The sequence below is a fragment of the Vicia villosa genome, linkage group LG1 (assembly GCF_029867415.1).
Source record: "Vicia villosa cultivar HV-30 ecotype Madison, WI linkage group LG1, Vvil1.0, whole genome shotgun sequence".
NCBI lineage: Eukaryota > Viridiplantae > Streptophyta > Magnoliopsida > Fabales > Fabaceae > Vicia > Vicia villosa.
This window is the reverse complement of record NC_081180.1, coordinates 252,116,415-252,187,598: the sequence shown is the minus strand read 5'-3', so window position 1 is coordinate 252,187,598 and position 71,184 is coordinate 252,116,415. Positions and strand designations below refer to the sequence as shown.

At 34.3% G+C, this 71,184-nt stretch overlaps 8 protein-coding genes across 10 annotated transcripts; 4 read left to right on the top strand and 4 right to left on the bottom strand.

Annotated features, from left to right (window-relative positions):
- Positions 1-13,545: 13,545 nt before the first annotated feature.
- LOC131645216 (uncharacterized) lies at positions 13,546-14,829 on the top strand. Its single transcript, XM_058915891.1, has 3 exons — positions 13,546-13,755; positions 14,004-14,343; positions 14,417-14,829. Exons 2-3 carry the CDS (start codon positions 14,026-14,028, stop codon positions 14,567-14,569), a joined length of 471 nt encoding a protein of 156 aa, XP_058771874.1. The 5' UTR covers positions 13,546-13,755; positions 14,004-14,025; the 3' UTR covers positions 14,570-14,829.
- Positions 14,830-14,968: 139 nt separating this feature from the next.
- LOC131645215 (MACPF domain-containing protein At4g24290-like) lies at positions 14,969-19,268 on the bottom strand. The gene is made up of 8 exons (XM_058915890.1): positions 19,110-19,268; positions 18,449-18,735; positions 18,057-18,295; positions 17,050-17,251; positions 16,852-16,920; positions 16,577-16,763; positions 16,289-16,455; positions 14,969-16,068 (listed from the first exon to the last, which is right to left on the bottom strand). Exons 2-8 carry the CDS (start codon positions 18,710-18,712, stop codon positions 15,370-15,372), a joined length of 1,827 nt encoding a protein of 608 aa, XP_058771873.1. The 5' UTR covers positions 18,713-18,735; positions 19,110-19,268; the 3' UTR covers positions 14,969-15,369.
- A 6,212-nt stretch (positions 19,269-25,480) lies between these two features.
- LOC131645214 (uncharacterized) lies at positions 25,481-26,209 on the top strand. Its single transcript, XM_058915889.1, has one exon. The coding sequence runs from the start codon at positions 25,672-25,674 to the stop codon at positions 26,131-26,133; it is 462 nt and encodes a 153-aa protein (XP_058771872.1). The 5' UTR covers positions 25,481-25,671; the 3' UTR covers positions 26,134-26,209.
- A 201-nt stretch (positions 26,210-26,410) lies between these two features.
- On the top strand, positions 26,411-28,156 carry LOC131645212 (uncharacterized). Its single transcript, XM_058915888.1, has 2 exons — positions 26,411-27,077; positions 27,181-28,156. The coding sequence occupies exons 1-2, from the start codon at positions 26,924-26,926 to the stop codon at positions 28,023-28,025; spliced, it is 999 nt and encodes a 332-aa protein (XP_058771871.1). The 5' UTR covers positions 26,411-26,923; the 3' UTR covers positions 28,026-28,156.
- Positions 28,157-28,393: 237 nt separating this feature from the next.
- On the bottom strand, positions 28,394-31,570 carry LOC131645211 (stromal 70 kDa heat shock-related protein, chloroplastic-like). The gene is made up of 8 exons (XM_058915887.1): positions 30,924-31,570; positions 30,573-30,825; positions 30,410-30,489; positions 30,152-30,294; positions 29,948-30,046; positions 29,626-29,815; positions 29,105-29,503; positions 28,394-29,005 (listed from the first exon to the last, which is right to left on the bottom strand). Exons 1-8 carry the CDS (start codon positions 31,470-31,472, stop codon positions 28,604-28,606), a joined length of 2,115 nt encoding a protein of 704 aa, XP_058771870.1. The 5' UTR covers positions 31,473-31,570; the 3' UTR covers positions 28,394-28,603.
- A 6,031-nt stretch (positions 31,571-37,601) lies between these two features.
- On the bottom strand, positions 37,602-44,035 carry LOC131645210 (shaggy-related protein kinase kappa-like). 3 transcript variants are annotated; one of them, XM_058915886.1, is made up of 13 exons: positions 43,848-44,035; positions 43,474-43,701; positions 42,964-43,056; positions 42,806-42,865; positions 42,415-42,687; positions 41,881-41,955; positions 40,491-40,547; positions 40,266-40,406; positions 40,134-40,184; positions 39,452-39,547; positions 38,791-38,874; positions 38,593-38,695; positions 37,602-38,393 (listed from the first exon to the last, which is right to left on the bottom strand). In XM_058915886.1, exons 2-13 carry the CDS (start codon positions 43,642-43,644, stop codon positions 38,305-38,307), a joined length of 1,293 nt encoding a protein of 430 aa, XP_058771869.1. In that variant the 5' UTR covers positions 43,645-43,701; positions 43,848-44,035; the 3' UTR covers positions 37,602-38,304. The 3 variants fall into 3 exon arrangements, with proteins under 3 accessions (XP_058771869.1, XP_058771867.1, XP_058771868.1); XM_058915884.1 differs by having other exon boundaries at positions 43,474-43,751; positions 43,848-44,034; XM_058915885.1 differs by having other exon boundaries at positions 43,474-43,748; positions 43,848-44,034.
- Positions 44,036-55,421: 11,386 nt separating this feature from the next.
- LOC131645208 (eukaryotic translation initiation factor 3 subunit C) lies at positions 55,422-59,168 on the top strand. The gene is made up of 4 exons (XM_058915882.1): positions 55,422-55,540; positions 55,650-55,688; positions 55,780-57,585; positions 58,090-59,168. Exons 2-4 carry the CDS (start codon positions 55,665-55,667, stop codon positions 59,047-59,049), a joined length of 2,790 nt encoding a protein of 929 aa, XP_058771865.1. The 5' UTR covers positions 55,422-55,540; positions 55,650-55,664; the 3' UTR covers positions 59,050-59,168.
- A 600-nt stretch (positions 59,169-59,768) lies between these two features.
- Positions 59,769-62,705, bottom strand: LOC131645209 (uncharacterized). The gene is made up of 3 exons (XM_058915883.1): positions 62,244-62,705; positions 61,228-62,163; positions 59,769-60,885 (listed from the first exon to the last, which is right to left on the bottom strand). The coding sequence occupies exons 1-3, from the start codon at positions 62,247-62,249 to the stop codon at positions 60,175-60,177; spliced, it is 1,653 nt and encodes a 550-aa protein (XP_058771866.1). The 5' UTR covers positions 62,250-62,705; the 3' UTR covers positions 59,769-60,174.
- Between the last annotated feature and the right edge of the window lie 8,479 nt (positions 62,706-71,184).

Sequence of the window (71,184 nt, the reverse complement as noted above, 5' to 3'; positions counted from 1 at the left end):
ACACATGTCGCCTTCCCTTCATCGTGGTTATGCGTCTTTGTTCAGGGTATTGCCCCAGTTGGACTAATCCTTGCCCCCAGGTTATCGTAGAGTGTCCTTGTAAGTTTTGTTATGTTCTTAGATGAACCCCTTTATGACTAGATACATCTTGAGTGAATCTATGAGGGAACTTCTTTGTTGAACTAATCCTTGCTCGATGACAACCTTTATTGTATTTACAAACCCGTTACGGAAAGGCATGGACATGCGGCTGGCATGATGAAAGGAAACCTTTTTTTCCTTTTGTGAGACCAAGCTCATTCCCATTAATTAATCCTCCTTTCTCTGTAGTTTATAATCCTTTGATTGTCTTCTTTGTGGGTCTCGGGAAATCGGTTAGCACGGTAAGTGTAGATGCGGGCGAAGGTAGAAATGCAAATGTAGATGCAAATGTATGACTGCATGAAAATGTGGATGCATGGGTATGCGAGAGACTCTTTGTATTATAACTCCGTGTATGCAATGTAGACGTGCGACGTATAATCCTAGGGATAGCCTTAGAGGCGACATTAGACCCTATTGAAATCCTCGCAAGATAGATGTTATGACACGCCAATGGAAATCCCTTAGATTAGGGAGTGTGCGGAAGATAGCGGCTGGTGATCGTTCACGACAGTCACCAAGTCTCATGGCCATCGAGAGGCCGTTCGACGTGTACCAACGAAGTTGTCTCTCGTGGGAAGGTTCTCTATGCGGAACACAACCTATCTAAGGACGATATCGGATGAAGAGAAATCCCTACAGGCTAGGGATGAAGGATGTATAGATGGAAATCCAAGACCCTACAAGTTAGGGGGTGTGCGGGAACAAGCACAGGGTGACCGTTCAAGACAGTCACTGAATCGCATGGCCATCGAGAGGCCAATTGACGTATGCTAACAAAGATGTCCTTCGTATGAAGGACGCGATTTTGGAATTAGAATCCCTATAGGCTAGGGAATGCGTAGATGTAGGCACGAGATGACCGTTCAAGACAGTCACTAGATCGCGTGGCCATCGAGTGGCCAATTGACGTGCGTAAACGAATATGTCCTTCGTGAGAAGGACACATAGTTGTAAGAGTACAAAGATATAAAAGGAAACTCCCTACAGGATAGGGAATGCGTAGATGCAGCGTGGAGTGACTGTTCATGACAGTCACTAGGTCTCATGGCCATCGAGAGGCCAATCAACGTGCATAAATGTAGATGCCCTTCGTGGGAAGGACATGGTCTTGGAAATAGAGTCCCTGCAGGCCAGGGAACGCGTAGGGGTACCTGCAAAATTGACACGCAAGACATTCGCAGTATATAAATTGCATATATAATAAGCACGTAAGCACATAAGCCCTAGGTTCATAGGTTTGACGTAACGGCTTAGGGTGCCTACCCTTCCCATTGGTATGTTCTAGAAGGTCTCATGGGGCCGTTCGTAGCCGCCGAGACTTTTTGTCTCTTTGGATTTTAGAACAACTCATTTATCCATGAGGTTCGAGTTTTAGGGGTAGGTTCCCAGAGAGATCAGCCAAATATCAAGTCCTGCCCTCAATAAGGTCAAGCCTCGTATCATACATTTCCGGATATTCAACCCACTCTGAGTGGAATTATAATAAGACTCGTAGGCGATGTAATTCCCCTCTGGTCTTAAATATAATTCCCACGCATAGGTTTACAGCAATTTATATATCCCAGAAAATACAGTAAAACAAGTAATTAAATAAACATTTAAAAGTTACTGTAAAAGAAAATTACCGTAAATAAAACCGTAAATAAATAAATAAATAAATTAAATATTTAAATAAAAAGAAAAAACCTAAATCCTAATCCACAACCCTAACTTTGGCAGATTAGCCAAACCCTAAAAATTTCGCCAAAATCCTAAACCGTTTTGCCAAAAACCTAAACCTTGCCTAAACCTATAGGAGCATAATAATTTACAGTTTTGTTATCACTAATTCCCCAGCAGAGTCGCCAGCTGTAGCAACCTGCCCTAAAAATAAAGGTTTAGAGTCGCCACCTATTCTGAAGGGCGAATAGGAAACCCTACGCAGTATAAAGATTCAGGGTAAGTTATTATAATCAGGTTGAGGGAAGGTATTAGGCACCCTCAACCCTTTCCTAAAGGATGCATTGTAAAGTTAAAGGTTTATGGCAATATTTATGAGGTTTATAGCTAATGAAATGAAAAGGGTAAAAATTGAGATTTAAAATGAATTGAAATTATAGGGGGGAGACTCGCCTTGTTACCAAGTGCCTACGTATCTCCTTATGGAGAATCAGAGTCAACGTAGTTCAGGCACAGGGTTGTACGCCTTTGCATTTGATTTGGAGGTGTTTGAAGGCTTTTTGAATGGCCTATCGTAGTTTTGAAATGCGAAGTTCGAAGGTATTTTGAATTACCTTATCGTAGTTTGAACATCGCAGTATTGAGGAGATGAAAATCTGTAGTGTCGTGGTTTAGTGTGTTTTGAATGTTTTAAGTTTTGGGCGTACAACCCTGGTTTGATATGTTACTGTTAGTTGCGATGATCAATAGGTTTGATCATTATAGTTAAACGATTAATGGGGTATTGCTGGTTACTCTGACCGATAGATTCGATCGTCGCGGGCAGCAAATAAAATGTATGTTAAATTTTGTATATTTTTTATCTCTTGTCTAATGTGACTAATAGATTTAGTCGGGTTGAGAAGAGAATTGAACAAAGGATCAATTAACATTATTTCTCGTCAGTGCGACTAATAGGTTTAGTCGGATCGAGGAGAAAATTATATTAATCCCGAATCAATTGAATAAGAATTAAGGTTTTTGCCAAATGGCAGTGGGATTGGGCAAACCCTAATATTTATAACCTTTATAGGTTTTTTGTGATTTTTATAAGCAATTAAATAAATTAATCGGCATGATCGAAAAATCGGGAAATAATCCTAATGTTAATTATTAACCTAATCCTATTATTTATACTAATCCTAATTTTATAAATCAATTAAATTAATTAAATTAAACCATATATAATTATCATTTAAACTTAACTAATTAAATAAATAAATAAACATTAGAAGGAACGTGGCTTGGATCACATGTGAGTGAGTTGAGTGCCCATGGTATGCACCTCCATCTCTGATGCGTTGGATCCCCTTGGCAGCTAATCTGACGGTCTATATGTGACGGAACATGGTACGCACGTCTTAGCCAACAGCATAGGATCTGCAAGAAGGGTTGTTAATAAAAAATTCACAGGGAAACGAGGGGAACTGGGAATCGAACCCTCTCCCCCTTGGTCAATGATCGCTTTCACTTGCCATGCGCGCTGGAAGGTTTTCAAGTTAAAGTAAGGACCCTAAACATACATATATGAAAACGATGCGAATTAAAAATAAAATAAAAAAAGAAACAGACGCGGGATCTGTTCTTCTTCTTCGTGGTTGAAGAATAACACAGTGGCTTTAGGCCACAATTTTCACTTGTGGTCTTAACCTTCACCCCAATACCTGCAAATAATCAGCAATAAATCCAAAAAGATATCTCAAATTAACCATAACCGAACCCCTGAGCATGCCCATAGCATTAGTTTCTCCTAATCTCACCCAGTTTGCAAAACCCCAATTCGAAGCTTTACCGACCTAGCAATGGTGATTCACGAAACCTGCAATAAAACTTCAATCAAATAGCACAGAGAAATCGTAAACATATTTATAAACACAAATCTGCATCCAAACTCGATTTATGATGCCTCCATGGTGGAATTTGAACCGAAAATCTTGAAGTCCAAACCGTGAACGGCCGGGTGCATATGTGTGCGTGTGGATCGATTCTCTTGGCTCAGTTTCGCTCAATCATCGTTAAGGAAGCGACTGGAATCATTTATTTAACCCGAATTAAGCTGCAGCATTGAAATCGAATTGGTCTTTTTCTTGAGTTTTCATGAACTCAGTTCTACTCATGGAGGCAGCGTCTCTTTTTTTTTTTTGCGGCCAATCCCCTACTTACAGCATCCTCTCTCCTTTTTTACATTAATCTATTTTAGTTAGTTTTTTTTTGTTTTTTTTTACCTAATGGGCCTACTAAGACTAAACCTAATAATCCTAGAGATAATCCTAATAATAATAATTAGTAATAATAATATTTAATAATAATAACTAATACTAATTACTAATAATAATAATAAAAAAACTAATGATAATTGACAATAACCATAATACACCTAATCCTAATTAAAGTCAGTATATAAATTAGAAATAATCTTAAAAAAATAATTACTTCTAATAATAATATCAATATATAATTTGATTCCCATTTAATTTACAAATATAGGTTAATAATAAACTCGCTTAGTATAAGTAACAATTCAAATGATAATTAATTTGGTTAGTGATGAGTAAATAATCGAATTGTAGCCGATAAAGAGGGAATCCTTAGAATGAGATAATTGGGTCAACAGTCTGGGTCCTAAACACCTGTTAATTACGCCCTTGTTTTGACTCAACCGGGTTTATAAGAGAGCGAGTTTGACAATAGGAATGTCAAACCCTATGACTCTTAATTTTGAACCTTGAGTTATTGAAGATGAAAAGGGGAGGGCAAATTTTGGGGTATGACACAAAGTATCAAACAAAACATAGAAAATAGCAATATCCAAATATAAGACTAAGTCTAAAGAACCCCCCTCCCCCCCTCACCCCCCCCCCCCCCCCCGCCCCAAGTGTTACATGATCAGAGCATATGACTCGCTACCTAATCAAATGACAAACTCGAAAGCTCTTCGGCTAATCTCGAACAAGCTACTACACGTCTGAACCTGCACGTTACCAACAAAGTGCAACATTCAAACAGAAGGGTGAGAAGTCAAATTATTATAGAAAACATAATAATGGAAAATGAAAAATAAAGCCAAGCTATACATTTCACAATTCATCACTCTTCTTAAAAACATGCTTTCATAATCCATATATTAAGATTAACATGTTTATAATTAACTAACCAAATTCCATCATACAAGTAATCATATTCATTTACAACTTAATAATTGTAATCCAGTAATGAAATATCATCAAGTATACAGTTATCACTTCACAAATTTCCACATACATGCATCAATCAACAAATAATCATTCCACAAAAACATATTACAAAATCACACCAAAACATAATTCACACTGACACGTGCGACTCAAGTGTTACTCTATGCATTATGCGTGTGGATCCCTCCGTTATCATTTCCGATAAGCCGATTGTCATTCTCTACAGACGAGATAACCACTTCAAAGTTCCATTCGGCGTTAAGCTTTCAAATCCCATTCGGTGTTAGATTTAGGACAAGTAAATAACCTATGCGAGATTACCCAACATTGCCACTTTCAAATACCCATTCTTGTGTACGTGTGCAACAAAATAAGACTCATGCATTCAAGTCGATCTCTCTATCTCTTAAACTACACAATCACATCTTTCCAACATTGCATAACATTACACAACATGACATTAATCCAATTCCTCAAACATCAACTAGCATTTAGAAAATCAATTACATAATTCATGATTATCATACCACATAATACATCTGTAATACGGTGAACTGATTTTAAAGAAAATGTCGCGGTAAGCAAGAGTTGCCACTGACTTTTATTTTATCCAAATTAATGAAAGGCTAAAAAAACAGAAAAAAACCTTTTTAAAAGAAAACTGAGTTCGGGGGGTAATTTATACAAAGGGAAGGTGTAAGGCACCCTTTGCATCCATGGTTATCCATGGGCTCTTAATTGCTTTGCTCTTTAGTTTTGAAACCAAAAGTTCAGAAATGTAGAAGAAGAGAATAAGGACTTTAGCTCGTAAATGAGCGTAGCCTTATTGAAGTTTTTTAAGAAAAGGGTAGAAAAGGGAATTTAAACCAGAGCATGCAATTAAGGGCAAATTACCTTGATATTTGTAAAAAGATTCTTTTAGCCTTTTAAGGCTATCCATACCATAAGAGGGTAGGAAGTCCTTTTATTTGGAGGTTAAGGGTCGTCGAAATTATCATTCGCCATAAGACTGTCCCTGCCATAGAGAGGGCAGGTAGTCTAAGGGAAGGATCAGAATAGCCATTGTTAGGCAACCAGAGGACACCTCAGCATTTCGTAGGCAACTTCGAGGGACGAGATCATATTAGCGAATCGAAGGGAGCATCATTGGGACTTATGATCTGAATGAACTGAGGGCAACATTGCTGAGGCGTCCTCGTATTCGAGGGACTTGGCTATTCTGCACTGAAAACACAAGGCAACAAGGCAACAGGCAATAGGCAACAAGAGAGGTTACCATAAAAGGTGTGTGGGTGCACAATCACGTGGTTAACTTCGATTACATTTATCTTGTAAAATTAGTGATTCTATGTTCAATTCGAGGTTACACTCCCTAAATTACTAACCACGCAGTTGAATAATATAAACAGTGTTAAGTGCCTTCAAGGCCACACAATACAGTCCAGGAGCAGTTACATAATAAACCATGGGGATGGGGGAGAAAAAGCAAAATAAAAACCCCAACAAGGCAAATGGTTTGACATAAGTAATAATTAAAATAGAAGAGAACGACTTTTAGGGTTACCGAACATTTGAACTTTGACCGGTTGGTTAACCCTAAAAATTGGAAAAGGAAAAATAAACAACAAAGGGTGAGTGTAGGAGGAATTCGTTGACATTTGAAAATAAACCCTAATTTTATTTTATAAGGCGATAAATAAATAAATAAATAAAGAGTCGGGACTTAACTTCTTGATTGGCGTGGCGCGTAGTCGGAGGAACCCTGATGGTAACCCTGAAGAACTGCACAAAGAAAAAAGGGAAAAAAAATTAGTGTAGGAATGATCTTATAATAAACCTCGCAAACCCTAATTAGGGCACAAGTTAACCATGGTTAAGAGAATAATAAACTAATTGAAATAATACCAAACTTTAACGGAGTAAAATCGAGAGTTCGAATCAATATATCAATTAAATAATTATTGGATGTAATCCTAATCATTTAATTGATAAAAAAGGTTTATTTGAAAATAATATTGAATTTTAAATAATAATAATAAAACAATTATGAATAAAATTGTGAAAACTCGAACTTTCGATAAAAATTATACATCTATTATAACAACTAATTTATTGGAATAAATAAATAAATATAAAAGAAATAATAATTATAATAGTAGAAGAAAGAAAATAAATAAAAAAACATTTATGTAATTGAAAAAATAAAAAAATAGAAAAAGAACTTAACTTTTTATTCTGTGTGGTTCGTCACTGAGGGTGTATGGTGTGGATCATGTTCTGGTCCTTTAGATCTAACTGCAGCGCTGATCCATTGGCCATTATTGGGGGTGCATTGTAGTCCTGCGAGGGAGCCACTGTGTTGGATTTGCAAACATGAAGTGCCAAAGAAAATAGAGAAAAATGTGTCATGGGTGAGGATCGATCCCAGGACCTTGAGAATAGGCATCACACGCGCTTCTTGCCACTCGAACCAATTGCGTTTGTTGTAAGTATAACACATCAATACCATCATATACGTAAACGGGATAACCTATCAACAAAATGCACGCGCTGCTGGCTGTTTGAATTGAGCCAATGAGGTGCCGACAACCCATCATCTTCTCGCCTGTAAACCTGCAAATTCTTTTTACAGCGCTTTGCAAGGAATTAGCCACGAAAAGCGAATATCTATAATACATGTGATTCACACAAAACCCTCAAACAAGCATGAAAATAAAAAAATAAAAAAAGGACCATGGCTGAGTTCGTATCATCCCCCCGATTTCAACCATGCCCATAATTTGGCTTGATTTATCTTGTATCAGAACGCCCTAAAGTAAAACCCTAAAACCCAACAATGGCGGAATGTCGTATATGCACACAAAGAGTGAATTAACGATCCAGAAACGATCTAAACACCGTAACAATCAATAATATGAAATCAAAAGGCATTTATGCATGATGAGTTTAAGCAAACGAACATGATTTTTGTTTGAACAAACCGTGGCCAGTTCGACGCGATTCTTGATGCTAAGACCTTGGAGAATGCACGAAAATCCTTCTATGATGTGCCAGGGAGTTGTTTGAATCACCAAGACTCCTTAAATTGACCTAAAATCTTGAACTCGAATTTGTTTTTTTTCTTAGAATTTTTACAGTTTTCTTTGGAGGCACAATCCTTCTGAAAATTCCTCCCCTACCTCTGGATACATTCATCTATTTATGTAGATTGCATTAGGTCAACAGAAGGGGAGAGAAATCATGTAATTCCAATAATTAAGATTTCATTGAAACTTGATTGAAATTGGTTATACAATCTTTCCAAATTGGTCCATTTGCATCTTTCTTCACCAATCTCAATCTCCATGGATTTGATTTCAATATGTGACTTAAATGGTAATTGGATGTACTTAGAATGCATTACTAAATCAAATATTTGATTTCTTCTTTGATTTATATGAATTATATTACTTTTTTAAATGAATAAAATCCATAAAAAATCAAATAAAATTCAAAAATTCGTGGCAAGTGGATTGGATCTTCTAGATAACTTGAGGAACAAGATTGGGTCATAAAAAGTTGGGCCTCTTTGCAAGAAAATCCATTTTGAAGCCTTTTACTTCACATTTTTTCTCTTAAAATCGACCAACTTTGACAAGGCATATCTCCCTCAATTTTTAAGATATGGAGGAATTATAGGGCTTTTTGAAAACCTCAAGATGTCCTCTACAAGCCACTTTGGAAGCTTTTTTCCATTTTAAGAATTTATCTTGATGATATTGGCTTTGACAAAAAACTGTTTTTGGTTGACTTTCAAAAAGGACCTATAATGTTTTGATCCATATCTCTCAAATGAAGCATTTTTAGACTTGTCTTGTGAGAGACAAAATTGTAGAGAATCCAATTTCCTTAAAAATGAGAATTGAATGGGAAATTTCTAATGTTCCATGTAGGAGTTATGGCTGGTCAAAGTTCAGTTGACTTTCTCCAATGAAAACCCTAATTTAGAAACTTTTGAATTTGTTGATTTCTTATCTTTCCTTGATGAACCATGATCAATCCTTGATCAAATGGTGAATGATACTTTGAAATAAAGTTGTTGACAAAAAATCAGGAGTTTTGACTGTACTTTGACCACAGTTGACTTTTAGGTCAAACTAGTCGACTATTGACTTTATGAGCAATTGAGTGGTCAATCCTTGGAATTGAAGCCTGAATTTTGTTATGGGGATAGTTTGAAACATCATAAGCCATATGAAATGCCTTGGAGCCTTTGATTCATTCATTTTCTTCAGAAGAACAAAACCCTAATTCTTTGAACCATTGCTTAGGAGGGTATGTCTTTGAGTCTTGAGTCTTGGTATGAGCTTGAGTAAAAAAATGTGATGGGCAAATTTTGGGGTATGACAACTTCCATGAATATTTGGTCACAATCAATTCATCCATAACATACATTCATAATTACATGTTATTCACAATTAACATCATAATTAATTAAACAAGTGCCAACCAATCCTATTCTATCATGTAGACAATCATTTTAGCTTCAATATGCTTCAAACGGCATGTAAAAAAGGAGTTACGGATTAAAATATACATCATTTCAAAGTTTCAAAAAGTTTCACACAGCATGGTTTGCTTAGCAGGTTCAAGCGCGCTTCTTACAACTAAAAACAGAAACTTTTAGTCTTCGCGTCTTCGCTTAGCGAGCTCGCGAATTTCTCAAAATGTTCCCAGCATCCGCTTAGCGAGCCAGAGGCCGCTTAGCGGACATGCGATGTTGCAGAAAAATGACAGCAAACACAGAATTGCGAAAACCACATCCCACTAACCAAAATCATTTCCAGTCATCAATAAACATCAATTATAACCAGTATTTATCATCCTTTAACAACATTCATCATCAAAATCATGTTTAAACTCATAAATCCATAGAAACTAGCATAAACCCTAACATTTCTAGATTTCATGAAATTGAAAGATGAAGAGATTACACAAACAAACACATTACTCAATCATGTAACCTATATTAACTTGGATTCTAACCCTTACCTCTTGATTCAATCCATCCTCTTGAAGGAATCTACAATCCTCTCCTCTTTGTTCTTCTCTTAGCCTCTTTTCTCTTCTTTCTATCTTTCTCTCTTTTCTTCTAATTAGGTTATCTCACAAAATTCTCTATTAGCTCTAATTGTGTTATTGGGCTTAACCCACCCAACTATTCTTTTTAACTTAATTAGGCTCATTTAGCTAATTCACTATTATTCTACCAATTCCTCAAACAGCTAAATTAACATAAAAACACACATTTAAATAATTATCATACTAAACAACAATTAAATAAAACAAACAATTACTAAAACATCAAACAAGGCTAATTAAATAAATAACTAATAAAATTGGGATGTTACAACTCTCCCCCACTTAAAATATTTTCGGCCTCGAAAATTACCTCAAACAAACAACTCTGGATACGATTCCCTCATCTTATCCTCGAGTTCTCAAGTGATATTACCATCGGCCACTCCACCCCATATCACTTTCACCAAATCAATTTCCTTACCACGAAGCTTCTTCACCTCTCGATCTTCAATTCGTATAAGTGATGTATCAACCGTCAAATTATCTCTTACTTAAACATCATCTAATTGAACAACATGCGATGGGTCCGCAATGTACCTCCTCAATTGAGACACATGGAACACATCATGAAGATTAGAAAGCGACGGTGGCAATGCAACCTGATATGTCACTTCACCTAGTCTCTCCAAAATCTAATAAGGACCAATGAAACGCGGCGTCAACTTACGCGTCTTCAAAAATAGCTTAGATATGAACTTTTGTCAATATCAACACTAAAAAGGAAAAAAATATTTTCATTTGTATCATCATAATAACATAAAAAAATAACTTCTTTAAACATGATCTACAAGCAATAAGTAATCCACAAGAACAAATACTAACATTTCTAAGTTATGTGCATGGATAAAGTGAGTTATGTACCAAAAACGTGACGAATAAGATACGACAATGGTAGAGGAAGCTTCGTTTGAGTTTGATTGTCTTTCTTTTCTTCCAAGCTTCATTGTTGATTTAATGGCGTTAATGTCGTTCGATTGGAAAACTTTAGGCCTGGAATCTTATTTGGGGGCAACTCCATAAAAAATAGATATTAGAGGATCTAGTTGTTCTTAGTCTGAAAGAGTCAATCAGCTTAAGGCATCTTGACCTCCTGGTCCACCTTGTTTCTTAACACTTTAGCAACCCGTTTTCCTTGAAATTGAACCTAAACCCATACCAAGACAATTATGTTAAGAGCATTCTAGTCTTTTATATTTTATATTCTTTTTGTACCTCTTATATTCACAACTTTTGTTATTAATTCTTTATGGGAACCCTAACTTCTCTCTTCTTTAAGTCTTCTCCAAAACTCTAGTACTCTTTGTCACTAGTCCAATATCCACACCCAAAAAAATTTATGAATCTCTTTATTGTTAAGAGAGTGAACCAATAAAAAAAATGAAAAGGTAATAATGTGAAAGGTGAAACTTGCATGTATAGGGAGCATGAAATTAGGTGTGATGATGAAAATTTCAGAGCATGAACATGACAAAGATGTAATACAACATATTTTTATAATAAAATACTAATAGTGGATTACACATCAATACCACACCCTGCTCTCCATGTTCACCATTTATACTATCTTATCTTGTTTGGTCTACACACATAGAAATCTATTGTATACATAATTTGTTGTAACTAAAAAGTCAAGGTTGCTTAAGATAGAGACATATATATGCTACAATATGTTTCTTAACATTTTCTTTAGTGCTCTTTCTTTTTCATGGGACCATTTTCTTTTTCTTAAAAACATGTCTTACATGTAAATGGCCAACACAACACAACACAACACTCTTCATCTTGTAAACACTACATGTGTTTTTGTGTATTGCAATTTTGTTCTTTTTCATATAACTTCAAATTTTTTGCACTCTTTTCTGGTTTTCAACTAAGCAATTATTATTATTGGTGGGTTTTCATTTCATTTTCATACAATGTCGTCTAACACCAATTGATTGTTACACTGTTGAGTGAAAGTGATGTTTTCATCTAATTTTTTTTTCCCTCCCTTTCTCCTCAAATTCATCATATAGTATATAGTTTTTGTTAAACCTTTGTTATTCCTTAGACACTGTGATTACCTCGTTGACAATTGATACATATGTGTAATAATCATTTTCTGTTCATTAACTAACTACTTTGAATTTTCAGCTTAAATAATGATTATCAAAAATGTGTTCTAATCTAATCTATTGTATTTTATTTAACATGAAATTTTGCATATAGTATAATAGATTGACCGATTAATCTAGAAGACCAATTTTATTGTCTATCGGCGATGACCCAAATTCTAGCTGAAGATTCTGCATGGATCAGTTCAACACAAAAATTAACTTTAAGACGATTAATTTAAAAAACCAATTTCACTATCTACCGGCGATGGCCCAAATCCAGATAAAACAGGGTTTGTATAAATTAGTCTAACACAAAAATAGTTAACCTTAACAGAATTTAAATTTCAAACTTTGAGAGGAACATACGCTTGAGTATAAATCTTCACCAACCGGTGAACCTCGAATATTGACTATTAGTCTCTAGAAATTGTGATAAAACTATGGTTTACCTTAAATAATTAACTAACCATGTTAATTATTTTGTGGTTAACATGAGGAATAAAAGTGGCCTACAATACATGAAGACTTTGCACCTTTTTCCCTATAAAGTATAAACACATTTGTTAACTTCTTCACTAAAATCATTGCTTTTCTGTTACTGCATAGCTGTCAGATGTGAAACTTTCCTTCTTCTAATTATTTATTTATTATATCATAATAATAATAATCATCTCATCTCTCACCACTATTTTACTTGTGTTGTATCCATTTTTATGTAATGTAGTATGAGTTGGTATAGCATGATATTTTAGCAGCCTTTTTCTCTTCTTTTTATAATAATATCTTTACTTATTATTAGTGAAGATTTTATGAGATTATCAAAGATTCATACCAAAATCTTACTCATGATTACTTTTCAATGGTTATGTAGCATGCTAAGAAGGGTTTCTAATTAACAATAATTTTACTATCAAAATATCAAGAGAAACTTTAGGCTTTAATCCTCAAAAGATGTCATCAATATACTCATTTCTCTTGTTTCTACCTTTAGTGTAACTTTTTCAATTCTTGTTTTCTCTAAAAATGTGTAGATTTGAACTCGCGCCTCAGTCTCGTCCCAGTCTCGCAGCTAGTTATTATTTGAGTTGAATTTATTAGTAAAAAATTGTAGATTTAAACTCGCGCGTCTGTCTTGCAGCTAGCTACTTATCATCTGAGTTGTACTTACGAAACCGCGTGTGTATCCTTACTATGAATACTAATGTGATGATGAGATACATAGATATTCATGTTAAGGAATGTTGTGAAAACTAATGTGAAAAGAATAGGAGTGGTTGGAAATAATTGCTCACACTTGTCCCACAAGGCACTATTCATGTGACTTAAAGATTTGGATTAACAAAACAACCTAGACTAGATGAGATATAATCCATTCTTAAACATTGATGTCACTTTTTTATGTTTTAAAAGCAAAGCACTTATTTAACATTCTTGTTCTGCTTATTCAGACAGCAAGGCCCATTATTCTTTTTTATTTCTTTAAGTTTGCTTCTTCTGACAAGGTATGTATAGTATTCAATAAGTTAAGCATCAAGATCATATAGACATAGCAACAACATAACTAGAAAGAAAGAAAAAAAAGTGTACTAATAGGTTTAATATTATCATCATACATACATACATACATATACATATACCTTTGTCTTTACATTATTAGTTATAAAAGCTAACTGTGGTGACCGTCATGTTTCTGTGAAGCATATTATCTCTTCTTTCCTTTGAATTATCTTTTGTTTTTCTCTTAACAAAGACAGAACAGGTTTCATAGAGGTATGAGTGATTTAAACGGCGAAAGATCGAAGACGTGGAACATATACACGGCTTCGAATCCAGGTCCATCGCATTCACAGACAGGAGGAGGAGGAGTTGATGAGGAAGGTCCATGGAAAAGCTTTGGAACATCTATGAGTGCAATATCTTTCGGATTTGTAGCAACAGCGATTTTGATTTCGATGTTTCTAATAATGGCTATATTTGAACATTTGTTTAAACCAACTCAACAGTTTTCTTCTACACCTGAATCTATGTTGCCAACTTATCAGGAACAGCAGCACTCGCTGCCAACCACAAAACAACGAAACACGCAATCGGTAAGTCTCTTTATCACATGTTCCATCATCTTCTTACCTACATTGCTCAACCTGCTTTTCTTACCTAGTGCAGGTTTCATCATCATCTTCTTATGCTTGTGATTTATCAGTGTTGATGCCAGGGGAGCAATATCCTACCTACATTGCTCAACCTGCTCCTCTGCCATGTCCAAGGGAAGGAGCTTATTGGCCTTCTCATCAACATCATTTTGTATTTAATAATTAGTACTAATTTTTCTAACCTATAAATATTGATGGATTTATCTGTAAACATTACAGACATTAAGAGATTATTATATATCTGAAGTCTGTTGTTTTCAAGTTGGATACTCTTTAAATTTGTGAAACTTCAACATAATTTTCTTTTCAAATTCAATAAGCATCCATCAGTTTATTGTTGGACTTCACTTAACAGATTGTGTTTTCTTTTTACTGATATCCTAATCTCAGTTGTAAGTCTTGTTTTGAGTAAGAATAGTGTCGAAGTCTGGCTTTGAAATCGAAATTGAAATCACTGAGAGTTGATGCTTGTTTTGACACTTTAATTCAACCAGAAGTAAGAATATTGCACCAAGTTAAGCATTAAAGTTGCTTCTAAAACAGAAACAGTAAATCGAATAAAAGATATGACATGAATTTTTAACATATTAAATTGATATATATTAGTGTTTACAACAGAATTTCTCTAGGTGATCAAATGAAAACAATGGGAAGATGATTCACCAGAGACCAGTGGAATTAATTCAGCTAGTCAATTTTCTGCACTGTAACAATCTACATTTCAAGTGGAATTCCAATAGGGGGAAAGCTCTTGCACTTATGCTTATCCCATCGCATCAATTCCGTCAAACAAATCCCTTTTTTGTATGAATCTTTTCGTGAAATTCACGTTTCGTATAATGGCTGTCAACCTACCCGATTAGGAAAACTAAATCCAATTTATCTTGATGTCAAATACCCTCCGGAAAAATGAACACTTAGTTCTGCTGATGAAAACGAGAAAGACCGAATGAATAACAAAGTCGGCTACTGATCATCCAACATGTCGTCGTCATCGTCGTCTGGTAATATCATAGTCAACAAAGAATACTTAACCCGTAAAGAGATTTTTCCCTTCTCAACCAAAAGTCTTGCTCCAGTAACAACCCAATAGCCAGGAGTCTCCTGCGGTCCTCTGGTCATCTCAGTTGTGTCAACAAATTTTAGAAGCCGGGGAGCTTGGACGGGAACAGGAGGGCCGCCTGGATACACAGCTGAATTTATATTAACATCTGCAGGACGTGGAGGCGGCTTCTGAAAAGCCCCGGTGAAATGTTGGCTAATAAGAGTCGATATGAGTCCTGACTTGGCTCCGAGCCCAGGCGAGCCATCCCACTCGGGATGTTTTACCTCCCTAGCTCCCAACACGGTTGAGAATTTAAGTCTTAGGAAGAGTATATTTTTAAAGCCGTAATTCTCGACTTGCAATTGTGCTCCGGTTACTATTGAAAGGTCCTCCTCGGATTCCACAGGAGCAGTGCATACATGAGAGAAATTCTTCCATTGAACCTTCTCGTAGAATCTCTTATCGTATGACTTCCGTTGAAGATTTTCATTTGAATCGTCTTCAAGCTGGAAGATTTTTGGAAGAGATGAAAGGTGTTGCATATGGATGGCCAGCCGATTGCTTTTCTTACCTTCAAGATAGAGACGGAGACCAGTCACTGGCCTCTTTCCTACATCAACCTGTTATAACATCAAAAGTATTTCTGGCTTTAGAACAAATGTTGCAAACATAGAGAACCATATCAATCAATGACTATAAACATTAGAATGTTCAAGATTTAGTAATTTTCGTCCGACACAAACCGAAGGACGTGAGCATGATTTTTTGTCATCAGACAAGGCACTGCCAGTTTGCCACTGAATACCTAAATGTGCAGAATACAGAAGAATAAACATTTACCGGTATGGTGTTCACGTAGAGCCTTGGCCCCATGAAGCTAAATTGTAAAGATGCAGAGTTCCGTTGCTTCCATTGCGGACCAAGAGGAAGTTCACTGAATACAGGTGCCCACTGCCTTGGCAGCTGGAATTCCAAGAATTGGTGGAGCTCTTCAATAGGTGGCTTATCTGCAAGTATCAATGCAGAATGACGAAACATTTCAAACTGGTTCATATAATTTGCATACAATCAGCATAATCAGGTTATTCACATAGAATGCACTCAAATAAAAGTAGCAATTTTGCTCACATCGTAAATAAAGATTTATGGCATGGCTCAAGAATCCACTCCCCGGAACTCCGTTTAATAGAGAGGTTATTGGAATAAAGGACATTGAGATCACATCAGGCTCCAACTGAACGGTCTGTAACCATTCATTATGCGATAGAGTTTTGTCATCGCTTCCACCTCTTCTCTTGCAAAAGCTTACAATATCCTGCAAAAAATAAAAATAATATAAGGGTGACCGCTATTGTAAAGATAAATATTAAAAATTTATTCCAGCGTAAACGGTGTAAGCACACCTCCTTATGTGAATAAGAACTTGATGGACTAATATTAGCAAAAGTTAGCCTCTGCGTCCTGGTTCCAAACTGTAAGGAGAAAAAAATTAATAAGGTATTGGATAACATACAGAAAGGTGAAAGAAAGAAGAATAACGATGAACTTCAATAGTGGGATTTTAAACATATCGAGAAAAAGAAAAGCATAATTTCACAAACCTTGTTATTTGGGAAAACTTGATCGGAAGCTACTTTATATTGGCCATTAGTATCCAGAAACCTTTTATCTGCCATTTCTTTCAACTTTTTCTGAACATCGGCAGGTTGGAGAGTTGATGAGTGCTGCTGCTTCAAATATATTACATCTTTTCCTCCCATCTTCATACCAACAATAATATGGGTGCCAAAGGTATCGATAAACCTGAGTTAATTGTGAAAAGTAATGGTTGGCGAGAGTCTCAAGTCCAAATAGGATTAAAAAATAGATGGAAGCTGGGTAGATTTAATCCTGATTGAATTAGACAACCTATAGCACAATCAATTAAAGTTGCACTCTTTAGTATTGAGTATGACTCTGTAAAGAATGTTGTTGGACCTAACTCATCTCTACAAAACCGGCTTGTAGGGTGAGGATTGTCCCCATTTATAAGGACATGTTCAGGCCATAATATTGTCCGATGTGGGACTCTTAACACAACCCCTCACGCCCAGGACTGGACAACTGGAGCGTGGAAATAAATGGCGGGTGGCCCAATAGCAGAAACTTGATAGCAGGTGGCCCACCAGATCTTAAACGAGGCTCTTGATACCATGTAAAGAATGTGGTTGGACCTAACTCATCCCTACAAAACCGACTTGTAGGGTGAGGATTGCCCCCACTTATAAGGACATGTTCAGGCCATATATTATCTGATGTGGGATTCTTAACAGACTCATAGGCAATGTCAAGAGAGGCAGGGGGCGAGGGAGCAACACTCTAAACCTAATTCATTCAAGTAATGATAAAAAATTACAGCTGCTCTCTAGTAGCAGACGTAGGCCCATTTGGCCGAACTACGTAAACAAAAATTGTGCTTATTGGCTTGTGATTTTTCATCCCTTTTCTCTTTTATTACTAGTTGCTATTCTAACATTTAGTTAGCCTCAATGTAATTGATGCATTCAGTCAATACAAAGATTTGAAACTGTAACATTTATCAAGATTACATTAACAAAGCTCAACTCACCTTGCTAATGCAGGTGGATCCCAAGCTGATGGTACGGCTTTTCTAACATGATCGCAAAGTACCATCTGAGACTTCTCTAACGCAACAGTGTAAAGTGTAATTAACACCCCATCAAAAGCAAGGGTCTTGGTATGCGCCGCATCTTTCTGCCAACTCCCAGAAAATTCAAACATTGAATTGAAAAGCCCCGAGGGAATTTTGCCGGTCAAAGACAACTCCTGATTGAACTGCTCTGTCATCTATAAAGAAGCAACGCACCAAGAGATGAAAATAAACGAGTATAACGATGCATGACAATACTCATGAGTCGTGAAATATTTCTACTCAACGGCTAAAAATTTCATTCAGGTCGCAACAGAATTCACCACTCCATCTAAAAACAGAAACTTTACCTGCTGAAAAGACAGAACATCAGACCTGAACCTAGTGCGTTCCCCTTTATCACATTTTATTAACTTTGAAACATTCGGTAACGAAACTCCACCAGGTAAAACAACCTCTCTTACATCAAGTTCATCAATCTCAATCAAACGCGAATCAACAGAATCCCCTTTACAAAACTTGAGCCTTATATCAGAAGATATATCATATCCACGCCCAATCGATCCAATCGCAATCTCAGCCGCTGTACAAGCCTGATCTTCTCTAGGTGCCATAACAACTCAGCATAACACTCTCACTAAAATCAAAAACAAATTCCAAAATTCAGCACATCTCAATTCAAACAATTTGAAACTTAACCAACACATAAACTCATAAAAAAATCATCAATTTCACTATCTAAAAAACACAATCATTCACATAAACTTGAACTAATAACAGGTAAAATCAAAATGAATAATAACAATAATAATTTAATAACACTGATAAATTTTCCTAAAAATGATTTATAATAACCCTAGAAAAAAAAGAGAACTTGGTTACTATAGATAGAAATTTCATACCCCACTGTAACAACACATGCAAAAACAAACATGTACTTCAAAAAAAAGCACTTTTAGTCAAAACTTCTAATTAAGTAAAATTTGCAGATTTAAGCAAAAAAAAACATACACGGTGCATGAGAGCGAAGCTGAGATAATCACTGTTTGTGGATCAAGTGCTTTGTTTCTATCTGAAATTTCCAAACCCTAATAGAAAAATTTGATTTTTAAGGGGAAAAAATTGAATTAGATGGAGAGAGAAAATTGAAGTCTGTGAAGAGAGACAATAATAAATAACACTGCAAAAAAAAAAAAAGTAAACAGAAGATTTATTTTTAGTTTATTTTAAAAATTAAAGAAAATTGAGTTTTTTTTTTTATGAATTGGGAAATGTTTTATTTATATATTTTTATTTTTAAATTTTTTATTGAAATTAATATGTTTGGAAATAAATAAAGTAGTGATGATAAAATAAAGATGAGAAATCTTGAGTTGACTTTTCAAAATTGATGAGTAATAATGAGGAGCACTACCAAGCACTCACATAATTATATATATTTAGATTGGTAAGCTTTTTTAGAAACATAAAAGTTTAATGATGAAGTAGAAAATAGAAAATGAGAATTGCATTATGTAGGAACTATTACCATTAACTTTAAAAAGGAAATAAAAGAAAAAAGAGATAAAGAAAAAAGAAAAAAAGAAAAAAGTACATGTATATTTTGAATGTGACAAGCCCATTGTTTATGGTACATGGTTTTATCCAAAAATTAAGGTGTTGTGTAATTAATGAGGTAAGGCAGAAAGAGTGTTAGAGAAAAATAATAATAGTTCTTTGTTGATATTTAGAAACATTGTTTTGGGGTAGAATAATTTTTTTATTATATAATAAGGGGGTGTGTAGCAAATTAATTATTTATTACAATTTTAATATTTTGTTCATATCACTTAGGCAATTATTTTTAATATATTTTATGAGTAGTTTCAATTTATTTTTAAGATTATAGTATTATTCATAGAGAAATGATACATTTACACCCAAATATGACATCTACACCTACATTTATACCATTTCTTCTACTTTTTTAATTTTTTATAATATATGTATGTATTTTAAGTTGGGCCCCACTTGCAATGAAGTGTAACTCATATGATGTAAAAGATACGGTGTCAAATTGGTGGTGTCAATATATCACAGCTCTTATTTATATAACCTTGTGACTTTTTTTTATATAAGCAATGGAATTTTATTAAACATTAACAGAGTATAAGGGGTACTCGCCCGATTACAGCAGTATTATCCTAACAATGATTTACAGAGGGTTTTGACACCAGAAATAAAAGTTAGTTGGGCCCTTTATTTTCGCACCTATAATCTGCCAATGCCACGAAGATAGCCGAATCTGATCAAACACCTCTACAGCAACTGCATCCTCGTTTTTGAAAATTGTTGCATTGCGCCTACCCCAAATTGCCCAAATAGCTGCCAACCACAACAACAGCCTCTTCTTCGCTGGGACTCTCCTTTCGATAGATGTAGAAAAAAGCAACATATGATCAATAAGGGAAACTGCTTGAAAGGGGACAATATCAGCCCATGAGCACACATGCTGCCATACGGTTTTTGCAAAAGGACACGACACAAGAAGGTGTAGCACCGATTCTCCACCACCAATGAAAATCATTCCAATACCATTTACATTATAAACCTTTATATGGTATCAACCACTCCCTAGCTTAAGAGCTTCATGATCCAAGAATAACAATTCCTCATCATGCTTTCCACAACATCCTACAACAATGGCAACACATTTTAGATTGGCAATGTCATCGTTCTCAACACTTAAAACTAAATCAAACTCAAGAGAGCAACAACTACCCAGCATGGCATATCCAAATGAATGACTATTCATACAATATAACTTCACTTGCTTCATCAATGATACAAAATTGTGCCTTACTGGACAAGGCAAGATCAACTCATAATACATGCTTTTATCACATCTTTTGATCATAGTATCATCACAATAATATGCAATGTGAAGACTCCAAAACAAGCTTGGGATACTATCAAAAAGATATTTTCTAGCAAGATTTGTGTAAAAAATATCATATTTCACTCCTTTTTTATTAGTGTTGTCTTTGTAAAGACCATTTACAATGGGGTGTTGAAAAAATTATTCAATAGTTGAATAGGTGCAATGAGGTGTTGAATAAATAGTTGAAAGTGATGTGAATTAATATGTGTTGAAACATTCAACATTTTGAATGAGAAAGTGTGGGCCCACATACTTTGCAAAATTTTATTGGTTGATTGTTTAAAATGGTGGGATTGGGTGTTGAATTTTATTAAACAAAACCATTGTAGTGAATAAAAATTAAATGAGTGTTGAATTATTATGTGGAAGAAAGAGAAGATGATGTGGAGAATAAAAAGTGAAAAAAGAGGGTGTTGAATATGCAAACCATTGTACATAAGAAGATAAGACACGATCTTGAGAGTTGTAAAGTATCGGTGCAGAACGAATACTCGTAGCAACATTTTTAGATCTGGGAGATTGTAAGTCAAATTAGAGTAAAGATTTTGCAAGACCTCAGTGTTAGATACCATTTACAAGTCAACGAGGATTCAAATTGAAAATTTTCATTTTCAGCATTATTCGAATTGTAACTGAATTAAACAACTCTGTAAAATTTGTCAAAATTACAGTGGAAGAATAACAAATTTTCAATGGAAACCATTGGAGACTGGATTACTCGTTTCATTTATTTTCAATTTTGTACATTGATTGAGCGCTGTGTGTATTCCATCCAAAAGCATATATTTTGTACATGTGTTTTAGATCGTGCAAACAATCTTTAAACTCTTGATCTTTTTTAAATGAACAAATATTTTAATCGACAAGTTTGTATTATGATAGTCTTGTCCAACAGTAACTTATAATATTAGATTGGTTGATGTTGAACATGTGGCTACATACACAAGAAATGAGTGAAATTATGGAGGTTTGAAAATCTTAGGTTTAAAACAAAATTGTTTTAGAAATTAGAGTTTGAAAACATTTTATCAAAAACGTTTGAATAAATATGCAACTGAAATTAAAAGAAAAGAAATTAAATGAAAAATAAAGGAGATGAGGAAAGAGAAAATGACATCAAAAAATTATAGAGGTTCGGTCTAATGAAGTAATTCACTCCTCTTCTCAAGAACTGATTTTGAGAGTATCTACTATTGCTTGAGAGATTGTAAAAGTTTAAGCCACAAATCCTTTTATAAAAGGAAATGAAGTTTCAGGCTAACTTCCAATAATACAACTAATTGTGGCTTAGTCTCCAAAATAAATCATGAACAGACTTTAAGCGGATAGTCTTCAGATCAAACAAAGATTTTGAACGAGTTGATCTCAAAATGAATCAAAGTTTTGAGTTGGTTATCCTTCGAACAGAATCATAGTTTTATACGGGCTGACCACGGATCAAACTGAGATTTTTACCGAACTGATCTCAAAAACCGAGTGAGATTTTACACCAGGTTGATCTCAGACCAATAAAATTTTTGACCGGGATGAGCTCAAGTATTGTTGTGAAGATTTTTTATTGGTCGATCTTCGCAAACCCAAAAGAGAACTTTTCTTCAATGGCGAAGCTCACGAACCAAACCAACTGAGAGAAACCATGCGAAACTAAACCAAATCAACTAAAAATCTAAATCACAAAGTAGAGAGAAGCAAACGAATGATATACATGACCAATACTAGAATCAATGTTAAGAGGAACAATCAAAGTCATATATGATTTAATTTCAATTTTTAAAGACACAAAGTGAGAGACGACGTGTTGATAACAATTTAGCTACTAAACAAAATGATTTTTCTTCTTCAAGAGAACCAATCATCAAACTCAAAGCAAACACATTGTCAATGAAAATCAATAGTAAGATACCCGTGCTTCCGCACGGGTAAATTTATTTGATATTGTATAAAATTTAATTAGATACGTATAAATTTAAAATGAATTGTTTAATTATAAATGAAAAATATCATATAAATTCAATTATATTAAATAATTATATATAAAAAATTGTAAGTTGGAGAAAAAAAATGAAATTTTAACATTTAAAAATAAAAATTATCTCTCAATTAATAGTAGTTGTTGATTAAAATAAAATAGATATTGTATTGATAATGACCCGTGAAATAAAAAAAAAACTTTGATGCAATATAAAATATATTTAAATACAAATATAAAATGAACAATAATCATATAAATTTAATTGCATTAAATAATCATAAAAAAATTGGAGATGGAGAAAATTAAAAACAAATAAGGATATTATCACTCAAATAAAGAAAATGATTGATTAAAATAAAATAGATATTGTGTTGATAGTGACCCGTGATAAAACAAATTTTTTAATTTTATTTAAATTAAAAAATAGATTTTTTTTGGAGTAATAAATAAATAGAGAAAAAAAATAAAAAAGAAAGTAAGAAAGTGTGAAAAAAATGTGAGAGAAATTTTAAATTTTAATTAAAATAGAGAAAGTGTGTAATGATCAATTAAAATAAATTAAATATTGTGTTGACAGTGACCCGTAAGATAAATAAATATTTAATTTTATTAAAATTAAAAAATAGATTATAATTTTTGTGATAATAAGTAAATGGAGAAAAATTAAAATGAAAGTAAGAAAGTGTGGGAAAATGAAATGTGAAAGAAATTTGAAATTTGAAATAAGAGAGAGAAGATGTGTGTTGGGTGGAAAAAGTTGAATGCTAAATATTGCAATTGACATGTGGCAAAAGTCTTCATTTTCATTGGACAATAGAAAAGTGACAGGGTGATTTTGTTAATTACTATTTTGTCCAATTTGTAGTGTAATATTTTTTAGTAAGAAGGGTAATTTTGTCAGTTTGGTCAATTTCGTAGTAATATGTAGATAGTAGATAACAAACTCTAAATATCCTATTAATAATAGAAATTATATAGTAGAAAAGAAGAAAAAGATTAAGACTTTAATAATTAAATAGAACAAATACATTAATCATTTTATGAATCTAAAAAATAAATTTTCTCTTATAATAAAGACCAGAGAGTAACTTATAAAAATAAAAATTACAAATGAAAATATAAAAATATAAATAATCTAAGTGTGTGTTTGGAAAAATGAGAAAAAACAATAACAAACTATGGTGAAAGAGAAGTTATAAATAGTAGCTTCATAAAAAAAAGACGGCGAAATTACGCATCCCATTCGTAACTTTTACGAATTTAACAAAGCTTCTTTGTTATATATTTCGTAATGTTAATTGGTGTGTAATTTCCGTTTTGTGTTGACGGAGTTACTCCGTTCATTGTGTAAACAGGTTTTGACAACCTTTAGTTCTCTATTATATAATATCTTACTTACACACAAAAAAAATTAGCTATAACAAATAACAAAAAGACATATTTCTCCGTTCCACAAGAAGTGATTTATTTGAAATAAAATGGTGTCCCAAAAAGAAAATCTATTTCAATTTTCAATACATTTTTTCCAATTTTATTTTCTAATAATAAAAATTCATCATTTCTAATACATAATAAGATATTATAGTAAAAACTTTATTATCTCTCTTATTTTTATATATTTTTTTTTAATATGTGTGAAATTATTATTTTGATCACTTATTATTGGGACGGACAGAATATTATATTATCTAACAAATGCAAGAGAATTTTCTCTAACCCAAATGGATTTGTTATAATGGCCAAACTTAAATAAAAGACTAACTTAATTGATATTAGTTAAATTGAAAGAGTATTTTGCTATTTTTGAAATTTTTTAAAAATCAGATTAATATATACTTCCTCCGTTTTTTATTATAAGTCGTTTTAGACTTTTCACACAGACTAAGAAAAATAATAATTATTGTATGAAAATGAGAAATTATGAAGATTTTTATAAAATTATTCTTCATTAATGACACGTGGAAGATAAATTTATATAATTAAAAGGAGAGCGAATAATAAATATTTATGGATATAATAGAAAAAATAGCATTAATTATTCATTTAAATTGTAAAGCGATTTATATTTAAATACAATTTTTTTTCTAAAACTACTTATAATAAAAAAAATTAACAAATTTGGAGATGAACAAGCCTATTCACTCTTAAAACAATGACCAAAACTTAAAGAATATATTTTGGCATCAAGCAGCATATTCAACTCCTAGTCCTAACCAGTCGTGTGATAATAAACAATAATGATTTGCTTATGATGTCAGCATAAAGTTAAGATCCACTACTAGCAATTTACTGCTAGTGCTATCTTAAATTCCGAGCTTAGTTAGATGCAAATTTCGTGAAAAAACATCACATGACAACACGTTCCAATATATACCAGCCCATTCTAGCATTCTTACATCAACCGACAATAATGGTTACAACTTTCCCTTCAATTATTTAATTTTTGTCACTTCGTGTAAAACTATGTTTTATCAGTTAAAAAACCTTAGAAAAATGAAACTCCAAAATCTCAAATTCTAATCTACCTCTTGACATGACATGTTGACACTACACGACAAGATAGTGAGTCATCTTTATGTCAAAAAAGATGTTCACTTCCTTGCTCAATCAAACAACTTAGTCAAATGTTCTCATTATATACACATATGTAGGTTCACACTCTTACCCTTTACATCACAAAAATGAATGGTTATTCAAAGATTGGTAGTACTAGCCACAAATCAAGATCTATAGATTTTTCAGATTTTTTCTCATTTTCTCAGACACCAAAACCAACCAGGATTAGCAACACTCTTGAAACAATTAAACATGTTGAAGAACCTAATGATAACGAGGTCATCAAGAAGAGGGAGGTGGTAGATGAAGGAGAGAGATTTGGAGTGATATTAGGTAGGAGCTGTTCAGTTTCTTCTTCTTCATCTTGTTCTGCTGCATCTGGGTTTCAGGCAACAGTGAAGAGAGCATTTTCAATAAAAAGATCTTCTTCATCAGTTTCAGAGAGGTACTGTAGAATCCATGATCAGAACATGGTAACAGAAGCATCAGATGAGTTAGTCATCATAGATGATGCAATCAAGAACAAGAAGAAAAAACATAAAGGAGGCAAGATCCTTAAAGTCTGTAAGCGTTTGTTTGGATTCTAGTTAATAGTTGTGTAATAATTGTATTACTATTATTGTAATCTTGAATCATAATGAGATTTGAAAGTCAATTAATTAATTAACTGTTTCATTGCTTATAATTGTTTTAGTTATAGGAGGGCATATCATATGAGAACCTTGAGAATGTGAAAATTAATCTGAACCATTGGATTTTAAAATAAATGGTGGAGATTATGGGTGAATCTTTTTTTTCTCTCTCCTACATCATTTATTTCAAAATGTAGGAGAGAGAAAAAAAAATTCATCCATAATTTCCACCATTTATTTTAAAACCAAATGATTCAGATTCATTCTCATATAAATATGTCATTTTCATATAAATATGTCATTCTCATATGATACACCCTCTTAGGTATAGTATATTTTATGACGAGCTATTTATTATGGTCCTACAAAACTGGAAGGATCAAGGATTAGTCTCTACTGTTGCATGAAGAGTATACAGGGTTTATACCAAAATGAAAAGTTGCTTAAAATAGTACTAAAATGAAAAGAAATATGATTTTCCACAATAAATTACCTGTCCGTTTAATTTGGAGAGAAGTTAATAGAAATTGAATTGAGAAGAAAAAACAAAGAAAATAGAAGGAAGGTTATAACAGAAATATACTAATAATAATAAATAGGAAAAGGCGAAAGCAAAGAAATAGCATAACTAAATTTAATCAATTCCTATGATCTTTAGATATCTAATCTGTATCCTTTTCTTTCACCCCAAAATCACTCTCCATTTTTATACTTTTTAACCGCAAACAAAAACAAACAACAATACATGGAGAAAATGGAGGATGAATCTCCCAGGAATAAAGTCAAATTCCTCTGCAGTTATGGCGGGAAGGTTCTTCCCCGACCCTCTGATGGAGTCCTTAAGTATGTAGGCGGCGAGACTCGCGTCATTTGTATTCCTCGCGATGTAACTTTCGCAGGTATGATTATTCTATTCTGACAAAAGAAAATGTTTTTTTTTATAGTTAGAGATATTATAATGATAATGTGATAATGTAATAATGTAGTAATGTATGTAATCAGATATGATGAAGAAGGTGAGTGGCGTGGTTGATGGCGAGGTGGTGTTGAAGTACCAGGTGATTCCTGAAGAACTTGATACATTGGTGACTGTTAGAACAGAAGATGATCTGAAGCACATGATTACGGAACTTGATCGGCACGAGAGTGGTGGATCGCCATTGCTTCGCGCGTTTCTATTTCCATTGAAGCCGTTGATAGTTGACAACCAGAGTCAAATGCAAATGCAACAAGTAGTCTCGCATCCACCTCCTGTTGAACCATATTTTTTAGAACAGCGTTACCTTGATGCCATCAATGGAATCGTACGCCAAAGCCCCGGCTCCAAATATGCGGCTTTCTCTGCGTGTTCTTCACCAAAATCAACCTCCCCGGAAGGATGTACACCCGGGGAATCGCCCTTCCATCATCAAGGTATGCCGCAGTTACCGAAGGGTATGGTTTCGATGCAAAGAGTGAGAAGCTCTCCGAGTTTATCCAGCCTTACAAGCACCTACAATAATACGCAACCGTTACAGCAGCCGCCGCAACCGCATAATCATGGTATTAGTAGAAGTAGGAGTAGTCATTATCAACACCAGCACCACCCTCTTGTTGGACTTAAACCAATACAAGAAGTAGGGATGGGAATGGGGATGGGAAGAGTATCTCCATCTCAGATGAGTATGAATATGATGACAGATAATATGAGTAGTAGCAGTAGTAGCAGTAGGGGTATGAATTACTATTACACCAATGCAAACAGACCCCATAAAGCTTATCCATACCATGATGATTCAGTTGGTCATGTTGTGGTTGAAAGAGTTCAATCAGTCCCCAGGAGTCCCAGACCGTACTTAGGTGAATGACTATTACTTCATTCCTCTCCCACTCTTTTCTCAATTACATTTTTTCATTCTTTAGTATATATATGTACATTAGAACCAAAGTGTGGTGAGCTCTTGTAAATCAGTAATTGTAAATAATGTTTTACAATTTACATTTTACAAATTATTAGATTAGATTGTTGACTTCCATACTATCAATTATTGGGTTCAAGAATTGGATGCTTATGTTGAGAATCTAAGCTACTTGATTCATTCCTGATTAACATGCAAACGATAATTCATGTTTTAGGAAGCAAAAGAGTAGTGTCATTTCACCTGAAATATGCAGGGTTGTATCTTCTTAGGTTTAGGAAAATTTATCTTATTTTTTCTCATATCAAATTACAACATTTTCAGTCTGTAAACTCCATCCACAATACCTTGTAATTCACAGACAAAATTTCCCAAAGATACAGAAACGTGTGCGTCAATGAGCACCTATAATAAACAAATAAAGTCTACTTATATTAAGAGAACACACTCAATTGACAAAAATCCCTAAGAATTTAGAACAGGAGAAGCATAAAATGAAAATAATCCTATTCAATAATCTCTATAACTCATTTAGAGTCGGTAAAATCAGCATCAATCACATCTCCGTCAGGCCCCTTGCCTGAAGATTCTGAAGGTCCAGACTCGCTACCAGGTGGTGTAGGTCCTGCTTGGCCTGCAGCTCCAGGTTGGTTATATAGAGACTGGCCAAGCTGCATGACTTCCTGGTTGAGGGCAGCCAAGGCATCTTTAATTGTTTGAGTTGAACCACCGGTAATAGCTTCTTTAAGTTCTCCCAGTTTAGCTTCCACCTTTTCTTTAACAGGGGCAGGAACCTTCTCTCCTAGCTCTTTCAATTGCTTCTCAGTCTGGTAGACAACAGAGTCCGCCTGGTTCTTGGTGTCTATTGCATCCCTCTTTTCTTTGTCTTCTTTTGAAAATCTCTCAGCCTCGCTGACCATTCTCTCAACCTGCAAATCATTCGAGATAAGCATCAGAACAGTTATCCGTTATAATCATATAAGGAGGAGTCGTTCACAAAATCATCCAGTAATGGTAACAGAAGATACCTCATCGCCAGGCAAAGTGCTGGCACCGGTAATGGTGATATCTTGTTTCTTCCCTGTGCCCTTGTCTATGGCAGCAACCGATAGGATACCATTTGCATCAATGTCAAATTTCACCTCAATTTGAGGAACCCCACGAGGAGCGGGAGGGATACCGTCTAAGCGGAAACTACCAAGAGATTTATTGTCCCTAACAAATTCTCTCTCACCCTGAAGGACATTGATTTCTACACTTGTCTGCCCATCAGCAGCAGTAGAGAAAACCTCTGATTTTGAGGTGGGAAGAGTAGTGTTTCTTGGAATAATCTTGGTCATCACACCACCAAGAGTTTCCAAACCCAATGACAGTGGAGAAACATCCAATAGCACAATGTCACTGACATCTCCAGCCAAAACACCAGCCTAAAATCAACCAAAATTAAACATGAGCATTTCAATCAAACAAACATTCTTTCCCGCTTCACTACAGCTTAATTTAAATTGGAAAAACTGCAACATTGGACTATGAAAAAGGCTAGTCCTACCTGAACAGCAGCACCAAGGGCAACCACTTCATCTGGATTAACAGTCACATTTGGGTCCTTTCCAATCAGCTTCTTAACAAGCTCCTGAACAGCAGGAATACGTGTTGATCCACCAACAAGAATCACCTCATCAATATCCTTAATCGAGAGCTTTGCATCCCTCAATGAATTTTCAACTGGTGTCCTAAGTCTGAAACACAATTCATACAAATATTACTATATATGAATAGTTTAAGCTAGAATATCTGTTTGTTACAATCAAGCTCAGGGACAGGGTATTTCAAATTAAAGGGTGAAAATAGATTCAGTAAGTTATTGTTACCTGTCAAGAAGATCTGAACATAATTCTTCAAATTTAGCCCTGGTAAGCGTAGTCTCAATATGTTTGGGGCCATCTGCTGTGGCAGTTATGAATGGCAAACTGAAAACACAAATACCAATAGCTCAGTAATTCGCATAAATGTTACAAAGCACACTCGAAAACTACAAGAACTGGGTACAAATTGCTCCTTGACAAAGCAAATACCTGATGTTTGTTTGACTCAATGATGAAAGCTCCATTTTAGCCTTCTCAGCTGTCTCGGTAAGACGCTGAAGAGCTTGTTTGTCTTTCAAAAGGTCAATACCTTCATCTCTCTTGAAGTCACCAGCCAGCCAATCAACAACTCTCTATAACCACAACATGATAATAAAGAACAATCAGCAAACATATAAGGATGTACATCACCCGTTAACCAACTTATAACAATGAATAATCCAAAAAGTAAGTAAGAACAAGTCCAACCTTATCAAAATCATCACCACCCAAGTGTGTATCACCAGAAGTAGACAGCACCTCGAACACTCCGTCACCAACCTCAAGCACTGAAACAAAATCAAACACCAATAAACACACATCCCAAACCCTATCAAATCAAAAACTCTATGAAAGAGAAGCTTCCAATTACCTGAAACATCAAAAGTACCACCTCCAAGGTCAAACACCAAAATAGTCTCATTGTTTTTCCTTTCAAAACCATAAGCCAACGACGCAGCAGTCGGTTCATTGATAATTCTAAGAACTTCAAGACCAGCAATCCTCCCAGCATCCTTCGTAGCAGTCCTTTGTGAATCATTGAAGTACGCCGGCACCGTAACCACAGCCTTCGTTACTTTATCATTCAAAAACTTTGAAGCATCATCCACAAGCTTCCTCAAAACCTATATAAACATTTCAATTATCATCAAATACATACAACATAACTAGTCTAAGAACATAGCAAATAATAACGACAAGTAATAACAGAATTGAAAACTACCTGAGCAGAAATTTCTTCGGCTGCGAAAGATTTACCGATAGCGGGACAATCGAGCTTAACGTTACCGTTATCGTCTCTGATAACTCTGTAAGAGACCTGCTTTGACTCTTCGTCAACCTCAGACATCTTCCGTCCAATAAACCTCTTGACGGAGAAAAACGTGTTCTCGGGATTCACAACCGCCTGCCTCTTGGCAATTTGACCGACCAACCTATCACCGTTCTTGGTGTAAGCAACAACAGACGGAGTCGTTCTCTGACCTTCCGCGTTGGTGATAATAGTAGGTTTTCCACCTTCCATGGCGGCGACGGCGGAGTTCGTGGTTCCCAAATCGATACCGACGACTTTCTCATTGACGACTCTGAGAGTGAAACCTTTCTTAAAAGTTTTGGAACTCAATTTAGGGAATGCGGCGCGGGTGAAAGGAGAGAAGTTTGAATTGAGTCGGTTACCGAAGAATAGGGTTTTGGAACCGGAAACGGAAGAGGGTTTTTTGAGGGAAGAGAAAGAAGCGGTTCCGAGACCGTGTATTTGAGCAGAAGAAGCCATGGAACCCTAAACCTAATTTGGAGGATAAGGGTGAAGAGAGTAACAACTAGTAAGTAACGAAAAATGAAGAAAATGGGTTTATGAGAGTGGGGGAGGATGAGGGTTGGTTTTATGATGTTATATGTGGTTACACGTATTCTAGAATCATCTCATGTTTTCTGGTTTGTTTGGGACCTTTAGATTAAATTTTAATCCATGGTTCTTATTTGATGTAGAGGGCAATTTGTTTCTTGTTCCATCACACGATATTATTTTTGTGTCAAAGAAATTATAATATTTTTGACTCCTTTTGTAGCCAATTATTATTAGTAATGTTATTTAAAGTATTATTTATATTTATTATTAGTAATATTAGTAGATAGGAGTACAAAATTCTTGTTGAAAGATAATTAATGATATATGCATTTGAATATGGAAATCTTCTTTATTATTATTGTTTATTTAGGAAGATAAGACAGCTTAAAGTTAAATAAGGAGATGACACAGAAAAGATAGGAATTAACGAGGGAAAAAAAATTTAGTTTAGTTTAGAAGAAAATGTTTGTTTCAAAGTCAAAACATAATGGAGCAGAGACTTCTCCCTTAAACAACATTAGTGAGAGGGATAATTTAAGATTCCCAAGGACAATCAACCAAAGGATATTTTTAGTCTAGCAAGAAATGGGGAACTTCTGAGGTAAATCAATTGTGGTAGTGTCAGATGACACCTAAGTGAACTAAACTCTTGTAACAAGTGAGGCAATTCTTATATGTGGAGGCATCGGCCTATACATTTTTCATTCCTTACAGGAATTTGAAACCTCTACTTCAGATGGTTCAAACTTTGTAGATGCTACCAATGAGTAAGATGATTATATAGTTAATTCTAAAGAGGACCCTAACACCAAAGAGGATAGAGATTTATTGGTTAGGTCTTGGGCCAATTTCGCACACCAGGAGGATTCAGAGGATCTTTCAAAAGGAACAGAATACTTTCAAGACAATCAATCTCAAATGGATATCTCAAAGTCTCGGCAAAAAAACTCAAACAAAGGCCAGGTCCAAGAGTGTTTATGCTACCAGATTCCAAAGCTGATACTTTTAGGCATGTTTTATGAAATGCCTCTATTGGAATGCAATAGGCCTAGTTAATGCCTCGACTATATTAGCTTTAAAGTCCATGATTGTGCAAAAAAAAAAGTCCATGATTAGTGCTCAAAAGCCCGACTTTTGCTTTATTGTTGAACCTTGGACAAGGTTTGAGAACTTTCCTCCAAGATTCTTTAACTATAAAAAATGGTGTAAGTATGATTTATACTTCCACAGTTATGTCAAAAGAAAAGTCGTGTGGGGTGAACTTTCTAACCTGCTTGGATATCAATTGATGTCATGGTGTTTTGTTGGTAATTTTAACTCCATCTCGGTTTCTCATGACAATAGAATGAGTCACACTCCTAATAGAACTCCCATGTTGGATTTCTCAATATGGGGCAACCACAATAGTCTGGTGGACCTTAAAAGCAAAATGGCTTATTTAGTTGGTCTAATGGCATAAGTGGAAAGGTATTAGTGGATAAAAGAATTGATAGAGTCCTTTGTAAGAAGATAAGGCACGGTCTTGAGAGTTGCAAAGCTAAAGCTAAACAAGAAGGTTTGCTTCAAAGCCAAAACACAATGGAGCGGAGACTTCTCCCAAAAACCACATCAATGAGAGGGATAGCTTAAGCCTCTCAGGGACAATCAGCCAAATGATATTTTTTAGTCTAACAAGAAACAAGGGACTTTTGAGGTAAATTAATTATGGTAGTGTCAGATGACACCCAAGTGAACCAAACTCGTGTAATAAGTGGGGCAATTCCTATAAGTGGGAGCATTTGTCTAGATATTTCTCATTCCTTACAAGAATCTGAACCCTCTACTTCATATGGTTCAAAATTTGTAGATGCTACCAATGAGCAAGAGAATTTTATAGTTAATTCTAAATAGGACCCTAACACCAATGAGAATGTAGTTTTATTGGCTAGGTCTTAAGCCAATTTGGCACACCAGGAGGATTCAAAGGATATTTCAAAAGGAAAAGAATACTTTCAATCCATTTCTATCACATATATCTTCATTATGGGCACAATATCTCGGCGGTGAAAAAGTTATTCTCCTTTTTGCTACAGTTTTTGGTTCAGTTGGTTCTTATTTTCAACTTTGCACAAGATTTGCCATTTTGCCTATTTGTGCAGACTATATCATTTGTTGCCTTCAATAAGGTTTGTTAATTATTACTAAATAGCATATGCTGAAATTTATAATATTGCTACACAATATCAATTGATTACCAGTATTTTAAATTGTTTTATTTCAAACATCAATGTCTCTATTGGAATCTTTTCTTGCAAAAACATCAAATTAATCTACACCTTGGACTACGCTTATGATTTATGCGTTTCTTGCAGGTGATTACCGCACAGTACTTTGTTTGGTTCTTTAGTTTGTCGCCTCTAATACTCCCATGGTGCAAAATGAAGCTGAAATCGGGTGGATTGTCTTGCATTCTTCTGTGGATCGGAGCTTAGACCTATTGGTTAATATGGGGCTACCTTCTCGAGTTCAAGGGTAAAAATGTCTTTTTACAACTTTGGATAGCAGGCTTAATGTTTCTTGCAGCCAACATATTCATTCTGGTCATGATCATACGTCAACATAAATATTCTTCTGTTTTCAAAGCTTTAGACTATACCTATTCCAAACATACAGCTAAGCTCGAGTGAGTGACCGCGACTATTGCAAACAAGTTTCTATTTTCAACCTTGCCATTGTTACACATCGCCCTTAACGTGCTTCAGTTTTGAAAGGTAGGTTATGCAAGGTCAATGCTATAGCAACTGATGATTATGTTGAAACATGTGCTTTTTTTTAAAGTGAATAATATGTGAATCAATATATTCTTATTGTTTGGTAACACTGGATACCTTTTTTTTTGCAGTACATAATCTTTAAGCAATGAATTTATTTTTATTTCTTTCATAGCTTTCTGTTATTTATCCGCACTTGTAGAATTGTAACACCGTAAACCATTTATTAATAAATACATGGTTAATAATGTGGATGTTGGTGTAACCCACTTAGGTATAACATGAACAAATATCAAATATGTCAAAATGGTATGACAGGTATAATAGTGCTCATTTACTGGTTTGTGCCGCTATCAGATAACAAACTTAATCAAAAAGCTGTTGAACTAGCTACATACACATTATCAATGGTTTATCATCAATAATTTGCGAATTAGTGGTCTTGACAACTGGATTTGAAAAACTGAAAATGCTAAATTGCTCCTTACAACTTTTCCATGACCAAGCAGCTGAGAGGGAAAAGGTTGTTGTAAGTTCAAAAATAAAAGATGAGTAACGAACTGGAAAACATTAGTTATCTACTTTCTGATGGAATATTTTACACAATCTGTGTAATGAAACCCCAAATTTGTAGCAAAAAATGTATCTGCTAGTTCATTCGAATCACTTAAATTTAAGTGCATGATAAATCATCATTACAATTACGTCACTATGTTAGCCGCAGTATAATTGTTGCAAAATAAATAAGCATTGTTTAACCACTAGTCCTAACTATGGTTGTGACAAATATTCTATGAGACTCTATTTAGTTATCATTTAACTAACAAATTTTGAACATTATGTGATAACCACCTTAAACGCTCTCAAAACCATGTCACTGACCCACGTCCATATTGTGCTACATCTAGGCTTCTTCATTCTTGATTTTGAAATCATACTCCCAACTGTTTGCCTTTGCTTTCCAACCAGCTTCTCTATATATGTTATACATCAGAACATGAGTACCACAATCAGCTGCTCCAATATCGACCATCTTTTTCCACTCTTAACTCAAAACATTAATATTCTTAAAAATTCTACATGCATTAAGTATATCACCTCACACATTCACATCCCTAGTTGTAAATCCACTCATTTTCTCCTCCCTAAACATCTCAGCCTCCTCCACGATGCCATATTTAGAGGTCCACAACACACATTTAATTATTAGGTAATTAACTAGCAAGGCTATTATGTTGTGTTATCCATAATTTTAAGATTTTTTTCATCTCACTGTCTTAACTAACATTAGGCAATTAACTAACGAGACTAGCCCCAATATGATCAAACCGGAACAACAGTATCGTGGGCTAGAATAATGGTGCTCATAATGTCACAGCATGGATTCGAGGTGTTTTGAACTTGATTCCTAATTCAAAGAGAAGATGTTGCATCTAAAGAAGTTTTAAGGGGGGGTAAAGCTAGGTTGCAGTACTATACTATTATGCTGGATTTAGAAATAGTTGGTTGTTTCTTAGCCATCAATTTACCATGTTAGGCCCTAGAAACACACAAACCCATGAAGTAGACCTTTTTTCTTGTCGGTCAGAGCCTCAATCAACATCTCAGTTTGCCTACTAAATGACAGAAAAAAGGTGGGATTGGTTTGACAAGAAGACCGCGTTAGATGATTCCTTTGAGTTAAAGTAGGATTATTTTGACTGTTTGCCAATGTGAATCAAGGGAGTGTGCCATAAATTAGTTGACCTGGTAGACATAGGAGCATATGTTAGGTCTTGTAATGGTGACATATTGAAGAGCTCCCCAAATGGACATGTACTGAATGAGATCAAAGAAAGTGTCAGACCATTCTTTAGAGAGCCTGAGACCAACTTCCATTAACACATCTAAATCACCTAACGTGTCTTAACTATCTGTTAGCCGGGAATTTCGACGGACAAAGGGAAGATTTTTGAAAAGGAGGTATTTCAAAGAGAAACATGAAGTTCAGCCTTTGAAGGCTATTCGAAATATCAATTGTCTGGAAAAAAATTATCTTTGTCGAAATGTCGTTTAAGTGTATATCCTCAAAGGCGAAGGTAAAAGACTTAGAATATTTTTGGAGCTTTTAGGGAGCAAGCTTCGACAGTCACGTTGGTTGAGTTTGGCGCCTCAAACGAAAGAAAATTCAAATTCAAATTATCTATCTTATCCAAAAAGGACGCGTGAATGCCTTAGAAATCGAAGAACATGCAAGAGAAAACGTGGCATTCCATTAAGAAAAGGTCGTTAGGGTCGAATTAATATAAATTAGGATCTTAATGTTAGATTTTAGGGTGTTCAAATCTGTACAAAAACTCAATCATACTCAAAGTATCAAAGTGTATCGAGAAACGAGTGCTGAAAATAATGTAAGTATGAATTACCATTTATTTTCAATCCAATTACAAATTCTTTTACCAGTTTATATTTGTTTTCGTTAGAATTCCTTTTACTTTCTTTACCCTTTTTTCGAATCAAAGCCTTGAACATTTGTGCACTTTACTTTATACTTACAAAGCACATCTCTTTGAACTTACAAATTGACCACAGACAAAGAATGAACACAATCCAAACATCAAAACTCGAAACTTAGACTATGTCCTAGGATCAATCTAGTCGACCATGCGTGCAACCAGAATAATAATTATTTTGGAAGACTAGCGCTTGTTTACAAATTTTCACCGTAAACACTATCAAGAAGTCGTTTACATATTTGATCAATGTCATATAAATGGCTATGAACTCAATTCGGTTCATGTTGTTCAATTTCATATATGTCCCAATATTGTCTGAAATATCTATATATAATTAATATTTGCCTTGGCCGATAGTCTAACCTCTTTTAAGGTTACTCTTTTGTTGGTGGCTTGAGTTAAGTTAATAGCTTTTCCCTTCAAATTTCGCATTTAGGTGATGTTAATTAATATTATAGAAGTTTCTACTCCACTTTAGTTTTCCTGTAGTTTGTTTTGAAAATTTTCCCATTATTCCTAAAATCCTTCATTTATTTCAAATTCTTTGCCTTTCCATTTTTGGGTCAACTTCATTTCCGTAAATTTTGATGAGCTTCATATACCCAAAATTTTGGCTTATGATTTAATGATCTTTTCATCACCAACTGCTATATCAATAAAGCCATTTTTCCTCAGAATTTTAAATCATTATTATGTTTTCTAAAGTTTCCAAGTCAAGGAAAAAAAAAAAACTCTTCCCCTTTGACGCATCAGCTGTTGAAAAAAAAAAAACTTGACAAAACATGGTGTTAACATGTCTACCAACCAAAAAAAAAAAAATCGTATATATGCAATTGTAAAGTATTAATTAACATTGCAACTTTTTAGTGTTGCAAGCATGACTGCACAGCTATGGTGGAGGTTTTTCTGTTACATGAGAAAAACAATTAACAAAAAACTACTCTACAGAAAAAGATGCCTAGAACATTAAAGTTGAAAATAAATCAGGACAAGACTTTTGAATCCAATTAGAGATCCTTTCCATTTACCTCTTGAATCCTAACAACAGGAATCGAGCTTCTGACTCGAATCTTGGCCAGAATGTCCGTCTACGGGTACCACACCGTTGATCAATACTCGATGTGTATTTTGCCATCTCATTGTTGATGTAACTGATAGAGATGGTTTACAGAGTCACATGAACTATAAAAGTAAGATAATACAAATTGCAGAGCGATTTCAGACGTAAAATTTTGATCTAAAACAAACACTTATCATATGATATCATGAACACTATCAAGTTTCATTCTGTATTAGATAAGATGTATCAAAAGGGCCTAAGAAATATACATGAAAACGTTCACTCCTGAGCAAGAATAGAAAACAGCTCCTTTGACAAATAAGAAAAAATGAGAATCATAATATTATAATATATATAATCCTCGGAACTCTTTTTGTAGCACTCTTTCTCAGATACACCCGATAATTTACAGCCTGCAAGTGAGCAACAAGGGAGGGCAAAAACAAAAGTTGCTAGGTGTGCAAAGCCATAAATAAGTTCTGTTTCCGGGCATGTTCTGGAATAAGCCGGTTGATGACATCAGGTGGAATACCAGAAAGTTCTGCACCAATTAATGAACATATAAGTCAGGAAGATTCTTGATTCACTAAAAATTGTAAAAATATTAGTGTATTAGTGCATTATCACGTCATTTTTAAGACAATTATATTATTGGCTTACTGCCTTAAATGGAGTTGTTTCTTCAGAACTTCAATTTTAGATTGTGCTCATTTCTGAGCTAAGGTAGTACTTAGACTCACCCTGAGGTTTGAAGTTAAACAGCGGAGGCAGTGGGCGGCCATTGGGAAGGCGGGTGCTTGGGTCCCTCAATTCATCAAAGAAGGGGTGGATGCAAGCTTCGAACTGCAGACACAATATGGCAAGCATAAAAAAACTTATCCTCCAAGACAAGACAAGAATACAAAACAAGTACAAAAAGCGGGGATGTTAAAACTTACAGCAGTGCATCTCAAATTAGGAGAGTACTGAAAGAACCTACAGACAAGATCCACCGCTTCAGGAGGTAAACGTTTCTGAAAGACCTGTCAAATCAGGATAATGTAGTAGTCAAGCCTTCTTGCAAACAAAAACCCTTTTAAGTAATGTAGGCTGGACATCCACACACATTCTTTTGTATTTGAATAGCTTTGCACCCATGTGCATTACTGGGACTAATTTATAATAATATCAATTCAACCCAACCAACAGCCATTAAATTTAATGCATATCCCTGATTTGGAAAATGTAGCCTAGAACAACTTTTGACTTTTAACAAAGTACTGTTCAGCTCTCCTAGCATCTCCAGACAGTGAACTAGGACATGTGATCATACAAGGAACAATCAACAATCAAGATATTAATTGTTACCAAGTCAGAATTCACTACAAGTAGGAAAACATGCAAATGTCTTCAAATGAACATTGTTAGCAAAAGTGTAATTGAAAATATGCAAATGTCTTCAAATGAACATTGTCTACAAATACAGGCTCAACATATATTAGGATCTAGCTTGCCAATAAAGAATATGTATAAGAAAATAAACCTAAATCCTGAATTACTAATAACTACAAGCATTTAAGAATAAACATCAGAATGCAAGCAAAGCACAAGAGAGTAAACCTTGTGCCATGGATGAGGTTTTATCTGCGGAAACTTAAATTCAGTATAATTTGGGTTCATGCACTTTATCTCTTCCCTTGTAGGAGTTCCCAAAACCTGAAATGATAAAAAAAATGGAATTGTAATTTTGAGTTATTTCTCTGGGGAAAAGTGAATTACAAAATCGATAGCATCAATACATTACAATAAAGGAACTATAGAAATCTAAACAACAAAATGTATATCTAAGTAAAATTAGCTTTTTTTTTACTCTATCAGTGTCAAACCAAGAAGAGTTAATCAAGCTTTGAGAATTATCTTTACAATCAATACTAGAGATAACTGCACAAAATCAAAATAAATATCTCTTCCACTGAGTCAGAATGTAGAGGAACAAGTCTAATTCTCCAAAACATGTACAATTTCTGGTAGAACCAACTGAATTTGTTGTAGATATAAAGTCTGGTTCAAATGGTTCACACATTCATTAAAAATGAAAGAATTACACAATCTTTGCATGGCCAAATCAAGACTAATTGAAAAACATTGATGGCAAATCCTCATCTTGATGATTTCAACTAGCTGATTAACTCCACTCTCCAAAATAAAATGATACACACATTCATTAAATATGAAAGAATTACATAATTCTTGCATGCCAAAATCAATGACTAATTGGAAAACATGGATGGTAAATCCTCACCTTGATGATTTCAACCAGCTGATCAACTCCACTCTCTCCAGGAAACAAGGGCTGCAATTTAAGCTGAATTTCAGGGAAACAAGAAAGACAACAGAAAACAAGGAAATGAGAGGAGGGAAAGTGTCAAATCACCTGTCCAAGAAGTAATTCAGCCATTACACAACCAGTTGACCATATATCTATGGCAGTGGTATATTCAGTGGCACCAAATATAAGTTCTGGGGCACGATAGTATCTTGAACAAATATATGAAACATTGGGTTCTCCTTTCACCTGATGAATTAGAACAAGAATGAAACTTGAGGGGTAGAAAAGTAACTTCCATCAATCATCCATTCAATTGGCTTTATATCTTACCAACACTTTTGCACTCCCAAAATCACATAGCTTCAGCTGATGAGTGTGTGGGTTTACCTGCCAAGAGAGCACGCAATTGAGAATAACCAATAGTAACTGACTAAATGATGCAGACATAAGTATACTGGTCTACATTATATCATCTTCCAGTTGGATTAAGCAATTTCAATATGATTGCTAGAAGACAATGAGAAGGAACATATATGTCCCTTAAAAGGTCTATTAAAATTGAATCCTTTAGTTCAATGTTTGGCCATATTATTATCCTCTAGCCATACTTTTCTATTGTTGCAGTCTTGCAGAGAAAGCCAAACAGAGAAGTATTTAACTATTTAAGAAATCCTGTATTTTCCTCTATGTCTCAGATTTCTTACATGGTATCCATATATGGCTTTATACAATCAATTCTATGGAGACAAACATGGAAGAAACAAAATTAACAAGGCACCACATAGACCCGGATTTGTTTTGCAAGCAAACTTTAAATAAATATATGCAGTAGATAAGTACTAAGAAATGCATTGTTCTGTATTTCTTCCCTTATTATTGTATAGATTCTAAAACCTTTGCATATCATTCACAATAGAGGAGATAAAGCCAGCTTCTTTGACCAAGATTAGAGAGATAAAGCCAGTTATAGTATGGCCCTCCAATCATTTGTAAGAGTTTGCCTTTCGCATGGACAAATAATGTACTCCCTCCGTTAATTTTTAAGTGTCATTTTAGCATAAAACTCTTCAACCAAGATAGTGGATTGTTAGAGTTATTTTTCCTATTATACCCTCATTTATTTTCTCTTTCCAAATAAATTCAATCAAACACTCTCTTTTTCCAATAACTAATTAAGAATATAATTAATTTTATGGAAAATGTGAAGTGGAATTATTGAGAAAGTAAGGGTATAATTGGCAAATTATAACATTAAACTATAAAAAACGACACTTAAATAGAAACTAAAAAACTCTTCTAAAACGACAACGACACTTAAAAAGGAACGGAGGGAGTAGTATATAAAGTAAAGCAAGCATTCATAAGTCAATACATTTAAGTGCAAATGCAAACATTAGAGAAAAATTTAACACATCGCCAACTAATCAAAGTAAACTACAATTGAAAATCTTCAAATGCAGGCAAGCACTTCACCAAAATGATAAATGAAAATCAAACCAAACAAGCTGTAAAAACAATGTTCCATTAATTATTTATGATCATCTAAGTAATGCCTCCTTCCCATGTGGATTTATATTGATGCGAGAGTGTTGAAATGTTTCAACTTCCAAATTAGCGTGTGAAAAAACAAGGTCATAATAATCAAACCCATCATGAGGCATTTAGTAAATTTAACGAGTCCAGTGTAACATAAAATTCAGTTATTCAGATAATGTCTTACAAGTAGGTTCTGAGGTTTGATGTCACGATGACAAATTCCAATGCAATTATGTATGTAAGCAAGGGCCCTGCATATCTGCAGCCAAAATCAGAGTAAAGAACAAAGAAATTTGTCAACAGGCATACTAGGGATTTGAAATGTATAACTGCGTACTTCTTTTATTTCCTTCCCTTCTTATAAGTCTACTACCCGTTTACAAAAAGTGTTATCCATTATGACTATTTTAAATTTTTTTATGATTCTTTTAAAAAGAATTCCATATGTGAAACCCAAACTCAAATTATTCAGACAAAGTAAATCTAAATTTAGAAGTGTAATATATGACAGAGACAAAACAACCAGGCAGAAATTTAAAAAGCTAGGTTTTCATGGGCTGATCATATATTATTTATATAAATCTTACTACGTGCATAGTGAAGTTTTTAAATAATAATTCAGCAAATATTTTGGGAGACTGTGAGTTGTTATGGTATAATATAATGCATTTCCAGCTTTCTGTTCCCAAACTAAACTAACAAGAAAGCAATTAGATACCTGGTACGTATAAAGTTTCACGTATATTAAAGGCATTCGCTGGTTAATCCTGCTATAGTTCCTCGCAATACGATTCACGGTTTCAGGAACGTATTCTAGTACAAGATTCAAGTAAAGCTCTTCTTTGTCGGTCGTCGAAAAGAAACAATGCCTCAGGGCGACAATATTTGGATGGTCCAGCATTTGCATAATCTGTAGCTCTCTATTCTTGTAACGCTTGTCCTGGAGAACCTTCTTGATGGCAACAATCTCTCCTGTTTCTCTACATTTTGCCTGATAACAGCATTAATTAATTAGTTGAAAGAATGAAAAAGATGCCTACATGATATAATAACAATGAGACATTTGCAAAAAGATATCAAAAGAAAATTAAGTAGTTCTGCTGCCTCACTTGAAAAACAGTGCCAAAAGAGCCCGTCCCTACTACGTGTTCCGCGATATAACTAACATTCTGTCAGCTCCAAAAAGAAAAATTATCAGACTTTCTTAGTTCCCAATACTGCAAATATAATACAATACCATAACCACAAGAGTTTGCCAATACCAAACCTGTTTAGATTGACCATTTCGTCCACCAATGCTGGTTCGTATTACATGTCCTGTTTCAGCACCCACACCATCAATGATATCAGGCTCACTCTCCTGTAAAATATAAAACAGTGGCAACTGAAGTGACTTGAAAAATAAACAAACAAATCATCAAATTGCAGGAAACAGACAGTAAACTTAGACAGTTTTATTAATTTACTACTCCTTCATCTCACAATAAGTGACACATTTTTCAATATTAACCGACCCTTTCGTTTTTAAATATAATATTAATTATTTGTTTCCAATTGTGTCATCTAACTAATAGTAATACTACTTTTAATATCTTGAAGCATGGTAATCAATACTACTTTTCATTATTGAGAATTTTCTTCTAGTAATTCGTTTTTCAGATTCATAGAAATTAACAACCAACCAGAATAGAAAATTATCCATTATGGAAATTACAATAACTGTTAAACAAGTTTCTTTTTACATAAACTGTTAACTTGAGTTAAGTCTGCAACTTACTCTGTCATCATCATCATCATCATCATGGCCATGCTCAACCTTGTCTCTGAGCCTCATCTCAAGCATCTCTCTCCCAAGCCAATCAACGGAACTCGACGAACCTCTCAAAGCAGACCTAGAACTACCAACACCACCATTTCCATTTCCACTACCAAGGCTAGCAGAAGCCATATCACAAACACTATCTATGCACGCACCCAATTTCCTTCAACCACCACTCACTCAGTACTGTGTTTCGAAATTCAATCGAAAACACTTGAATACTAGTAAATTAGCTACTAAATAAAGCAAAACAGGAATTAGATTTGATCAGATCTAAGAATTGTGTAAAATTGTGAGAAAAAAGTGAAGATGAGAATGAAAGTGAAAATCACCTGGAAGTGGAAGTTGAAGGAATTGTGATGGTGAGAATGGGAGGAACGGAGTTGCATTTCAGTTTCAGTTCGTGATTCCGACGATCGATCGGAGATCGGAGATCGGAGACAGTGAAGTGAAGATGATCGGAAATTCAATCTACTTTACTCTCTTTCTCTCGATCTTGCAATTTTCCCTCTTACTACTATTTATTCTACTTTTCTTTTTACATGTTTTTATTTTTATAATAATAATTATAAATAATTATAAATAAATATCAATAAAAGAATAAACCTTTTTTTTAGTTTTGAAAATGTAAGTGTATGGTAATTTGAAATCTCAAAAATAAATATCATATTTATCTTTCAAATTGTTAAACTTTAAAGTGTTTTTCAAGTCAAAATAAGTAGTGAATGTTCCTTCGATGAAATTGTAATGTTAATATTAATTAAAGTTTAAAAAAATAATACTTTATTCATTAAAAAATATCTTTTTCTTTGTCACTTGTAAATATTACTCAGTTTTTTTCCATTTCTTCATCCTTCTTCCTTATCCTTTTTCAATATATATTATACGATAATATATATATATATATATATATATATATATATATATATATATATATATATATATATATATATGAGAATGATATTACTTTTATGGTATTAAATAAAAATTATATATAAAAAAGAAATATTTAATAGGACATAAACCCAAATATAAAACAAATTAATATTTTTAATCAAATTAATATTTTTTATAAATTAGCTAGTATTGATGATTAGATTATATAATTTTTTATAAAACAAATTAATATTTGTAATCAATTAAATGTTATTAGCAATTTATTAGTTAATTAAAATTTTCAAAATTAAGTTTTTGTTTTTTTGGACATGGGAGTGTAAGATGTCACTCTCTCTTTCTCTTTCTCTTTCTCTTTCATGTTGCAAACAATGGGTTTACTATAATTTATAAACACTTATTTCATTTTCTAATAAACCAATGTGGGACTTCATTCATTACTCAATGTTTATTTCTTCCTACAACCATATCATATTTTTGTTAAGGGTTAATAGCATTTTTGCCCCCTGCTATATAGGCGACTTTTGGTTTTGCCCCCTGTAAATTTTTTTTTGTAAAAGCACCCTTGTCATTTCAAGATTCTGTTTGTTTAGACCTTGGGAGAAAATGACACACTCATGTGCCTATGTGTCATGCTATGTGGCATCATTTTTTATTTTTTAATTTTTTTTAATTTCAATTATGCTGACATGGATTTATTATTTTTTATTTATAATTATTTTAAAATCCATGTCATATATTATTTTATTTCATTTTTTATTTTTTAATTTTTTTTAATTTCAATTATGCTGACATGGATTTATTATTTTTTATTTATAATTATTTTAAAATCCATGTCATATATTATTTTATTTTTCTATTATTTAAATATTATAAAATTATGAAAGATGCCTGTATTAGGAAAAATACAACAAAATTTTTGTAGTGACTTGGACTCGAACACACGTCCTCCTAGCCTTCAAAGTGCAGGTGATTAGTTTCTTAAGTGAAATGTATATATATTGTATGATTCCATATCATATTTTATATTTCCATTATAATTTTTGTTTACACTATTATATATTTAAAATTAAATAATATTACATTAATATATAGATATTATTTAATAAACTGAAATAAATTTAAAAGTAATCCATAGTATATATTTGAATAAATAAACTATAGTATATATTTAAAAATAAACAGAAATTAATTTTTAATATATAATAATAAATTGAAATTAGTTTTTGATATATAATAATAAACTGAAATTAATTTGTAATGTATAATATATATTTGGATAAACTGAAATAAAAATATTTGAACAAACTGAAATTAGTTTTTAATATATAATAATAAACTAATATATATATATATATATATATATATATATATATATAAATAAATTGAAATTAATTTTTAATATATATATTAATAAACTGAAATTAATTTGTAATATATAGTATATATTTGGATAAACTGAAATAAATATATTTGAATAAACTAAAATTATTTTTTAATATATAATAATAAAGTGATATATGTTTAAAAATTATTTGAAATCAATTATTAATATATAACTATAAACTAAAGTTAATTTGTATTGTATAGTATATATTTGGGTAAACTAAAATAAAAATATTTGAATAAACTGAAGTTAGTTTTTAATATATAATAATAAACGGAAATGTATTTAAAAATAAATTTAAATTAATTTTTAATATATATTAATAAACTGAAATTAATTTGTAATATTTAGTATATATTTGGATAAACTGAAATAAAAATATTTGAATAAACTAAAATTATTTTTTAATATATAATAATAAAGTAATATATAATTAAAAATTAATTGAAATGAATTTTTAATATATAAAAATAAACTGAAATTAATTTATATTGTATAGTATATATTTGGATAAAACGATATTAATTTATTAATAAATCAAATAAAATAACACTTGAATAATCCAAGATATACAATTCAAAAGCAATAGTTTTCATGAAGACCAACGTAGCCTAGTGGTTGTGTATCTTGGCTGGTATATGGAGGTCTTGAGTTCAACTCCTTGGCTGCAAAATTTTATAGTTTTCCATGTTTTCAGTTTTGAAAACTTAAAATAATAATAAATAAATTGCTTACGTGAAATTAAAAATAATTATAAATAAAAAACAATATTCCATGTCAGCATATTAAATTAAAAAAATAAAAAAATGTCCAGTCAGCGTGCCAAATAAGCATTAGGCGTGTGTCTTTTTCCTCTAAGGTCTAAAAAAATAGAATCTTCAAATGGCAAGGGTGCTTTTACAATTTTTTTTACAGGGGGCAAAATCAAAAGTCGCCTATATGGCAGGGGGTAAAATGGTATTAACCCTTTTGTTAATTAGTCATTTTCATCTCATTTCAATCTTATTCCATCATCTCATTCTCTCCCTATCATCCAAATCCTCTCAAAGTTCACCATTCGTCATTTGATCTCAACTAACATTACAATCACGGTGAGTGGCGAAGCCAGCGCCCCGCTAGGTAGGTCAGTTGCCCAGGCTCGTGGCGTGGGAATTGGTGGTTGTAATCGCGGGACAGTGATCATGTTTAGATGTCGAATTCTTACGAGTTCTTTTATTTTTCTTTTTCTTTCACTATTAAGCTCGATTTTCAATGCAGAATTGTTATTGTGTAGTTATTCGTTGTTGTTGCAGATTTTGGTTTATGAATCGGTGAAGAATTGTTGCTGAAGGACGGGTACTAAACCTTTTGCATCATTGAATAAATTCAACAATTCTTCACTGATTCATAAACCAAATGTTCGGTGAAATGCCTAAACTATGTTCTTTTGTTTTTTTGTCTTGAAATATCTTGGTTGCAGATCCAAGTTGTTGTTATTGTATTGTGGTCGATTGTGGTTGGTAAATTGATGGAGAATTGGTGTCTAAGTTGAATTTCTTACTTTCTTTCTTGCTTCACTTTTGTTTTTGATTTGTAGTCTTGGTATCATATTTCGCGGACTTCAGTGGATGAATACAAAGCTAGAGTTGGTGGAGTTTTTTGAGGGTTTGAATGGAGTTTGGTGGAGTTTTTGGAGGGTTTGAATGGAGTTTAGGGAAGTGATAGGAAGAAGAGAAGGATTGTTGATTCTAATTGTCTATGTGGTGTGTTGCTATCTGGATGGAAACTCATACTTACTCTTCAAAGTAAAAAGAGTCGTGCATCGATGATATGTCCCTGTTATGTAAGGTATTTTTATTTTGTTAATGCACTATATACTGAACTACCGCGCAACTTATTAGTACCCAGGGGCATTCAAATCAACATCACGAGGAAAGCTTAACTCTCACGAGGAAAAATACGACTGTCACGGGGGAAAACATGAATTTCTCGGGCTAACTTATGAGTGACACGAGGAGATCTATCAATCTCCCGAGCAGAATCAAGAGAATATGTCACATTTAACCAAATTTCATGATTTCTCTATGCTAAATCGCGGGCAGCTACAAGAATATCACGAGGAGAAACCATAAGAAAATGAATCACATCAAGGAGGATAGGGCATGAGGCAAGTGCTCGAAGATACACAACGATACCCAATGAACAAACCTTTTATCTTCAGACATACTCGGCTAAAGGCAGGTGCCCGAAGACATTAATGGTCATTGATACTCCCTCGATCACGCGGCCTGGCCCTTAAGTTATAGCTCCTTACCCAGGAGCAACACTGTTTTGGACTGGGCCAACGCTTGGCCCAAATATAATACAAGGCCCAATCCAGCCTTAGTCAAGGAAAAGGCCCATTTGAGACATGTCCGAGCATGTGCAGGAACCATGCGTAGACATGTCCGACAAGCACACGAGTGCCACAAGCAGGTCCACCAGCAGGGTCTTGGGCAGGGCTACCACGAGATGGCATCTAACTTCTTAAAATCCCCGAACACCCTCCCCTTTGTAGGGTTCTTCCATTTCGACCCTCCTAATAATATAGGGTCTACGCACCTCTGAGAAGACCGCATTTTCACGAACACTTCGGAACGGTTGACCTAGGATGGAGACCACGTGTTGGACTCCACTACACACCTAGATCCTGGCAGTCTCCACTTTGGGCTTGGGCATCCAAGTTTAGGACGCAGATCTTGGCCCAGCATGAGGGGTTATAAATATCCTCTCTCACTAGAGGGTCTGGTATTCATTCTTTTTTACTCAAACATTATACTTGCATTCCATTTTACCCGCTTACTTACTTTGGCTTCAGAGTATCATGCAGGTACACCCCCCTCAGTTCATAGTAGACCACAGTTGTAGGCCTTGACGATCCATTCTGACCAGTTACAATCAGAACTTAAAGAGGACACTTTTGTGGTCCTCGAGCCATGTCTAATTTTGGTTTAAATTCGGGTTCAAGTTCAAGTTCTGATTCAGTAAAAGGAATTGCGTGTTTTAAACAGTATTCTTTGATCTGTCGTCTTACGTTAAGATGACACTCAAGTTCATCTGTCAATTGTTCTAGGTCTTCGCCTTTTGAGCGAGTGCTTGGCATACAACCGGAAAATTAAGAAATAAAATTGTTGCCTTATTCTATACCGCACAACAAAAGATTTGCAATATTGACTAAATTAGTCCCCGGCAACGATGCCAAATACTTGATCGTGACTTTAACGTATATCCGATTCACTGACTGCAAATGCACAGCCTATTGCGTAGTTTTAAAAGATATCGAACTCACAAGGACTAACAGTCAAACTAATGCTATCGCATTATTACTATGTTTAGCTAAGGCAAATGATTTTTATCGAAGAGGGAAAATAAAACCTTTTTTAAATAAATAATAGTCTAGAAAATAAGAGATTAAGAAGAAACCAGAACATTTGTCAAAAAAAAAGAGAGACCAGAACATGAATTCCATACGTCTCTGGAACTCCGTAACTTGGTGACTTGTCTGGACTTCATAGGTATTTTGTAAGAAATAATAGTTTAAAGGCCAAATCTCACACTCTCGTGGTCTTGAATAAAGCCACGTTCCCTAATCATGAGATTTCGCTCTTGTTCGCCCATTCTAATTAAGGATCACGTTTTGAAAACTAATTAAGACCTAATTGATTCCTAAAGCGCTCTCGCTCTCTGTAGGATCGATGCTTAGTTTTTACTATTTGGTTCGACCCCCACGCTCGCGCAGTGTCGGTTTGAACCTTAATAGATTTCTCACTCTCGTGACAAAATCGTGGTAAATAACCTATCACTCTCGTGACAAGGTTATCTAAATTCAGAATAAAAACTAAAGTCAAAACATGACAATTAATTAGCCAACAAAATTACTGAGTCCCGTCGAAACGACGACCCTCACATACCCGACTCTAACTTATTTAGCCGGACATGGTTTTAGTTAAATTGACTTTAAACATGATTGAAGTTAAGGAAGAACTCATAGAATTTAGACGAAGAGCATACAAAATATAATTAAACATAATGCAATTAAAAAAACTTGAATTAAAACAGAATTAACTAAATAATTTGATCTCGGTGTACAAAATAATGCCTCTGGAATTTGACAGTGCTTCGCTATTACGTTTCAAGATGATTCTAACTAAAAACTTAGTCCTATTTATAGTGTTACAGTCAAATGTATGGTGGGAAAACGTGTGCTAGCAGTTGAGAAAAAACAAGGGAAGTGGGGGGGAGAATTGGTCTGCTTCTGAAATAGAAGTGTTTCTTTCAATTTCTGGTGTCAGAGCAAATGGCGACCGCCGTCTCAGCAGAATATCAAATTTTTTGTGTTTTCTCCGTTCTTTCTGCTCCTTTCTGTTTTCGATGCACATTTCTTCTCGAACAAGCAAAGTACCTGAAATACAATAGAAACATTAATAAAACATGATAAATATGCAAAATAAAACAGTGATAGCATGTAAATCGAGTTGTAAAATGTGATACTTTTTTAAGTTATCAACCAGAATAGCTCGTTTTGTAATAGTAGAGGAATCAATTGTTTAAAATAGGAGGATCAAAAGTGCATTTAAGTCTTCTTTAATTATGTGTGTTCAAATGCTTTTAATTTGGGGTTGTTTCCGAATAAATCTTATTTGCATATACAATAAATAAAATAGTATATTCACTTTAATAAACATCAACCTAAAAGTGTTGGTTTCTTTATTTAAAAAAATTAAAATATTTGGCTTTTTTTATAATTTTTTTGGTTCAATCTTTCAATTTTTTTTAGAAAATTCAACTCTCATCTCATTTTAGAGATTTTTTATGACGTATCAAAGTTATTAATGTTGTAAGATTGGACAATTTATTCTAATACATCTTGTTAAAAATATTGAAATGATATATTATTTTGATAAATTAATAAAACTAATGAATTAAATAAAGGCATTAACATAAAAGAAGGAGAACATTTAGATACAGGTGGTTTTTACTATTTTCCAATAAAAAATGCCAAATATATAATTTCTTCCTACACGCGGTTTTTTATTTATTTTCACTTCCTAAACAATATTTAAGTACACTTGTGATATTTTCATTAGAAAATAGTAAAAACCACACCTATAAAATTTAATCTAAGATTTTTCCATTAAAAAAATCCAAAATTTTCAAATTGGTTTTTCATCCTTTTTCAGCTTCACATTCAAGGGACGGACTCTTGTTTTTTCTTTGTCTTTCATTCTGTTTTTATTGTGCATGTTTTATCAATCATTCATCTTTAATAGTTCATCTTCATTCATTATACTCCTATAATCATGAAAGAAGACACATTGTTTGTTTGATTCCTTCTTCGTTGTATTTGTGAATATTTTGGTTACAACAAAATGGTTTAAATGTCAAACCTAAAATTTTGTGGGAGATATATTTGTCTTAATGTTACTATTTTCATTGATTAATTTTAATTTAAAAGACGGCGTTGTCCCTCCACATTTTCTCTGCTGTTTTTTTTCTTCATTATTCAATTGAGTACCTTAAACATCTCTCAACAATAAAAAATTTGACTTGGGTTTTCTTTGTGTGAGTCATTAGGTTGTGGTGATAAAACTTGATCAATAAAAGGATATTTCAAGCCTCATTGGTTAGATGTTACAAAGTTTCAACTGAAGTGTTAATCAAATGTTGAATCACGCAGAGGAACTTGAAGTCTTAAAGTTGTGAGAGTGAGAAAGTGAGAAAGTGTGAAAACTCTCCTTATCCTACGATTAGCATTTTAGAGTGGTCAGTTTATTTTTAAAAGATCAATGGTAAGTCTTGAGGTATTAAGGAAAATCAAACACAAACACACACAAAATGTAATTTCAAACCTCTTATATTTTTATTAAACTTCATAAACAAATTCAGACAAGTATGAAATCGATTAATAAGTGTTTCTAATCAATTAGGAAAGTTAACCCAACACTTAATAGATTAAGATATTGATATTGGTCAAATCGATTCAGGAAAAAAGAAATATCATCTAATCAATTAGAAAACCCATTAATCGATAAAGTATATAGTCATTTTAGGGTTTCCTTTTATGGACCAGGTTTGTCATTTTTGAATGTATTTTGATATGTTAAAACATATTTTAATCGATTAACTCATTTATTTGACCTCATGTATTATTTCTTTTTTTTAGCCAAATCTTTTTTCTATATAAATGAGGCTACTCCTCGTTTCATTTTTACACCATCTTTTTTTAATAGAAACCTCTATACTATTTTTTACTCTTATTATTTCTAAAAAAAATATTCTTCACTAAGTTTTTCATAATGCCAAAAGAGTGAAAAGTACTTTTGAGATTTGTTTTGTACTAGTGATGTACTTAATTTGTTTTATTCAAGAGTGTGAATCTTGTGTTTAATATCTTTATATATAATTTAAAGGTTGCAAGCTAAAGCAGGAAAAAAACTTGGGTGAAAGTTCTTAAGCTAAGTTTGAGTAAAAGCTTTGGTTTGTTGTTAGAAGGTTTGTGAGTTGATCATGTGTAAAGGCTCCAAGTTTGTTGAAGGTTATTTGGGTAATCATGTAAAAACTTAGGTTTGATTTTAGGGAAACTTTTGGTGACAGGAGAAGGCCAAGTGGTTAGGCCGAACCTATATAATTCTCTGGTGCAATCACTTTATCCATTTTCTCGTTATTTTTTTTGTTATTTATTTTATTTATGTTGTGAATCTCTCTTCTTCTTCATCTTCTTCATGTATTTCTACTACTACCTCTCAGTTTGTTCATATATTAATATAAATGTTTCTAAGATAAAGTTTTTAAAAACTATCATAACTTATCATCCAATCTCTATTACTCCCCAAAATATTCCAATATTTTATCCTATAAATAGGTGTTTTCTCTTATTCATTTTCTTATTATTCCACCTTTTCTTGTGTGCATATATTTAGGTGTTTTTAGAGCAAATTTTCATCTTTATCTCTTCATCATCATCAGTAATGGCACCTAAAATAAGCCTCATCGTCCTAATACTCCAAAATTGCCTCAACCCAGGAGCAAGAAACAAACTTCAACAACTATTATTCCCAAAGATAATATTTTTAGTCTCGCTACTTGGATGTGAAAAGACTACAACTTTATCCATGCTTTCACAGAGGATAGTTTGAAGAACTTTGTTTTTGAAGTACCCCAAGAATGATTTCCCACCTTGGTGAGAATGTTCTATACAACCTCAAATATGTAGATGGAACTCTCAACTCAAAAGTAAAGAAATATCCAATCCGACTAAGTTTTGAAGAACTCATACACATTTGCAATCTCACTTACAGTGACTATGAGTGTGATAATAGTGAAGAAAGTAACAACTTTAATAATATTGACTCTTCTATTTCTTTTTAGATTGATAGAGCATGTGTCATTCCTATTCCCTTCATTATTTTCATAATACACATGGATATTTGTTTAATTCACTAAATTAGTTCAGTCCACCTTTCAAGACCAACCTCACCGTTCATCGATCATTTGTTGTTTTATAACAAAACAAGTATATGTTCACAAACTTAATTTATGTTAAATTGAATTTTTATAAGCATATGAACTTATAGTATAAACATGCACGAGTTCGCCTATCACAAAATCTATAATTAAAACTTTAAACAACACACACATTAACTATGTTCCTGATGATTGATCTATCGACAACAAATAAAAAACATAAAAATTCATGCTTGAAAACTTATCAATAACTTATGTTATGGAGAGATCTTTTGATTCAATTTTTTTAATCAAAAAAGGGCATAACCCATTGAATAAATGGAAAAGAATAGGTACAAAAACGTGGGGTACAAAGAGCCAAAACCTCAAACCTATCTAGTTCTAAAACTATGTAAACCTAGTTTATTTCTATTAAAGTCTGAATATACAACCAAATGAATATCATTCCACTAAGTAAAATTAGAGGCACATAAGCCTAAGTTAGCAAGCTTACCTGCAAAACCTAGGTTGATCAAAGTCAACACTTTGGTGATAATTTTGAACTTACAGTTTGCCATGGCAATAAGCCTAAGTTGATCAATACTTTCAGCCTCCTTAATTTTAGGGATAAGCACCACTGTGTTGGAATTATAGTTTGGAGAAAACTAACCCTTAGAAAAGAATAGCATAGTTACACGAATGACATCCTCTTTAATCAGCTTCCAAAATGTTTGATAGAAGATGAGACCAAAACCATCTGGGCCAGTAGCATTTTCTCTATTCAAACTGAAAATAGCTTTATGAATTTCCTCTTCTGACGACAACACAATTAAAAGGTTATTAGTTTGCTCATTGACCAACTTAGGAATCACCTCTTCCACTAGAGACTTTTCCTGCAAAACACAAACATTGACAAATACAACTTTGTAGCGATTACTACATGCTCAGAAATCTGCTCATGGTTAGTAATAAGCATGTCTCCCACTTTAAAGGAATGGATAATCTTTGTAGCATTTCTTATTTTGATAATTTTGTGGAAAAACTTAGTGTTTCTATCGCCGTCAGCATGCCATTGAACTCTTGCTTTTTCTTTCCATGACATTTCCTCTATGTGAAGAGATTTATCCAATTTAGATTGAGCATCTTTTTCCTGATTAGCCAAAGCATACGTTTGACCGCTAAGGACAATCAAATCCTGAATATGACTAAGATCCTACTCAACTTTTTTAACCTTGTCATGCACATTCCCAAAGCATCTTTTATTCCAATCTTTGAGGTTCCTCTTCAAGATCTATAATTTTTAGATAAGATATACATAGGGAAACCCACCAATTTACTTTTCTAAGAGGTTTCAACCACTTTGGAATAGTCTGGGTGAAGAGACCAAATATGAAGAAATTTGAATTGAGACGATCCTAGCTTCATTACTATCAAAATGCAGAAGTAGAGGGTGATGATCTGATCTACACTTTATTTGAGTGGAGCTGGCAATTTGAGCACAAACATCAATCGAATCTTGATTGCAGATGGTCCTATACAACCTCTTCTGGGTGTGACTAACTCCATTTCTACCATTGTCCCAAGTGAACTTAGCCCTTGAAGTTGGGATGTCAAGCAAATGATTTGTATCAAACCAATTAGCAAATTCCTCCATAGGACCTCTAGCAGGGGAGAAATTACCACTATGATCATGAACACCAATTATTGAGTTAAAGTCCCCAATAAAACACATGGAAAATTGTGAGCAAGCAAAATATTTTAAAAATAAAGGAAACTTGTTGATCGCCAAAATCCACCACATCAGGGTTTAAATTCTTGTCTCAAAGACACCACAAGTTAGGACTATGATTGACTATACTAGATCAACAAAAAAAAATCCTGGTCGTTAAAAAATTTTGACTCAATACACTATCGAAAATTTTACCTTTTAACTAAATTTTCGGTACAAAATAGTAGATTTTGAAAATTTTTAAAAAAATTATCTTACCTAAAATTTTAAATGAACTACCAGAAAATTCGTACCGAAAGTTTGTTCGAAAAAGTTTTTGACAAAGGATATTTTGGTATTAAGAAAAATTGGAGGGCGTCAGGTATAATTTTGGGGTGTAAGTTAAATGCTACTAAACCTATTATAGTTATCGGCCCATTGAGTTATAAAGGCCCAATATTCCTAACCCTAACACAGTTATCGACTTTGTCGCTGCAGCTCAATCGGATAGTAGCCGCGGTTTCTTCTTCATCATCTTCATTTTTCAGACAAGCGCACGAATTTGCACGAAAACGGTACGCCAAAACCCTAATTCTCCAACTCTTATTTTCTTAATAAGATTATTATTGTTTCGCTGTTTTACGCCAAAACCCTAACGTCGTTACTTTCTTATACGCTGTTCAGAACTTTTGAAAAACCATGGCTTCGAGATTTTGGACTCAGGTATGCTATTTTTTTTCATTCTGTTGTTAATTGCGTTATGCGATTGAGAAATTTGTTCATCTTGTTGTTTTTGTTGAAATTGGAATTTTAGGGTGATAGTGATTCAGAAGAGGAGGAACAAAGTGATTATGATGAGGAAATTGAAAATGCAGCAGTTGAATCTGCTGCAACTCAAGGTAATAAAAGCAATTACTACCTTCAGGGTAATGCAACTGACAGTGATGATGAGGATGGTCAGAAGCGGGTTGTTAAATCGGCGAAAGATAAGCGATTTGATGAAATGGCTTCTACCGTTGATCAGATGAGGAATGCTACTAAGATCAATGATTGGGTTAGTTTGCAGGAGAGCTTTGATAAGATTAATAAGCAGCTCGAGAAAGTTATGAGGGTTATTGAGTCGGTGAAGGTTCCTAATCTTTATATCAAGGCTCTTGTGATGCTGGAAGATTTCTTGGCTGCGGCTTTGGCGAATAAGGATGCTAAAAAGAAGATGAGTAGCAGTAATGCTAAAGCGTTTAACTCGATGAAGCAGAAATTGAAGAAGAATAATAAGCAATATGAAGAGTTGATTAACAAGTGCAGGGAGAATCCTGAGAGTGAGGAGGAGAAGGATGAAGAGGAGGAGTCTGATGAAGAATATGAGAGTGATGGTGAGATTATTGAGCCTGATCAGCTCCGGAAGCAGGAACCGAAATCTGATTCTGAAGCTGAGTATGAAGATGAGAAGGCTGATGCTGATGGTGAAGGGGGTTGGGATCAAAAGCTTAGCAAGAAAGACAGGCTTTTGGAGAGGCAGTTCATGAAAAACCCTAGTGAGATCACGTGGGACACTGTTAACAAGAAGTTCAAAGAGGTTGTGGCGGCTAGGGGGAAGAAAGGAACTGGAAGGTTTGAACAGGTTGAGCAGCTGACATTCCTAACAAAAGTTGCTAAAACACCTGCACAGAAGCTGGAAATTCTTTTCAGCGTGGTTTCTGCCCAATTTGATGTTAATCCTGGCCTTAGTGGGCATATGCCCATCACTGTGTGGAAGAAGTGTGTACAGAATATGTTGGTCATTCTCGATATTCTAGTGCAGCACTCAAACATAAAGGTTGATGATTCAGTTGAACTAGATGAGAATGAAACTAAGAAAGGGGCTGATTATGACGGGCCTATTCGTGTCTGGGGCAACTTAGTTGCTTTCTTAGAGAAAATTGATGCTGAGTTTTTCAAGAGCCTGCAGTGCATAGATCCTCACACACGTGAATATGTTGAGAGACTCAGGGATGAGCCCTTGTTTGTTGTTCTTGCACAGAATGTCCAGGAATATCTTGAAAGGATTGGAGATTTCAAAGCTTCCTCTAAGGTGGCCTTGAAGAGGGTTGAACTCATTTACTACAAATCTCAAGAAGTTTATGAGGCAATGAGGAAATTGGCTGAGATGACTGAAGATGCAGGTGAGGAGAGTGAGGAGTCAAAAGGTTTTGAGGATACAAGAATTCCCACTGCATTTGTTGTTACTCCTGAGGTTGTAGCACGGAAACCCACCTTCCCGGAGAATAGCAGGACTTTAATGGATGTATTAGTATCACTAATATACAAATATGGAGATGAGCGCACTAAAGCACGCGCAATGCTTTGTGATATATATCACCATGCTCTTCTTGATGAGTTCACAGTAGCCCGTGATCTGTTGCTAATGAGTCATTTGCAAGAAAATGTTCATCACATGGACATTTCAACACAGATACTTTTTAACAGGGCTATGTCACAGTTAGGTCTATGTGCTTTTCGGGCTGGGCTGGTTTCTGAAGCTCATGGCTGTCTAGCTGAACTCTATTCTGGTGGAAGGGTGAAAGAATTGCTCGCACAAGGAGTTTCACAGAGTCGTTATCATGAAAAGACTCCAGAACAGGTACTAAATCCATTGTTTTTTCAAATGAATGTTTCACATAATGGCTTTGCTAATGTAGTTATTGTTGTCAATGTCAAGTGCATATATGTGCTTATTACATATGATGTTTAATGATATAACTTTAATAGATCTGACATCCATGCTCTAAAGAAATCCCCGTTTGATTTTTCATCGAAAATATTTGATGTTGATCTGAAATGCGGTTAGGGCTCAATATTTATCATTACCTTTGTATTGAGTAGGGTTTATCAGTTTTGAGGTTCCATAGTATTACTCAACTAGGCTAGATTAAACTCCAATTTGATTTGACTACGGCTGATTTTCACATGAACAACGCATCTCTTTTGTTTTTTGTTGCAAAGTTTGCTTTTTTGGTCTATTGTAATTTTTAATTTTTTTCCTACTTCCTAGTACATATTTCCCTAGTTAGTTTCTTTCATCTGTCTTGGAAATGTGAAAGTTATGTTCAACATAATAGTTTAATCTTTTTTAATTGTCTTTCAGGAAAGGTTGGAAAGAAGAAGGCAGATGCCATATCATATGCATATTAATCTCGAGCTCTTGGAATCTGTGCATCTCACATCTGCTATGCTGTTGGAAGTTCCCAACATGGCAGCCAATGTTCATGATGCAAAGCGAAGGATCATCAGTAAGAATTTCCGTCGCTTGCTTGAGGTCAGTGAGAAACAAACATTCACGGGTCCTCCTGAAAATGTCAGGGATCATGTTATGGCTGCCACAAGGGTTCTTATTAAAGGAGACTTCCTCAAGGCCTTTGACATTATTGCTTCTCTTGACGTATGGAAATTTGTGAAAAACCGAGACACCGTGCTAGAAATGCTGAAGGACAAAATCAAGGAGGAGGCCCTTAGAACATACCTATTTACCTTTGCTTCATCATATGATTCCTTGAGTGTGAATCAGCTCACAACTTTTTTTGAACTCTCTCTTCCTCGTGTTCATAGTATTGTCAGCAGGATGATGGTCAACGAGGAGCTTCATGCAAGCTGGGATCAGCCATCTGGGTGCATTATTTTCCGAAATGTCGAACACTCAAGACTGCAGGCTTTGGCATTCCAGTTGACTGAGAAATTATCTATCCTTGCAGAGAGCAATGAAAGAGCTACAGAAGCAAGGCTAGGTGGTGGTGGGTTGGATCTGCCTCCAAGACGGAGGGATGGCCAGGATTATGCTGCCGCAGCTGCTGGTGGTGGAACATCTTCAGGTGGCAGGTGGCAAGACTTGTCCTATTCTCAAACAAGGCAGGGCGGTGGACGCGCGGGATATGGTGGAAGGGCATTGTCGTTCAATCAAGCAGGTGGGAGTGGCGGCTATTCCAGAGGACGAGGAACCGGTGGAGGTGGCTATCAAAGTTCAGGCAGGAGTCAAGGGGGTTCAGCACTGAGGGGTCCCCAGGGAGATGGATCTACCCGCATGGTTAGCCTTAGGGGAGTTCGAGCTTAATGTTGCATTTACTCGCTACTACAACTTTGTTTTTCTTTTGTTATCTCTTTTATTATGCACTTCATCCAAGTTTTTCGATGAAAATTTTATAAGGATTTATTCTACATATATGTTCTCAATTTCTTTCCCTCATGACACCTCAATGTTTTTTTGTTGTACTACCAATTTATTCTGATTTTTAGCGACAACAATTAAATGAACGCTTGCTAATTTAACTTCATGTTTTTTATTTTTGTGTGGTGTCTCATATGTTTATGCACTGCAGCAGATAGATTAGTAGATTTTAGCATAATTTTCTTGAATGACTTTTTTATTAAAGATTTTAAAAAAAATCAATTAGAGTTTTCTAATTTTTCATTTTAGGGACAAAATATTAAGATAATAATGAATAAGGATATAAAATGAAGAGATTTTTTTATATTGCTTGAAAAACAACAGAAAATGGAGAGAGAAATTAGAAGTTTTTTGAGTATAATGAGAGGCAGTTCATTGTTCTGTGTGTTTATTTGTATGTATGTTTAGTTGAGTGTTGCCACAGTACTAAGCACAATGCATAAGTTTTCTGGTACCTATACTTGTAGCATATATCAAGAGTATAATGAGAGTTCAATATTAATCCAAGGTAGAATTAAACTCTAGCAATAAACAGGTTACTTATTAAAACTTTCAACTTTTTTTAAGCTGTACTACAACTTAGTAAATAAATTAAGTTATAACGCTGCAAAAAAAAGAACTCATATTGCAAATGCCTATTTATCGCTTTGATCTAAAAGTTGTACACTGTCATTATATATGCAACAAGAATAAAAGGGTTCCCCCACTTTAAAGCAGTTGAACGATCATGAAGATGTTTGTCTTCTACAGAAATGATTAACTAGTCAGTGTGAAAATAATAAAGATTCAAGCAAAAATGAACCAGCATGTACATTACTTGCAAATTCAAAAACTTTCTCTGCCTGTAAAGATTCAGCAGGATAGCATTATTGGAAGTGATTTCAATCTTCACTTTCATGTGATGAACTGGTTTGAAAGTATATATGTCTATACTGTGAATTTCACTCTGCTGTATTGGAAGTATATATGTCTGATAGATGATATGTTTCATACTTTTGCAGTTTGTGTGCTCTATTTTAAGTTATCATCTTCAGTATCCTTGTTCTTCACATTACTTTCTGCACTACCTGTTGTATCCATATTTGAATTATGTATGCTCTGTACATTATCTTTGTTCTTGAGATTATTTTCTGCATTACCCGCTGTTTCCATGTTGGAATTTTGTGTGCTTGGTACATTATCATTATCTTCAATATGTCCATTTTTTATGCTATTATTATTATGTACATAGTCCTCGTTTGCGGCACTGATTTCTTCAGCCAATCTTTCCTTATTTGTCTGTGTATCCTCTTCGTTGCCCTTGAACTCAAATTCCCTAGCAGTAGCGTCGTTGTTCTCCTTGTAATTCTGTGTAACGCCTTCCCTCACATTGACAGTTTCAGCTTCATCGGGTAGCTTTGTGATATTTGAAGTCTGCATCCTCTCTTCAATGCGAACATTTTCACTTTCTTCACTCTTGACAGTACTGTCTGCAGTATGCATAGATATGTCACTTATTCCGGCTTTATCTGATGAGCTAACCATATCTGACGCTTGCGTGTTCTGTTCACCATCATTATTCGTATTGGTGTCATCACTATCATCTTTCTTTGTAATATTCTCTTCACTGTTTTTCTGCTCAACAGTAATCTCCATAGGCCCTAGTGTAGATTCGATATTCTTGACAATGAAGGTCAAAGATCTAACATCTCGAGCCCTTGATAAATTGCTGCTTGGTGATGCCTATCACAAGAAACCAAAAGTTTGAATATTGATTGTCACAGAGATAGGGTGACTCTTCCCAATGAAATGACCACAAAAATGTTTAATAGCTACGTTGTGGTATCAAATAAAGGTCGGAATCTATGCGCTCTAGCGCCTTTCCGAAACTTATCTTGTGCCCATAAGACTTATACGCTACGCTATTAATGACCATCCTTTGGATATCCACATTGATTTCTTTTCATATAACCTCATTATTACTACCTACACATCTCCAGTCAAATTAGCATTAAATTTTTTCAGTTATTAATTAATGGTTCAGAAACATTTCTAAAGTATGGTTTAATCTTAACATAGACTGACCTGCACAATTTGCACGACCCGTCGTTGAAGATCGTCCCCAGACACTTCCTTGTAGGTGCCTTTAAGCAAGTGCCACAAGTGAGATTCAAAGTCATCCGAACAATGCTTTTCAATCATACATTGCGCGACCGCAGACCGACAACCGACTGCATAAAACGGACAATTCACAAGCTTCATCGGACACGCAGTTATACAATGCCTATCCATATCCCGTCTCATAATGCTACTCGAACACCTCTGTTCACACGGAATAATCTTGAAAGGACAAGCCGAATCATGCTTCTTCAAAAGACCTGCACAAAACCTAGCATTGCATCCCTGATTCTGACATATCAGAGGTCTAAAATCGCAAGCGAGAACATGATTGTTAAGCTCTTGAGCAACATTAAAACTCTCCGTGCAATGATATAAATTCTTAAAATCAACATTCTTAAGAAGAGTTTCCGCAATCACTTCTCTCCTTTCAAGAGTCCAAAAACCATTCATATCAATCTCCTGAATAAAATCATCGATCTTATCCTCTCTCTTTTCGCTCAAAAGCCAGGCCGAAACACGGCTAAAGAAATTCCTTTTCGAACCGGCAAAATCGTCAACGAAATTGGAAATAATATCGAACGGATGATCGGAGACTTCACCGTCCGGTCCATCCTGCAAGATAACTGACTCAGCAACAAATGACTCACTTCTCATGGTAAGATATTCGATCATTTCCTTTCTCAAATCAACTGTGACGGAACCAGGAGTTTTGAAGAGACCTCCGGTTGTGTTATCAACACAAGCAGAAGCTAATCCTGGAAGGAACATTTGAGCCAGTTTGTGAACTACTTCTGTATCGCAAAGATCGCAATGAAACAACGGACCTACTTGTTTTTCATCTTGAATCTTGTTAGGTCCAAGGTCCACATCAATGGTAGGTAAATCCATGGTTGCTAATATCTACAGAATAATCATGAAACCTAATTGAGTAATCGAAATGAAGAAAGAAATTATAGAGAAGGAAATTGCAGAGAACTTACCGACATGGATGACGAAGTTGAGAATTGAGATCTGTGATTGAGAAATTCGGTTTCGGGTTTTTAGGAAGCCATAATCAAACACCATTCAAACTTTTTTTTCTTTTCTCACCGTACAATAGTTTCTTTTACTATTATTATTTAGTGTTAAATATTTTCTTAGATGTGATTTTCTTGAGCCAACTATTGAACATAACCACAATTATGTGTGATGAAATATTTAAAGTTTTAAGTTTGTTGTGCGAGGAGGTTATAGGTGGATTATTGGATCGGAATAATCTATTATGATTTGGGGTATAATTGGTTGTATGATAGTTTATCGTTGGAAAATTTTTGGTCGTTCATGTCGATAGTAAAAAACTTGAAGCTCTATAATTTGATGGATCAGGATGGTAAATTGTGAAGTTCTAATTTGATACTTGTTAGAGAAGTAGGAGCTGAAAAAGTACTTAAAACTCCCTTATTTGAAGTTATTCTGGTGGACAAAATAGTGTGGATGTTTGAGAAGAATAACATGTATACAGTTCATAGTGCCTATCGATATTATATAGAAGAGAGGTTATTGAAACAAATCATCTTAGAGTTTGTAAGAATTGACAACTCTTTGGAAAAATAAAAATTTCTCCAAGGGTAAAAATTTCTTTGGCGTCTATGTAGGAACTTTGTACCAACAAGAAAACAGTTGATAGAAAAAGGTGTACAATGTCTGACCTAATATGGTGTTTGTGAAGAAGGATTAGAAGATGATAAACACCTTGTGTTCTATTGTCCAAAAAGTATCGTGTGTTGGGAGCTAGTGGAATTATAGTCTATTATTTAACAGGTGGCGAGAGATAACATCTCATTCACATATATTATTTTCTCTTTTTTTACAAGATTCAAGTCAAGACGAGCAGACTTTAGTATCAGCCATTATTTAGAGTATTTGGAAAGGTTGAAATAATCGTATTTGGAACCATATTGAAGAGTCAGCGGAAATAATTTGTGATTGTGCCTCTTACTTGCTATTGGAATGTAGAAATGGTCAACATCTCCAAGTGAGTAGCTCTATCAAAAATGAAACCTCTATGAACAATACTTGGAAAAAGCCTTTTGTTGGTTCTCTCAAATGTAACATAGACACATCTTTCTTAACCACTTATCACTCCAGGTGGACAAAATAGTGTTGAAGTCTAAGAATGACATGTATACAGTTCGTAGTGCCCATAGTTATTGTAGAGAAGAGACTATTGAAACAAATCATTTGAGGGTCTGTGAGAATTGACAACTCCTTTGGAAAATAAAAAGTCTTCCAAGAGTAAAAATTTCTTTGGCGTCTTTGTAGGAACTATGTATCAACAAGAAAACAATTGATAGAAAAAGGTGTTCAATGCCCGACCAATTGTGGTGTTTGTGGAGAAGGATTAGAAGATGATAAACATCTTATGTTTTGTTGTCCAAAAAGTATCGTGTGTTGGGAGATAGTGGAATCATGGCTTATTATTCAACAGGTGACGAGAGATAACATCTCATTCACATCTATTGTAAAATAAATGATGGAGGAGATATAAAAAAATATTGACACATAATCTCCACCATTTATTTTAAAATCTAATGGTTCAGATTCATTTTCATGTTCTCACATAAAAATGTCATTCCCATATGATACGTTATATGGGAGCATATCAAGTGAGAGCATTTTTAAATGAGAGATGAGAGGAAGAAATATCAATCGTTGGATTCATCAAGAGAGAGAATGTTAATACATTAATGAGGCTATTAATTTCTCTTTCTTGATGAATCCAATGGTTGATACTTCTTCCTCTCATCTCTCATTTAAAAATGCTCTCACTTGATATGCTCCCATATATATATATATATATATATATATATATATATATATATATATATATATATATATATATATATATATATATATATATATATATATATATATATATATATATATATATATATATATATATATATATATATAGTTGGAGGATATTATCGACCACATAAACCCTATCTGCTTACAGGGTGTGAACCAGAAATGCATTTCGGGTTTCAAATCAGAAGTACATTTTCAGTTTTGTTTTCTCTTTAAAATAGGGTAGATAGGCTTTTGAACTTGTATTGTATTGTAAAAGATGCGTACCGAAAATATATTTTCAGAGTATTTTTGAAATTCTATAGTGTTTTTCACCCAATAGGATGAAATAAGAAATTTCCATATTTTAAAAAATACTGCCTTTTTAAAATAATATTTTTTAAATTTACCCTTTTCAGTTGTATATTTAGAGTATTTAATATTTTCTTCATCTATGATATTAAGACATGTTGTTAAAAATAGAGAAGAGGGAGGGTTTTTTCAAAAAATAAAAATAAAAAAATAAAAGTTTTTTTTAATAGAAAATGAATATTTTACTATATTTATAACATGTTAATTGAGCATATGGTATGGCTTTTATAAATAATTTTTTTTTTGTGTGTAATGGTTTAAAGATTAATTTCTAAAAGTTTTAGAAGAAAAATTATTTTGTGTTTGCTCATTGTCCAATCTTTTCCTGGGAATAGGCATCACTTTGTGTGGCCACTTGTCTAGTTTCAAAGTAGAATTACTATACCTACTCATCAGATATTTTCTAATTCATTCGCACATGGTCAATATAGGTTTATCTCTAGCATTCAAAATAGTGGCATTGAATGATTCAGCTATGTTATTCATAAGCACATCACACTTAGGATAGAATGAAAATGCATGCTTACACCAAGACTTTGTAGGAACTGCCATGAGCCATGCCCAAGCTTTTGGATCTACAGCCTTCAACTCATTCATCTTCAAAGTCCATGCTTGTTGGTAGGCTGCCTTGGCTGCTCCCATCATCAAGTCTCTTATCAATGCTCCTCCACCAAACTTCTTCTTAAAATTCGCATACAAGTGCCTCAAGCATAATCAATGTTCAATTCTTTCAAACAACTCTTCAAAAACTGCAATCAGTCCCTGAAACATATTAAGAAACAATCATTAGAACCAAGTGTCGCTACCGCGAAAAATGGATCAGAGTCGCCACTAATATATTTATCCCATAAGGGAAAGGAATATCAGGAAACCTAACTCAGAATAAGAACAAGGTCTTTCGACCAGAGAACAGGGCAAGGGAGTCGGTTACGCAAGGGGAAGGTGCTAGCACCCCTCACGCCCATCGCACTCGATGGTATCCACCTATGTTTGTTTCTATCTAAAGGGTGTATCTATGTCTAAACCTAAATGCGAATGAATGCAAAAGAAATACGGGGAAAAGAAGGAATTATTTACAAGTGTGCTCGCTTAGGCCCCGCGACCCAATGCCTACGTATCCTCTTCAGGAATCAGAGCGACCGTAGTTCGGCTCCATAGTTTCCATTTGTTTTGTGTTTTTTAGTTGAACAGAGGTTAAGGTCACAATCCACGATGCTCGACCTTTGGAGACTTATACGCCTAGTTTTGGAATGGACTTAACTTGTTCTTAAGGAGAAAAGAATCTTGGGTTTGTGTTTTTTATGTAACTACATGATGAACAAAACCCAATACAAGGTTTCGCACCACTTCGTCACTTTGTTTTAATTTGAGCCTTTATTAAGTGTTTTAAGTGTTTTTTTGGTTGAGTGTTTTTTAAGGGGAATTTATTTTGCGATTAGAATCACATAAAAATGTATAATGATCGAGAAGCAGATTAGAGAATGAATCCCACTCACTTCTATCCCATTATATAATGTTCAAGAAACAGATTAGGGAATGAATCCCACTCATTTCTATCCCATTAATTAATGTTTGAGAAACAGATTAGGGAATGAATCCCACTCATTTCTCTCCCATTAAATAGTGACCGAGAAACAGATTAGGGAATGAATCCCACTCATTTCTATGCCACTAAGTGATTGAGAAACAAATTAGGGAATGAATTCCACTCATTTCTCTATCACTTTCTTAATGTGATTCGCATCTTTATTTTATTAGTGTTTTAATGTTGAAAAGAAAAAAGAATGAACAAAGGGGGGACTAACCTATTCTCTAATCTAAGTTATTCTATTCTACAAGTGGCCCTAAGGTCAAGGATAAGGGATCTCTACCTATGTTATCATGCATAGATTACAACCTAAGTTGTTCTATGTGACTAATCTTAATGAAGATTGAAGTCACCAACCTAAGGGAACATGGTAAGCATATAATAAGAAATAAGAAAAAGCAACAAGCAAGGTAGGTGACTTAATGAAGTCCCTAACCAAGTCTACTCCTAAGAGAGACTACACACAATGAATCCCAAGAGAAAACAATCCACAAAAGGGGGAGGAAGAACAAACAATCGTCGCCTCTTGAACTAACAACAATCAAAGCGTGCAAGAAGAGGCAAAGCATGAGAAAGAGAGAAGAAAGCCCTAGGGCAGTAGCAAACCAAAGAAATTAGTGTCCTAAATCAAACACAAAAGCATCATGGCAACACACGAAAATGTTCACAAGAAGTTACCAACGTATCGCATGAATCGTTACTTAACAATTAGCGAATCAACATCAATTAATCAAAACAAAAAGCGAATGAAAACATGAACTAAATTTGAGGTCAGTAGCATATTAATTCTTTTATAGGTCTAATACCTCACACCAATCTATGTTAGTCAACTAGCTTGAAGCAACACAAAGTTCTAACAAAAACTAGACAAAACTAGGTCAAAACTAGTTAGTAAGTTCAAATGGTGAATGAAGTTTAGAAAAATGAAATCAAATGATGGAAGTCAGTAGCTAATAACCTCTAATAGGTGTATATACAATCATGGAATCAAGTCACAAAGTTTCATACAAAATTATAGGTCATTTGTACAAGTTACAACACAATCGTTAGCCAAAAGCAAGTTATTTACATGTGAGAAAGAAAAATCAAGTAAAATAAGAAAACATGACTAAAAAAAATTCAACTCCAGGTCCTAGGACCTCTAAACATCCCTAATTATATGTACAAAAAGAAACTAAGTCAATTGCATAAATGCAAAGCAAATTATAGGTCAAATTCACATGGTTATCCATTTAGAAACGCATATTAATCGGGTATAGAAAACCTAATGAAAACCTAACCAAAACATGGACTTGGACTTTCATTTTTTTTACACATTATCAAGTATTAGTCTACTGAAGCTACACAAAAATCGGCAATTGGATTCAATCCCTAAGGCCCCTAATCGAATTATTTTGTAAAACATACTAAACATAAAAGTAGAATGAACACATGTGAGGAAAAGATTTATTAAAAATAGTAAACTAATTCCTAAAAATCTACAAAAAAAAACCACAATTATCTACACACATTATGCTATCTAAAACATATTTTTGCACATTTTTTATTGGAGTTAAAATTGATTAACCAAACTAAAGTTAGAAGAGAAACAAATTGCAAAAGAGAAAAATCTAACAACACAGGGGGGTGTACTTAATAATTCGTAGCCCAATTTGATTTGTACAGATTTTCTGGCCAAACGACCATGGTGTGCCTGGGCTCCTGGGGTGTGAATAGAAATTCGCGTTGACATGGCCCAAAGGATTTTTATTGATTTTCTTCATGTCAAAAATGGCGTCATGGGCCAAGGGGAGGTGGATTTGTGGCCATTCGTTTAGCCCAAGGTTATGATCCAAATCTTCTTTTAGAGTTTTGTTAATCAATAATTTATTCAGGTTAATTCAATTAACAGCATCATTAACCACATTAAAACCTACAATTAATTGAATGAATAAAAGAAAAGGGATTTAGGGTAAAATTACTTGTGGCCGTTCAGCTTCCCTCTGAAGAAAATCTCTCCTTCTTTACTCAATCGGCGACGGCGCGGTGGATCTTTCTTCTTCGATCGATGAACAGTGGCGAACCATCCCCTTTGTTTCGGTTTCCCTCTTCTTCTTTCTGTTTTGTGATTTCATCTTCTTCTTTTATTTCGTCCTCTGAGTTCAATTGTCTCGATATTGCGATGATGATGAACGTTGCCGCTGTAATAACGGCGATTATGTTGATGCAGGTGCGAGGTTGATGATGACGTTGGAGGAGATCGAGGATTGAAACGGTGATTGACGGAGGACGATGAAGCTCGTGAAAGAACAGTGTCTTCCGATAATTTCTTGTGGTGAAAGATTGATCGAGACGTTTGAAGATCAGAGAAGCATTCAAGGTCCGAGAGATTTTTAAAGATTGTTGAAGATGATGAAGGTGCAGAGATGAATCGGCGAAGGTTGTTGAAGAAAGTTGAAGAGGTTCTGCGTGATGATGGTGCGATGAAGATCGAAAGAGAGAGTCGATTCAGAGAGAGAGGTCCAGTTTGTTACAGGTTCCTTCTATCTTTCTTCTTGCGAACTCTGTTATCTCCTCTCTGTTGTGGATTCAATGAAGAGAGAAAGATGAAGTTATGGTTTAAGGATGAAGAATCGATGGAGATCCATTGAAGATGAAGCTTTTTTTTTTCTGGTGAGGATTGAATGAAGATGAGGATGCGATGAAGGTTGGGATGAAGGTGATCAAATGGAAGAGAAGGCTCAGAGAGAGAGAGATGAGGAATCATGAAGGAATCAGAAGATGGTGAGAATCCCCCTAATCTGAGAAGTGCAGATGAATATATATATGGAGAGTTGGTTGAAGATTCTGTTATCAATTGAAAGGTTAGTTGCAGTTTGGTTTTTTTTTTAATTCTGTTAGAGGTTAGGTGTTGGTTATGTAGTGAAATTAGTGATAAGAGTTAAGAACTCAGGGGGGTGACTCTGTTATGAAAATGTTAGTAAATTTTGTAAATGATTTTCTTGTTATTGCTATGCGATTCTGATTTTTTGTTATAATCTCCTTGCCATTTTCTGTTAGAACCTTTTTCTGAGTTTCTAATGTGAATTCTCTTTTCTTTCCGTTATGCTGAATCGGTTGGATCCAATGGCGAGCATGGTTCGATCCTTATTATGTAGGTTGCGGTTTAGTTATGGTCCATTGGTTTGTATTGATGCAGATTGTGGATCTGTTGTTCTGAATATGCAGGGTCCTTGTGTCAGCATTTTTGGTTAAGGCATTGGCAATTTCTCTTGCTTGGGATCATTTTTACATGATGATGACATCCATGGTGGCATAAAGTTTACAGCAGATTCCAAGCCATGATTTGATGGAGGTCATGAAGAACAAAATGGATGAAGATGATTTCCGAGAATTGATCAAGGATAGCAATAGGATTAGTAACCGAACTTTGTATTTTTCAATAACAATTGTATGTCATGTGAGTATTGTAATGATGTAATTGCATCTTGTGTTTGAAATGTATGGACGTTTGATTTTTGGATATGTACAATGTAATGAATGATGATATTGAAATGCCTTGAATTAGTGACGTAATGGACTTGAATTGTCGCATAATGGAATCGACTTTGAACCATGAATGGGCTTGATTTGAATTTTGTATTTTGAAACGAAGAATGATGCTAATCCTGAAATGGATCTTGCACATGAATTTGAAAGAAATAAAATCCGACCCACTCATATCTTAAGAAGACTTCGTGAACCTCCATTTTTGAATTTCCTTGACAAACCTTGATTCCCTAACTTTAATTCCCAAAATCCGAGTTAACTTGCAATTGAAATAACCAGTATTTGGTGAAAACCAAAAATTGTATTGGTCAGGATAAACAAATGAGTCACTCTCATATGTCATTGTATTGGTATTTCACACCACCATAACAATAATACCTCGACGAAATCCTTGTAGAAGATGAGAATTGAAGCATATAACACCATATTCGCGAAGATATTCTTGACATGAAGCTTTGAGGTGCATATTGATGAAGAGAACTTGAAACATCGAGAATCAACAAATCTCAACTTACCGAATTCTCTTTTGAAATCATGGTAGATGCATACCTTGTAATTTGATAAAGAAGGAATCAATGAGCCAAACCTAAGCTTTCAACCATGCTCTTAGTTGATGAGGAATGCACTCAATGGATGTCTTATCCAAGTCCAAACCATTGAACTCTTGAGGAGAATTAGTCAGGAGGCAAATCCCTAATTCATAAGATCCCTAGTTGGAATGTTGTCAAGCTCAAACGCGAGGGATGAGAAACCTTAATTTCAATGATACTTGATCCAAATGGCCGGTTATTGATTAATGGATGCATGAGTTATGTACATGACCTAATGGAGGTATGCAGATGAATGCAGTGCTTGAACCAGTTAGAAATAAATATGTGGGCAAATTTTGGGGTGCAACACCAAGGATTGAAATAGAATGAAACATAATGATGGATAAAATGAACTCTACCTTTTGCTGATCTGAGATGAACACAATTCTTTTGTCCTGCCCAATGTCTTCCATTAACAGTTGTATAAACCACCTCCATGATTCTTTGGTTTCTGTTTCCACCACTCCAAAGGCCAAAGGGAAGTATTGATCATTTGGATCTCTTCCAACAGCAATCAATAGTTGACCTCCATACTTTGTTTTCAAATGACATCCATCTACCCCAATGAAGGGTCTACAACCATTTGTAAAACCTTTTTTACATCCATCAAAACAAAAATAAAAAGATCCAAACCTTGGTTGGATGGTAGGTAAAGGCCTCTCTATGTTTATCTTCACAGTGTTTCCAGGATTGACGCTATGCAACTTAGATGCATACCTCCACAGATTTGCATACTCCTTGTCTGCATCTCCTTCAATGATTTTTTTTTTGGCAATCAACTTTGCTTTCCATGCCCTACACATAGTGATCCCAACAGAATAATTTTGCCTCATGTCTTGGATTATGTCACAAATCCTTACCTTGTCAGATGTTCTCATCTTTTTGACCACAGCCTTAGCCACCCACTTAGAACTTGCACTTTTGTTATCCAAAACCCTAGCACATGTGTGGGTGTCTTTTATAGTCTTTATGGCATAACTGTGCTTATGGCCCACTTTAGAGCAAAGCATTAAAAAA

Coding starts and splice junctions, on each gene's coding strand:
- LOC131645216 (XM_058915891.1), top strand. CDS start 14,026: ATGAGTGATTTAAACGGCGAAAGATCGAAGACGTGGAACATATACACG. Junction 14,344..14,416: donor AACAACGAAACACGCAATCG/GTAAGTCTCTTT, acceptor TACCTAGTGCAG/GTTTCATCATCATCTTCTTA.
- LOC131645215 (XM_058915890.1), bottom strand. CDS start 18,712: ATGGCACCTAGAGAAGATCAGGCTTGTACAGCGGCTGAGATTGCGATT. Junction 18,296..18,448: donor ATGTTCTGTCTTTTCAGCAG/GTAAAGTTTCTG, acceptor GCTTCTTTATAG/ATGACAGAGCAGTTCAATCA. Junction 17,252..18,056: donor GATCCACCTGCATTAGCAAG/GTGAGTTGAGCT, acceptor CAATTAACTCAG/GTTTATCGATACCTTTGGCA.
- LOC131645214 (XM_058915889.1), top strand. CDS start 25,672: ATGAATGGTTATTCAAAGATTGGTAGTACTAGCCACAAATCAAGATCT.
- LOC131645212 (XM_058915888.1), top strand. CDS start 26,924: ATGGAGAAAATGGAGGATGAATCTCCCAGGAATAAAGTCAAATTCCTC. Junction 27,078..27,180: donor TCGCGATGTAACTTTCGCAG/GTATGATTATTC, acceptor GTATGTAATCAG/ATATGATGAAGAAGGTGAGT.
- LOC131645211 (XM_058915887.1), bottom strand. CDS start 31,472: ATGGCTTCTTCTGCTCAAATACACGGTCTCGGAACCGCTTCTTTCTCT. Junction 30,490..30,572: donor TGGTACTTTTGATGTTTCAG/GTAATTGGAAGC, acceptor ATTTTGTTTCAG/TGCTTGAGGTTGGTGACGGA. Junction 30,295..30,409: donor GTGGTGATGATTTTGATAAG/GTTGGACTTGTT, acceptor TTGTGGTTATAG/AGAGTTGTTGATTGGCTGGC.
- LOC131645210 (XM_058915886.1), bottom strand. CDS start 43,644: ATGGCTTCTGCTAGCCTTGGTAGTGGAAATGGAAATGGTGGTGTTGGT. Junction 40,548..41,880: donor TCAAACCTCAGAACCTACTT/GTAAGACATTAT, acceptor CTCTCTTGGCAG/GTAAACCCACACACTCATCA. Junction 40,185..40,265: donor CTGAATTACTTCTTGGACAG/GTGATTTGACAC, acceptor CTTAAATTGCAG/CCCTTGTTTCCTGGAGAGAG.
- LOC131645208 (XM_058915882.1), top strand. CDS start 55,665: ATGGCTTCGAGATTTTGGACTCAG. Junction 55,689..55,779: donor CTTCGAGATTTTGGACTCAG/GTATGCTATTTT, acceptor TTGGAATTTTAG/GGTGATAGTGATTCAGAAGA. Junction 57,586..58,089: donor ATGAAAAGACTCCAGAACAG/GTACTAAATCCA, acceptor ATTGTCTTTCAG/GAAAGGTTGGAAAGAAGAAG.
- LOC131645209 (XM_058915883.1), bottom strand. Junction 60,886..61,227: donor GGGTCGTGCAAATTGTGCAG/GTCAGTCTATGT, acceptor TTCTTGTGATAG/GCATCACCAAGCAGCAATTT.